Source organism: Notolepis coatsorum (genome assembly GCF_963971535.1).
Source record: "Notolepis coatsorum genome assembly, chromosome: 19".
In the NCBI taxonomy this organism is placed as follows: Eukaryota; Metazoa; Chordata; class Actinopteri; order Aulopiformes; family Paralepididae; genus Notolepis; species Notolepis coatsorum.
The window spans coordinates 52,240,903-52,312,991 of record NC_140183.1 but is presented as its reverse complement, the minus strand read 5'-3'; the positions used below and the strand labels follow the sequence as shown (position 1 = coordinate 52,312,991).

General features: G+C 45.6%; 1 protein-coding gene across 5 annotated transcripts; it reads left to right on the top strand.

Annotated features, from left to right (window-relative positions):
• The first annotated feature begins 18,202 nt into the window (after positions 1 to 18,202).
• On the top strand, positions 18,203 to 62,737 carry eva1ba (eva-1 homolog Ba (C. elegans)). 5 transcript variants are annotated; one of them, XM_084335725.1, is made up of 4 exons: positions 18,203 to 18,290; positions 57,984 to 58,144; positions 60,395 to 60,486; positions 61,177 to 62,737. In XM_084335725.1, the coding sequence occupies exons 3-4, from the start codon at positions 60,420 to 60,422 to the stop codon at positions 61,611 to 61,613; spliced, it is 504 nt and encodes a 167-aa protein (XP_084191851.1). In that variant the 5' UTR covers positions 18,203 to 18,290; positions 57,984 to 58,144; positions 60,395 to 60,419; the 3' UTR covers positions 61,614 to 62,737. The 5 variants fall into 5 exon arrangements, with proteins under 5 accessions (XP_084191851.1, XP_084191850.1, XP_084191853.1 ...); XM_084335724.1 differs by lacking the exon at positions 18,203 to 18,290 and adding an exon at positions 19,040 to 19,137; XM_084335723.1 differs by lacking the exon at positions 18,203 to 18,290 and adding an exon at positions 38,480 to 38,830.
• Positions 62,738 to 72,089: the final 9,352 nt, after the last annotated feature.

The following is a 72,089-nucleotide window of genomic DNA, read 5'->3' as shown; positions in this document are numbered from 1 at the left end:
CTGGAGCATGTGGAAGGGCATTAAGTGCATTACGGACTACAGCAGGAAAGATGCACATGACCCATCACTACCTGATGCTCTCAATATCTTCTGCGCCCGCTTTGAGGCCTCCAACATCACCACCCCCTCCAGGCTCACATCCTCGCCTGACGACCCTTCTCTCAGCGTGACAGCTGCAGAGGTAAGGACGACACTGCAGAAAATAAACCCCTGCAAAGCTGCAGGCCCTGATGGGGTCCCAGGCAGGGTCCTGAAGGACTGTGCTCACCAGCTCTCAGCGGTCATGACTGACATTTTTAACACCTCACTGTCCCAAGCCACCGTTCCAACATGCCTCAAGACATCTACCATCGTCCTGGTACCAAAGGCCTCCACAGTGTCCTGTTTAAATGACTATCGACCAATTGCTCTCACCAATTGTAATGAAATGTTTTGAGAAACTGGTTATGATGAACATAAAAGGCCATTGACATAACAACTGACCCCCACCAGTATGCCTACAGGCCAAACCGCTCCACAGCTGATGTTATCAACGCTGTGACACATCAGTCCCTCGCACACCTGGAGAACTCCTATGTGAGGGTGCTGTTTTTGGACTTCAGTTCCGCCTTCAATACCATCATCCCACAGACACTGGTGAACAAACTGTCAGCACTCGGATTACCCCCATCACTCTGCAACTGGACTTTAGACTTCCTGACAAATAGACCCCAATCTGTTAGGATCAATAACACCGTATCCTCCACCATCATCCTCAACACTGGCTCCCCCCAGGGCTGTGTCCTTAGCCCACTACTTTACACCCTGCTCACACATGACTGCAGAGCCCACTATGACAGCAACCTCATAGTGAAGTTTGCGGATGACACCACAGTGGTGGGGCTCATCACCAAAGGGGATGAGTCTGCATACAGGGAGGAGGTAGATGGACTGGGACTGTGGTGCAAGGAGAACAACCTCATCCTAAATGTAAACAAAAACGAAAGAGATGATCATAGACTTCTGCAAGACCAGCAAGCCCCCCCTCCCTCTCTACACCGATGGCACAGCTGTAGAGGTGACTCCCAGTATCAAATATCTTGGGGTGCACATTTCCAACACCCTCACGTGGCACGACAACATCCTGAGCCTCGTCAAAAAAGCTCATCACCGCCTGTACTTCCTGATGAAACTGAAAGGGGCGGGGCTTGACACCAACATCCTCAGATCCTTCTATAGATGTGTGGTGGAGAGCGTACTGACCTCTTGCATCACAGCATGGTACAGCAGCTGCACAGCGGCAGAGAAGCAGGCACTACAGAGGGTTGTAAGGTCTGCACAGAGGACCATCGGATGCAGCTTACCAGACATCTCTGATACCTACAACAACCGATGCACGGACAGAGCAATGCAATCCGCGTCATGCGTGACCCCACCCACCCTGCCCACGGACTGTTTACCCCCCTCCCTTCAGGCAGGAGACTGCGCAGCATCCGGGCAAGAACCACCAGGCTACAGAATAGCTTCTTCCCGGATGCTGTGAGACTACTGAACAGTTCATCGCAGCTTATCACTGCCATGGCTCTGCACACTGCACTGTAGCACCTATCTCTTTAAATCTTTTAATCAGTGAATCTATTGGTCTTATTGAATTGGATCAGTTTTACTGAATTAGACTAGGTTTCCTATTTTGGATTAGTTTGCTACTGAATCAATTCACTGTTTTTATTGACCGTTTTTCTTGAATGATTGGTTTCTACTGGATTTTTGTTGAATCGGTTTGTATGTCTGTCATGAGGATCAGTATTTTATTTATTTGTTTAGTGTATATCTAGCATCAAATGGCTGAGACCTGAGTGCTGTATATCGTGCTTCCATGTCAATGGAAAAATTACAATAAACTTAACTTTGACTTTGACCGACGGCAGAGGCAACCATGCAAAGTGCCAACCTGCTCATCAGAAGCAATTAGGAGTTGCTACTGTAAGTGTCTTGCTCAAGGACACTTGGACAGGCTAACCTATTGGTCCTTGTGGTGCTAACCTGGCCTGTAGTGGTGCTAACCTGACCTGTATTGGTGATAACCTGACCTGAAGTGGTGCTAACTTGACCTGTAGTGGTGCTAACCTGACCTGTAGTGGTGCTAATGTGACCTGTAGTGGTGCTAACCTGACCTATAGTGGTGCTAATGTGACCTGTAGTGGTGCTAACCTGACCTATAGTGGTGCTAATGTGACCTGTAGTGGTGCTAACCTGATCTGTAGTGGTGCTAACCTGACATGTAGTGGTGCTAATGTGACCTGTAGTGGTGCTTACCAGATCTGTATTGGTGCTAACCTGACCTGTAGTGGTGCTAACCTGACCCGCCATGGTGCTAACCTGACCCGTCATGGTGCTAACCTAGTCTGTATTGGTGCTAACCTGACCTGAAGTGGTGCTAACCTGACCTGTCATGGTGCTAACCTGACCTGAAGTGGTGCTAACCTGACCTGTAGTGGTGCTAACCTGACCTGTCGTGGTGCTAACCTGACCTGTTGTGGTGCTAACCTGACCTGTATTGATGAATCAAATCAAATCAAATTTATTTATAGGGCCCAACAACACACGTTAATGTCCCCATGGGCCGTACAGATCTTCTTTAAACAAGTCAAGAAGAAAACATAACAATAAGTCAAGAACAGAACAAGAACACCATAAGGTGCAAACATTTTTAGATGGATGCAAATAAATGAAAGAATGCAAGCACTCCCAGACATACCCCACGCGAAGGTAAGGAAAAACTCACTAAAACCTAACAATAGGGAAAAAAAGCTCCACAGGCAGTGTGGAGGAGAGAAACCTTAGAAGGGCCATTCAAGGGGGGATCTCCCTTCTTAGATGTTGGTGATAGTAGTGTTGCAGACGGACAGTTGGTAAGCATGCACTCATGTGTGTAGTGGAACACAGATGAGTGCATGCAATAGCAACTGTACATTTTGAAAAATTAAAGATAGAGCTAATAGCGATAGCAACTGAACATTTTGAAAGATTAAAGATAGAGCTGATAGCAATCTATTTGAGGCACAGGGGCGGCGCAAAGAGGGTCACGTCCTCCCCGTCTTAGTCAAGGGACATTTAACACTCCGGTCATTGCTCAGGGACAGCCGGAGACAGGGAGATAGGGGCGGCGCAGAGAGGGTCACGAACTCCCCGACATCATCGCGGGACATCCGGCACTCCGGTCACCACTACGAGACCTCCGGAGACAGGGGGGCACGCAGAGGGGGTCGCAACCTCCCGGCCTTCGTCACGGGACGTCCAACACTCCGGTCAACACTCCAGGACAGCAAGTCATAGGGAGACAGGGAGACGGGACAGGCGTTAGACGGCTCATGAGATTGTAGTAGGCGGACATAGCAATAGATACAAGTGGTAGGCATATATGTGAAAGGAGTAGATATATGAAGTAGGCGTATTATGTGAATAGAAATGGAAGTACTTAACCCAGCAATGAAACCGCATTGACTGTTAATCTGTTAACAGTCTGTTAATAATGTTAATCAGTTGACAGGACCACGGACAGACGGCGGTGAATAACTGATCCAAGGCCTCGGAGGTGCATGTAGAGCAGTGATGCTTACCTGACCTGTAGTGGTGCTAACCTGATCTGTATTGATGCTTACCTGACCTGTAGTGGTGCTAACCTGATCTGTATTGGTGCTTAGCTGACCTGTAGTGATGCTAACCTGACCTGTATTGATGCTTACCTGACCTGTAGTGGTGCTAACCTGAGCTGTTGTGGTGCTAGCCTGGCTTGTAGTGGTGCTGTTGGCTGCTAGTTTGGCCCGTATTGTTGCTAACATTGCCCGTATTGGTGCTAACGTGACCTGTAGTGGTGCTTACCTGATTTGTAGTGGTGCTAACCTGACCCGTCATGGTGCTAACCTGACCTGAAGTGGTGCTAACTTGACCTGAAGTGGTGCTAACCTGACCTGAAGTGGTGCTAACCTCACCTGTAGTGGTGCTAACCTGACCTGTAGTGGTGCTAACCTGACCTGTTGTGGTGCTAACCTGACCTGTATTGATGCTTAGCTGACCTGTAGTGGTGCTAACCTGACCTGTATTGATGCTTACCTGACCTGTAGTGGTGCTAACCTGATCTGTATTGGTGCTTAGCTGACCTGTAGTGGTGCTAACCTGACCTGTATTGATGCTTACCTGACCTGTAGTGGTGCTAACCTGAGCTGTTGTGGTGCTAGCCTGGCTTGTAGTGGTGCTGTTGGCTGCTAGTTTGGCCCGTATTGTTGCTAACCTTGCCCGTATTGGTGCTAACGTGACCTGTAGTGGTGCTAACCTGACCTGTATTGGTGATAACCTGACCTGAAGTGGTGTTAACTTGACCTGGAGTGGTGCTAACTTGACCTGAAGTGGTGGTAACCTGACCTGGAGTGGTGTTAACTTGACCTGGAGTGGTGCTAACTTGACCTGTAGTGGTGCTAATGTGACCAGTAGTGGTGCTAACCTGACCTGTAGTGGTGCTAATGTGACCTGTAGTGGTGCTAACCTGACCTGTAGTGGTGCTAACCTGATCTGTAGTGGTGCTAACCTGACCTGTAGTGGTGCTAACCTGACCAGTAGTGGTGCTAACCTGAGCTGTTGTGGTGCTAGCCTGGCTTGTAGTGGTGCTAACCTGATCTGTAGTGGTGCTACCCTGACCTGTAGTGGTGCTAACCTGATCTGTATTGGTGCTTAGCTGACCTGTAGTGGTGCTAACCTGACCTGTATTGATGCTTACCTGACCTGTAGTGGTGCTAACCTGATCTGTATTGATGCTTACCTGACCTGTAGTGGTGCTAACCTGATCTGTAGTGGTGCTAACCTGACCTGTAGTGATGCTTACCTGACCTGTAGTGGTGCTAACCTGATCTGTAGTGGTGCTAACCTGACCTGTAGTGGTGCTAACCTGAGCTGTTGTGGTGCTAGCCTGGCTTGTAGTGGTGCTGTTGGCTGCTAGTTTGGCCCGTATTGTTGCTAACCTTGCCCGTATTGGTGCTAACGTGACCTGTAGTGGTGCTAACCTGACCTGTAGTGGTGCTAACCTGACCTGTAGTGGTGCTAACCTAACCTGACCTGTAGTGGTGCTAACCTGACCTGTAGTGGTGCTAACCTGACCTGTAGTGGTGCTAACCTAACCTGACCTGTAGTGGTGCTAACCTGACCTGTAGTGGTGCTAACACGATCTGAAGTGGTGCTAACCTGACCTGAAGTGGTGCTAACCTGACCTGAAGTGGTGCTGCTGTTGGCTGCTAACCTGGACATGTTCTCCAGCAGCTGTGAGTGGCAGCCTGTTATTATCCTGATTATACACCTCAGGCTCACACTCCTACAGGCTCCATCTTAATGACAGGGAGGAGAGAGTGGAGTTAATGGATCTGGCATCCTCCATCGTCACACGAACACATGGACGAGGGACACGCGCAAGGAAAAATGCATTCACGTGTACAGTGCACATTTGCGTTAACACAAGTGCTAGAGATGCAGAGATCCAGAAATACCATGCAGATTCAATTTCAATTCTCGGTTCATAATCGATTCTTGATTCAATACATACATAGATTTGATTCTAGATTGATGGTTTGGAGTTACTTTTCCCATTTGACTGCAGTAGACAGTCTCTAAGAAGTCTCAAAGAAAACAATTGAACAGACGGAATGATACCCCTGGGCTCAGTTGTGTGGACCATGTATCGAAAACCTTTGTTGAGATTAGAGGTTCTGTGTAGGATTGTTAGTAACTGTCTAACTGTACATATGGCTGTTTACACTAGTAACTGTTTACCTGCATGTATAACTGTCTCCACCAGTGACTGTCTAGTTGCATATATATCTGTTCCCACTAGAGGGCGATCTAGGCGGAACCACCCAGGTACACCACCTTGTGGCGAGTATAAAATAAATTGTATCCTCCCACTTCATTCTCTCCCCCAATGTCTCTCAGTGAGAGAAGACCACTATGTTACTGCTGCTCTTTCCATGTGAATAAAAGAAATCACGCCAGTTCAGGCTCAAGATAGAAACCATGCCTCTTGACCACATTATTGTCGCCCTATAGCCGAATTCTGTTAACAACCTTCATTATCAACAACAATGTAGGGGCTCAGATCTTTATCTCCGACAGATGCGCATGATGTGTGCCTAATGTTTGCTGCATACACTGACTGCAGGCCACCGAACTCCTGCCTCAAATATTTTTAGGTCAACAACAACTATTTTATTTGAATAAATGTCCACCATACTAGGTAGCCAGTATAATAGTTACACCTTTACACGAAAGAGGGTGATACTACTAGCCACCGGCATCTGGTCGTTTGGGTAAGCCAAGGTAAGACGATTGTGACTTGTTATTCATTTAATCGAACAAACATGTATTATTGTGTTTGGTATTGCTGACATTATTAGTGGCTGTGTTTGTCTGGCTGCATTGATTGTCGCATCCACCACCACTAATGTGGTGAAGGTACGATAAAGGCTAGAGGTGATTAACAACAGTAATGTTATATGGCCGTGTGTTCGTTGGTCTGAAACCCCTAAGAGTAGGCCTCAAACTGGGCATGCCCTCTCACACACACACCCCCCCCCCCTAACCCTAGTGAATGATACTGTCCTGATAAACTGATGGTGAAAATAATGTGCTGAGTCAGAAACTTTGCTGCTACTCCTTAGTGAACTTACACCATTAGCCTCCAGTAGGCCTATGGTACTGTTAGCACAGTATTGTGTTCATAGGTCGCCAGCTAAGTTAACACTTTAATCGCCGGAGACGCTGAAACACGTCTTTCCCCGCCATGCTCATTCTGCCGAAGACGCTGGACAGCGTCTTTGATATCAATATTTCAAAAATCTGTGATCGAAATCATATTTCTCCCCCGGAGACATGAGATGTACTGTTGAGCCCCTCTCAACTCTACAACGGGTCAAGAGCGCCATCTGGTGGCCGATCGGCCGATCGCCCAGGGCATAAACAGGAAGTGGAAGCTGGTGCTCATTTCAATTCGGTCCGATCACTCGCTAATAGTCCCAGGACTCGAGCTGATCACAACGGATAGTGATCCGTTACCAATAACTCGATAAACAACATGATTTGGACGTATATACTATTATACAACCTGGAAATGGATCGGATATTTCGACATCCCATAATAGAAAAAATTCTGTTCCACGCTCATCTCCCAACGGCGAGAGGAAGCTACGGTGAGTTTCAGCGTTATTTTTTAATGTCTTCGATACTAACTGCTCTAATGATCATATCACCCACACTAGATGAATGATATAACGTTGCCCACGGAATTATAAACGACCCCCCCCCCATCCGGTCATCATCAGATCATACGTAGTAACTTCTAGAAGTACGTCCATTTGAAATGTTTTATCTCGCACAGATTCCAACAAACTGTATTTGATCATCAATATAATGCATTTAGGGCTATAAATCAAGTTCTGGAGAAAGCTGCAGAAAACGATAAAAACATACTTATACTTTAGACCGTATTTTAGTATGAATATGTGAATGAAAAAGTATAACGTTGCTACACCCTGAACAATAGATATAGGACGTTGAATGGGCCATAGTAATGTCAATTTAGCAATACAATTTTAAAAGTTATAGCCCTGCAAAGAAGGGGAACTTCTCCATGTTAAATAGGGCTGGCGAGGGATGGTAAATTATGAATTTAACCCCGGCGATCAAAGTGTTAAATGGTAGCCAGCTAAGCTAACAGTTCTGCCCTCACGCACATTCGGACACATCCTGGAGTCACAGCAATGGAAGAGATAAAACATGCACCACCCTTCTCTCTACACCACCATGCATGCCCACATGCCACACTACTTTTTGATGTGTTCCTCTCCACACACCTGCCCACCACTAGGCCATGCCGTCTGGTGGAGATGTGTGCTCTGATGTGCACATCTGTCTAGTTTGAAATTAAATTGGCTGTGAACTGATCTATTTTCTTCTGGAAGTTTAGAAAAGTGGTGCAGGGTGCATTGATTGACTGGAATGTTTGCTACTGGGGGTTGTTGTTCCACTTCTTTGGTCTCTGGGATAGCTTATGCCAGTTCTCATGTTTGTAACGTTGGTAGGCAAATTTTATTCCCAAAATAATCGTTTTCAAGCTCCTCCCCCGGGAGATTTCAGATAATCCAAAGCGTGCCCTTCATTGAATGTTTGCCTTCATTGAAGATGGGGCAGGTTTAATTGAATTTAGCTACATTTCTTCTCAGATAGAATTCTATATTAAGTTTCCCCTCCACTGCCAGCCTGCACCCTGCGGTCCTATCATCCCACTGGTAAGCTGCAGATACTCGCCTGCGTCAAGTGAGCAGCAGAAATAGCTTGGACTTCAGTCAACAAGACTGAAAAACGGGAATATGAATAAATGTTTAGAATTTGTGAAACAGAAATCAGAAAGGTCTTTATTGCCAAGTATACTTTTCACATACAAGGAATTTGCTTTGGATGTTACTGGTGCGACATTAGCAGACAGACATTAAAGGTGAACTATCTTACTGTTTCTTTCACTATTTGGGCAATTTGACACAATTCCTCGAGTCTATGGAACACATCTGTAAGGTTTTTCTTTTTTAAATCATTGTTTTGTATTTCTAATCAAGTACTCTAAAGCAGCATTTTTCCACTTCAAGATTTCAAGCTGTTTGTGGCTGGGCTCCGCCCATACTCGGAATGCGGTTTGAGTGACAGACCCCCACCTGTAGCTCCGCCCATACTACTCTACTATCGTCAAAGTGAACCTAATACAGAAAACCTTAACTACAATTCTCAGTAGCGTGATGGCAGCGTCGCTACTTTTGAACCAAGTAGCGTTCTCTGTAGTGCAGCTATTTTTAGAATGAAGTAGTGACGTAGCGTGACGAAACGCTACACGCTACTATCCGGAGAAACAGACATAAAGATTTGTGAGAGAAAAAAAAACTCCCAGCAGAAAACCCACTATGATTGGTTGGTTGGTTTAGACATGAGTATGACGACTCACGATTGGGTAAGGTTAGGCCAAAACATTACGGGTAGGCCAATCAGAGGCAGGATAGGGCGGGACTCCAGCTCCGCAAATCAGGACGTGCAAATCAAAACAGACCACTGAATGAATGAATGCAATTTAACAGATTACATGAACTAGTCTGCGCGAAATGGCAGAGGGATTCGATGTTTCCAGGGCTGATGACATTGATGAAGATGATGATGTCAATAACAACAATGCCTCTCCATGGCCCTATCTGGAAAAATGTATGAGTTCGACTGAAAAAACGCCTAAAACATAATGTTTAGGTGTTTATTGTGTCAGCCAAAAACAAAGCTGCTCTCTCTCAACTTCCCACACGCCCAGCACTAACTTGAGAACACATATTCAGGTGAGCTGATGAAAACCTTTACATAAACATTGTCAACTGTTCCCAAACAGCACACAAGTCAGTGCACTTTTTGTCAACAGCAGCTGCTATCATGTTTCACTGTAGGCAGAAAATGACCAATATTATGGGGGTGGAGGAAAAGAAAAAACAAACTAACATTAAATATACACGAAGAGGGAAAAGATGGTTCTCAACCTGTGGGTCAGGACCCCCAGGGGGGGTCCTCACATGATTTTGGGGCCATGGAATGTTTTGTCAGTTACATATTTAAATACATTTGGTCATTTAGCTGACGCTTTCATTCAAAGCAACTTACAAATTGTGTACAACAAGTCAGCAGGAGTGGTACATATCTAGCAGGCTAGCAGCCAAGGATAAGTAGTATTGTTTGTCTAGCAGTGTCAAGCTTGAGTGTTGTACTCTGAGTACATAGTAGTATAGACATATTAGCATAGTTGGAGGGCTTGTTTCAGTTTTATAATAAACAATCAAACTGAACTTTTTTTTGCCTGCCTATTTGTTTGGTGGAAACCTGATCATGAAGTAAAAAAAAAAAAAAAAAAAAGTAGTGCCGATGTAGTTAGCTATTTTTGCCATGTTCTTGTAGTGTAGCTTGCTACATTTCTCTGGGGATAGCTTCCATTGTAGTTGAGCTATATTTAATCGAGAGTAACTTGTAGCTTACTACATTTTCCAAGTAGCTTGCCCATCACTGGTCCTGCGTGTTTTGCTCATACTATTTACGTTAGGCTAACGTTAGGCTAACTCACTGCACTTCCTTCCTTGCGGTCTGCACTAAATAAAGGTAGATTGTGGGCAGTGGCTCCAACCACAGTGTGTGTGCCTGGTGGCAACAAACATAGAGGGGGCGGGCATTATTATGCAGATGAGAATTTCACTTGTGGTTAGTTTTTTCCGAGATATCTATCTTACAAGTCTTAGCTTAACTCTTCCTTGTGACATAATCTAAACCTGGTTTTGTTTTGTTTTCCCTGTGTTTTGTTTCTTCCGGTTTTCTTCTGCTAACCGGCGTTCTCTCTCCTCTCTCCTTCAAGGATACCCCCGCACTCGGTTAACACCGTTTTTGCTAATTGTGTGCACTCGCTATTCCTCTGGCATCTCGGGACGCATGGACGGACATTGAACTTATTGAACATATTCCCCACTATCTGTTACTGGACTGGTTAGTACACGCAAATGAACAACAGCCCGACACATTTACATTTGACATCACATTAGCTTTACACGTTAGACACATGCATCCACACACATAGGTTATTCGATATTACACATCTCATTAACATTTCCTCCGCTGGCATCCATACACTCCCACCACTTAGTGATACAACAAGCTGTGATACAACACAACGGGCAGTTGCATGCAAAATGTCATTGTGGTTGTATACGCACACGCGTACACACACACATCCAGCTTAGAAAGGTTTTCACACACATTTTCATTCTGTAAAGCCTTTAAAGGGGCTATGCATTATAAATGTCATTTTTCAGTCTCTAGCATTGTATTATAGTAATAGGAGTTCGTATCAATGTGTTTTAGGGTCTAAATACCATATTGGCGGATTGCTCCGATTCAGCCCAGCCCCTCTCTTCCTCTAGTAAATTGGGTCATTTTGATTTGAAGTCCTGAGTCACGTCATTCGGCGCACAGTGATGCGATTGGCTCTGTGGTTGGAGCTAATGCCCGCCCCCATTCTACCTAGACTAGACAGCGAGTGGAGCTGCGGGGCGTGCGCTTTGGAGGGAGAGAAAGGAAGAGAGAGCCGAGAGGGAGAGAAAGGAGAGAAAGGAAGAGAGAGGGAGGGAGGGAGAGAGAGGGGGCACTTGGGGGGGGGGGGGTACCTGCCGGCCGCGCGCCACACGGGAGATTGAAAGAAAGGAAAAAAAAAAGTTGCCCCGTCTCATCAGCGAGAGCCGAGTGGGAGAGAAAGGAGAGAAAGGAAGAGAGAAGGAGGGAGGGAGAGAGAGGGGGCACTTGGGGGGGGGGGGGGGGGGTACCTGCCGGCCGCGCGCCACACGGGAGATTGAAAGAAAGAAAAAAGCTGCCCCGTCTCATCAGCAAGTGGAGCTGCGGGGCCGTGCGCTTTGGAGAGAGAGAAAGGAAGAGAGAGCCGAGAGGGGGCATTGCCTCTCTCTCTCTCTCTCTCTCTCTCTCTCATGGTATAAATGATTATTTGTGTAAATAAGGTTATACGCCGACCATTAAGAAAATACATGTTAGTTTAGGAATAAGGGGCAGGTAACTATTTATTCTTCTTCCTGCTCCTTTTGTCCATGGAATGACTATTTATGATTTTTTAATGAAGAAACTATGATTGTATTATTCCATGTGGCAAATAAAAACTCTGAACTGAACTGAACTCTCTCTCTCTTCCCCCCCCTCCCTCCCTCCCTCTACCAGTGCAGACTGTGGTCTGACTGTCACTCAAAGTGCTTATGGGCGGAGCCAGGCCATAACAGCCTGATTTCTTGAGGCTGAAAAATGATGGTTTCGAGTACTTGATTAGAAATGTAAAACAATGAATTTTTTTGAAAAAAAACTTACAAATGTCTTCAATAGACTAACAGGAATTGTGTAAAGTTGCCCAAATAGTGCTAGGAATAGCAGTGCATAGCCCCTTTAAACCTTGTGCATTCTGGTGTGAGGCATCTTAATACCAGACTGTTAGCTGTCATATTGCTAGCAGTCATATTGTTAGCTGTCATATTGTTAGCTCTCATATTTGTTAGCTGTCATATTGTTAGCTGTCATATTGTTAGCTGTCATATTGTTAGCGTCAGTTTCTATGTCATCATGTGGAGGTCTCTTGAGAGCACTGTGCTTCCCTCAGTGAAACATGGGCTTCCCCTACCTCCCCACCTGACGTTTCACTTCTGTTATCCTCATGATATACTGGACATAAATAACTACTGAGGGCTTGTAATTTTTGTTCACATCTGTGGGATAATTCATGTTCCCAGTCTGTCTCTCTCTGTCTGTGTCTGTGTGTGTACAGAGTATACATGGCTGGCGAGGGCTGTAGTGTTGTGTGTTTTCATAAAGAGGATGGCTGTGAGGCCTGAAATCCTTTGGGAGACCCAGTAGTTCCAGGAAGTATATTGCTGAGGCGTGGATGGACACACAAAAGGGGACGGGCCTATGTGGATTTGTTTGGCATCTGATTGGTGTGTTGAAGTCCCTAGGGGGTGATCATTGGTCAGAGAAGCTGACTGGAGGGGTCAAAGGGGGCTAGAAATGATGTCTGTTTGCATGGTGGTCAAATGTTTTGCAATCTGAATCTCCCTGATCTTTCTTCTTCTTTGGTAAATGAACTGATTGAACTTCCATGTATGCATGACTACCCCCACCCCCTCCTCCCAAAAGTCAATGGAAAACGGTTGGTGCCATTAGGTCACCATTATCACAAGCTCTCCCAAGCCTCCAGGCCTTTGGTTCCAGCAAATCAACACCATGCTTGCCTGTAGGCCAAAACCACATAAGCCATCATTCCCAACAGTAGAACAAGTGACTCTTTAATTGGCTTAGCCACACAAATTTTTATATATTTGTTTGCTCCTTGAAAGCTTTGTTCTTGTAAACAAACTATTGGGGGTTTTCACAGAACTCATTGACCAGGAAGCCATGTGTTCCCGATACGCTTATCAGCAGGGAAATCCTCTTTGATAAACCATTTTGGCCCTGGGGTGAAACTAACATACACAGCACAAAGTCTTGTACATACACTCATCCTTTTTTACATCCATCAGTAATACCATGTGGTGCCATGTGGTGTATGTATTATCCTACAGCACTTTGGAAATCCTATAAAGGTACATGGAAGCAAATTCTAAATCCATCCAAGGATTTTTAAATGCTATTTTATTAAATTGAAAGCAAACTTGAAATCCAATAGGATCCTACTGGGAATTAAATAAATCATTCTATTGGGAATTAGGTTATATTGGAAAAAGAAGAAATCACATAAAGTTGTTTTGACTGGGGTAGGGGTGGTGGGGGTGCTGTATCTGAAACCCACAGCAGAGTCTCCAGGGTCTTGGGTGGGCTTGTGCGTTGGAGACTGAGGGGGTAGTCATGTAATAAAATTGAGGCCCCAATGTGGACTTTATTATGCAGCGCTGTCATCACCCTGCTTCAAGTTGTTATTATGTACACTGACATAGCGCACAATGAGAGCAGTTATGTTAAATCCCAGTTGTCTGAAAATATGAATTAGCCACACAGACAGACACAGAGACCGATTTAGAGACTGTACAGACAAAGTTAGTCGACTGTGAAAAGAAAGTCATGATGTTAAGTATGATTTACAAGATTTACAATTAAAATGATTCAGACTGTTAAAGGGAGTGTCAACATGGTGGGCTAAGGTTTTCACCAGCTTCGCTGACCAAGTTAAATGGTCAACACACCACGAGTCACAGGTCAGCAAGGTCAACACAGGCATGTGAGGTCATGTCCATTTCTCGCCCCCCCTCTCCCCCCCCCCCTCTCTCTCTCTTCCTCTCCCCCTCTCTCTCTCTCTCTCTCTCCCTCTCTCTCTCTGTGTACTTATTCCTTCATGGTCAGTTGACACAATGTTCCGTGGACAGATTTATCACAGTGTCCCTATAAAGAGGAACACATCCATCAAGCGTTTGGAACTTGTTGGCCGTGCAGCGGTTGAGCTGAGGAGGAGGAGATGCTGGAGCAGAAGGAGGCCTGCAGGTCAAGGGTGGTGGAAGGAGGAGGATGAGGAGGAGGAGGGGGAGGCTGGGCAGGGGGGGAAAGAATGTTCTATATGTGGTGGCGGCCAGAAGGACATGGATACACTGTAATTATGACAGATGCTTTCTCTCTCTCTCTCTCACACACACACAAACTGCATGAGAAAAGCGAATTACAGGGAATTCCAGTGAAATTTGAAGTGTGTGTGTTTGTGTATATGTGTTTGTGAGCACACGTGTGTGTGTGTGTGTGTATGGTCATTAATTCATTCACTCAAACCTTGGTAACACTTTATAATAACACTTTTTTAATACTTTATAAGGTATTTGTAGATAATGGACTAATCATGAACAAATCATTTATATACATTCGTAAATTATTATTAAATCATTTATAACTATATTTGTATAACATTTACAAATTAGTTCTACATTATTTATAACTCATTAACAACATTGTTTGTACTTGATTTGTTCATCATTAAATAATGTTGTTTAGTAACACATTTGTAGATGCTTTGAAAAATGGATATGAAAAAACAACTATACTGTACCTCCATTTATTTGTTCATGTTCAACAAATGATTTGTTAAGACATTCATAAGACATCTATAAATCATTTGCAGGTGTTATTGTGTGCCCTAATCTAAAGTGAAGCCTATTCATCATTAACAAATGTCTAATAATTTGTTTATTTGTGGACTTTTATGAATACACACAAAGCAATTACCAGACTTGTCTTTTCATGTTTAACAAATGATTTGTTAAGACATTCATAAAACATCTATAAATCATTTGCAGATGCTATTGTGTGCCCTAATCTGAAGTGAAGCCTATTCATCATTAACAAATGTCTAATACAGTTAATTATTTGTTTACAACAATATCAGTTAAAACAGAGATTCAATCATAAAAACAACAACAATATCAGTTAAAACAAAAATACAATCATAAAAACAACAACACTATCAGTTAAAATAGAAATACAATCATAAAAACAACAACAATATCAGTTAAAACACACAGGTCCATAATGGACGTTATTACGTATAAAGTGTCCTCAAGTGTGTGTGTGTGTGTGTGTGTGTGTGTGTGTGTGTGTGTGTGTGTGTGCGTGCGTGCGTGCGTGTGTGTGTGTGTGAGTGTATGTGTGTATGTGTTGACACCAGCCACAGGTAGGTGCTGGTCATAGAAGTAGGCTGTACCTTTGATCTGTACATGGACCGGGGCCCTGTTCCTCGTACCTGGCTAACTGAGTTAGCCGGATAATTTTCAGGATAACTTGACATAAGCTAGACTTTTTCGGTTCCCCGACGCACGTTTGTCTAAATCACTATGGCAACAGATAAAAAAGTTTGAACCTGCTTCCCAAAAGGAAGGCCAAGCAGGGTACTGCTCAGTATCAGCTTTTATAGGAAGATGTTCAATTTGGAGGAGGCATTGTTTCCTTTACCCTGATGATTCGTGTCCGATGTGTCTGACAAGTAGTTCAGCCATACTGTATGTAACAGCGTTCTGCCGTCCATGCACTTTGTAACTGGCTGTTGCTCTTTCATACTTTCTGACTGCACTGGCAGTGTTTATGTCCTTTGTATGAGGCTTCCCTGTGTGTGTGTGTGTGTGTGTGTGTGTGTGTGTGTGTGTGTGTGTGTGTGTGTGTGTGTGTGTGTGTGTGTGTGTGTGTGTGTGTGTGTGTGTGTGTGTGTGTGTGTGTGTGTGTGTGTGTGTGTGTGTGTGTGTGCAGATAGAGTAGAGGACGTTGCAGGGGGCAGACCAGCCTCTTGGCTCCAGCTGGTTCCACTGCTGCCTTATCAAACCAAAATCACCACCTGGATGTTTTTAGCGTCAGCCTAAAAATGTACACTTTGTAAGTGTTAGTTGCCGTATGTGGCTCCAAAACACAGTGTTGTCCTGTGAAAACTCAACTATGAAATGACAACTTGTGCTGCCAAGGAGGCAGAACTCGAGCCAAAATGGCTCAAAGATGTGACGTCCAGGGGAGCGTCCAGGGGAGCTACTGAAAAGGGAACAAAAGAAGACAAATCAAACATGTTCCATTCCATTCAAAGTTGTGAATATTTCAAAGTTGTTAAGACTTGTTATTGAATGGGTTGTGATGTCATCGTCCTGAGGTGTGTCAGACTGATGGAGGAGGATGTAAATCAGACAGGGTGACCTCATGCGTCACACCCCCTTCTAGACACAATCAGCCAAGCTGCTTTCATCTGTGTGTGTGCCCATTAGATCAATGCTAAGACACAATGGCTCTTTGTGGAAATGCTCGCAAAAAGATTTTATTTAATTACCATTGATTATTATTATCTGTGACCAATACTGCAAGTAACTGATTTCAGCCTGCTCCAATATCTCCTGCTGGCCGTCTTGAAATGGAAACAACCGTTATATCAAGGCTCATTCAATCAGATATAGTTAGTAGCCTGCCCAGTGTTTTGTAGGAAGCTGGAAATAAACACACTTGGAGGTAGTTTGCACTTATTCTGGGCTACATATGTGGTCATATATTTTTGTATGTTTTACTGTACCTCGTAAAAGAAAGGCCACCATTAAATCTGTGTGTAAACAGGCCTGGATGGTTCTACCAGGCAGGTTGGGAATGGTGGTCCTGCCGCTGCTGGTGTAGGACAATAGAGGAAGTAAATGATTTGCTGTCTGAGACTGTGGTTGACCATTACCCCCTCCCCTCTCCCCCTTTACCCCCCGATTCTCCCTCTCCCTCTTGTCTTTCGGATGGACACACTGGGCTTGTTGTGAAAGCACATTGGCTGGGTCCAACACTGTCATTATCTTGATAATAACAAATTCAATTCCTTGTATTGAGTCTTTAAAATCGTATTTTAGAAAAACTACCTGGGGTAAAATATTTGTACTTGTTTCACTATAAAACAAGTTTAATTTTTTTTACAGTGCAGTAAAGGATGATAATGGCACAATATAGAGTCCACTGGGGCTAGGCCTTTATATAGCCAATGCCTCGAGGCCGAAGGAAACGGGCCAGCCACAGATTTTCCACACCGTCACTCATGCACATTAGGGATACAGAAAAACACATTCATACAGTACACACAGTAGGCTATGCACATAGGCACACAAAGAGCTAGTCTTGTGTATGCAAATAGACCCGCTCTTTGTAAGACATGGCTGTTCAGATAATACTGTAATGTTGTTCAGATGTCATGCTGTTCAGATGTAATACTGTTCAGATGTGCATTTATTTAGAAATGAGTAAAACTTGGTTGAAGTGCTAGTCCTGCCCAGATTTGAAAATAACAGGAATATATGCTGCATCCCGGAGTACACAGTGATATCACACATTCAAATAGTCTCTGGTGATATTTCATCTTGAGAAATTCTCAGATTCTCTGCGTTATTACAATTCAACACTCTCAAACATTCCGCTTCATAAGAACGCTAACATGACTCTGATTGCAGTCTGTGCTTTTGCAAAGGAATTTGCTCCTCGTCATTTTGAACGCACGCAGCCTCGCAGACGTTCCTATTTTAACCGCTAATACCACCTCACCTCACGTCAGCATCAGCAATGCGACAAGCTGGGCAGGAGGAATGCAAGAAGTGCTGCTCATGTTCCTGGACACGAGCCTGAGGGCTTCTAGCAGCGAGTGTCAAGGAGTGAGAAGGAGAAGAGAGGGGAGGGTGGAAGGAGAGAGGGATGCCTGGTTGCCAGGGTAAGTATTATGTTTGTGTAATCCCACCCAGCTACCTCCGACCCATGCAAACCCTCCATTCCCAGACCTGTGCCTGGCCCGTGCCAGTTTAAACTCAGTCAACCCCTCTGTGGGTAGAGAGAGGGAGGGAGGAATAGAGAGAGGGAGGGGAACACTAGGGCCTTATCCAGAGCCTCCAAGGCCCTGCCTGGCTGTAGTGGTACCACTGCCCGCCACACGGAGGGACCGCCTCGGCCTCCCCTGAACCATTTCCTGTCCCGGGCTTCCCGCCTTAATACCAAACAGACCTCTCCTTCTGCCTCCACCTCCCCTCCCCTCGGTATGGGTGTGCCGGAACTCAGACACCATAGTACTACGCCCATTTCTTGTTACATTGCCAAGGGAAATACTGGAACCAAGGAACCAAAAGGACTTAAGCATATGAATTCTGTTTTCTCTGGGAATAAGTCAAGTCACCGTGGGGTTTGTCACTGAGCAAGAGGTGGGTGTACGGAGAAGAGCATGCTATCATCACTGCTAGGATCACAGGGATGCAGAGTGTGTGTGCATCCATTCATGCATGTCTTGTGTAGTTTATCCACGCAGAGGAAGAGGAAGGAGAGCAGGCCTCTTGATCTCAAAACAAGCCTCATATGCACACGGCAGCTCCTGCTACGGAATCCCTCCTGTGTCGTAAAAAAGGGCTGCTGTTGCTGGCAGATGCCTCCAGTCACTGTGCTTTTTAATAGGGGGCACAGAGGCCAGGAGACAGAGACATGTGTTTTCACGTACCAGAGAGAGAGAGAGAGAGAGAGAGAGAGAGAGAGAGAGAGAGAGAGAGAGAGAGAGAGAGAGAGAGAGCGAGAGAGAGAGAGAGAGAGAGAGAGAGTGTGTGTGTGGGCTTTTACCTGGAGGTGTAGATCCACCTTAGATCCATCTATGCCAAGCCATTTGCAGCTTGGCGAGACTGATGGTACATGAAATGTGAGGGTAACACAATTTCCCCCTCCTCTCCTCCTCTCCTACCCCTCCCTAGTTCACTCCATTCTTTCCATGATAAAAAAATAATAGAATCAGTGCCACTTGAGGTAAGCAATCAGGCTTCTCAGTAACATGTGCTCGGAGTCAGAATTCTTGGTATGTTTCTGATTTAAAAAGAGAACAATGCTAACTCCCTTTGGGAGCCTTTCCATGGCATCCATTTCAGCAGTCTTGTGTTTTCGTACAGGCGACTAATTCATCTGTGTGAGGTGTTTTTTGGCAGATGGATCTTTGCCGTCTTGTTTTTCTCTGTTGTTGAAAATGTCATTTGAAGCTTGACTGATAATGTTATCCAAGCTAATTATCAGGTTAGTGCTTGTATTGGAAAATAATGATTGTTTCCTTTTCTCCACTGAAAAAATATACTCCCACACTTGCAGAAATGACAACTATTTTGCATTTTCTTGTTGTGTGTGTTTCTACTTGTGCATGTGTTTGTGTGTGTGTGTGTGTTTGTGTTTATACATGTGCATGTGCACACAGGCGTGAATACAGTATGTGTTTGCATGTGGTCTTGTGTATGTGGGTGTTTGTGTGACGGATCATATTGGGTCTGCGTTGTGTTTGATGTTAAATGAGAATGTCCCGAGGGGGAGTCGAACAGGGGGCTCCCGCGTCCGCGGGCGACGACACAGGCCGCTGCACTAAGAAGTGAATTCACTCCTAACTACCGTACCTATGCGTCTGTTAACCTTGTTATGGGGAAGTGAGTTTAATTTACCAGCCCGCACTGCCACAGTCACTCGTCAACACACCTGTTTCCGTGACTGTGGATGTTGTGAAGGATCAGATTAAACCGAATATATATATTTATTTATGGATATATATTTAATAGTATTTGTATATCGTTTGATATCCCTTGTATATTCCTTGTACATATACACTGAATATCCCTTTAGTCTACTAACAGCCCATAATAGTTTCATTCTCTCATTGGACAAGAACTTGGCGCCAGCAGCCAAGCCCCTTGGTTCAAGTTCAATCGTGCCGACGAACATGTCGTTACTAGCCCGGTTCCGCGTAGGAATACGTCTGGCGAAATACGAATGGTACTATTTGTTCACAGCGCATATATATATGGCGCAAGTAAAGTAGAACTTTTTTTTAGTCCCTTAGCCCTTAGTTCTTTACCCTCCAACCTAGTGGCAAGACGTTAAGCCTCACCCACGATACACGTGTGGTGCAGTATGGTCAACTTGGCCTCAGAATGGCATTGAGACATCGTGTGGATTAATAGTTGAATTGTCATAGTTTGGCACTATACCGTCGAGTGGGACGTATTTCTATTAAGTTAATAATAGTCTATTATGTATGGTGCATCGTTCGGTTAGAGTTATAAAGTGAGCAGTACCCCCATCGTTTCCTCGCGTTATCTAGAGTCTTAACCAGGCTGGGCAGACCACGTGTGGTGCTTTCATCCGAGGAGTTCTGGGCCAGGACGAGTGGACCTGCACATTGGATTACCTTACCCGGACGACGGCGAGCCCTACACGGCTTGGATTATCTACTTGCTTTGGGTGCTTTGATTATGCCATGGATAACAGCCAACACTGGTGAGTGTTGGAGCTACCCCCGAGAGGAGTCCAGGTGAGACGGCGCTCTACCCCGAGTGAGGTCGCCTCACGTCTCTTCGTTGTGGACCGGCAGCTACCGTCTACAAGAGGGCCCAGCTGTATTCATCTGTGGACCAAGGTTCTGTGGGCACCGTGTTCAGCACTCTGAATTCTCCCAAGAAATCGTTGGCCAGATGGGATATCGCCAGCGGCTCTCCTAACCCCCCCCCCCCCCCCCCCCCCCTACTGACTTACAACCAGCGGGACCCCCTTTAGTGTATCCAGCTATAATCATTTAAGTACCATCGCTATAGTTCCCTAAAGAACCAGGTTGTATACTTGCTTCCTGCGTAACCAGAGATTGGACATTCAATGTTGATTTGCCTACGAATACTCATTTGCCTTACAAGTGCATTCAAATCATAAATGTCATTAAGTGAACGTTGTATATACCCTTTGCTATATATTAAATATTCGATTTATACATTTGTGTGGACTTGGTTTCATGGTGGGAAAGTGTTCATCATATCTATATCATGTACTGTGTGGCCAGTAGTTAAAGTACATAAAGCGGTAGTGGTTTAATGATACCATACTTATCAATACAGTCAGGGAATTGTACCCCTCAGTTACAATTGGTCCTTCGAGCCGGAGGGTAACTAGTGTAATATTAATATAGTGTTATTAATATTGAAATGGCCTATGATGAACACTCCACGAAACGGTCCTCCTAACGTAGAACGCCCGCGGCGCAGACGACAGACACCTCAGTACTTAGAGGACTACGCTGTCAGTCAACTACCTAGCCTTCGACAAACGGTAAACGCGGTAAAAGTAGAAAGTAAAATGATGTCTGACCTTAACGACCAGGTTACCCCGACCACAGAGGCCCTAGTGGGTTCTAATGTAACTGACCAAGCTCACGGTGGGGACCAGGAGGGAGCTGACATGCCTTTACCCCCCGCCAATACCGAAGAAGTAGTCCCCGACCAGCCCCGGGAGGAAGACAACCCTACAGAGAGAGAACTCTGCACGGAAGAAGAGGAGGAGAGCGCCGAGGAAATAGAGCTCCAGGACTCCCCAACGAGTACCGCCAGGAGCGGCTCACCTCTACAACCGTCTTCCCCCAGCGAAGCGGAGAGGATGCTATCACAGGCGTTCCTCGTCAGCCTGACAGCCTCTACCGAACGCGATCGACTCCAGGGTGAACGCGATCGACTTCAGGGTGAACGCGATCGACTCCAGACACAGCAACGGAGCGAAGAAGAGCGCATACGCCTGGAGATGAGACGCCTTCAGACGGAAGAGAATATGGCAAGAGACCGAGCAGACACCCAGCGTGCCGCTGCCGGTGCCCAAAGAGAAACAGAGCGCGACCTCGCTCTCATCCAGCGCGAAACCGAGCGCGACAGACTACAGGGCGAGCGCGACAGACTACAAGCCGAGCGCGACAAGTTACAAGCGCAGCTAATGGAGCAGCTGATCCTCAAGGCAACACCCTCTCCCTCCGCCAGGGGTTCAAGGAACTCGTCGAGACAACAGTCAAGGGCAGCGTCTGCTAACCGAGCAAGCAACCCTGAACTTGACCAACAGACCAAACCTATACCCCCCGCAGACCCCCTTCCCCGACCGGTCCAAGCGAGACCCAGCTACAAGGAAGGAGCGGCATACACTGCGGAGAAGCTAAATAAACGACTACAGGATCTAGAGGACCTGATAGAAGAAGAAGAGGGAGAGGAGGAGAACCAAGCCCGACGACAGCACAGTACTCCACCGGACCAGGAGGTCCAGTACAGCCCAGGCTATACCCCCGCGGCGCTGCGCTACAGACCCCCGACTCTATTCACGGGTGAGCATGACGCACGACCAGCCCCGAGGAATAGCACCTGGACCAGCGGGCCATGGTACCCTGCCGGTACCAGCCCACAGAGAGGCGCAAGAGGAGACTCGCCTAGGAGGCCTCTCCCCCAACGCTCGCCGATGTATCAGCCATCCACGGCGTCATACATTGGTACACCGACGTTTCCAGACTTCACCTATGAGAATCGAGCACAGTACACGGAGCTCCGGATGTGCTTAGAGACAATGATGGTGGATGTCGCTGATGAACGCCACAAGTATGCAATATTACTGAAGCACCTGAAAGTACCCCGAGCGCACAATATAGCGCTAGCCTATGCCACCTCTACGACCCCATACACCGCGGCTCTAGCAGCGCTGGACCAGAGATATGGACGTATATGGGATTACGTAATCCAAGAGATAAGGCATATTGACCGCCTACCCCCAGCAACAGACAATCGCTCATTAGACGACCTGTCTATAAAAGTGCAGTCCCTGGTAGGGATGCTGGGAGCGCAACGAGAAAAGGGTATGCACGAGCTATACGCCAACTCTAACGTCGAGAGGATTTTAGAGAAGCTGCCACCCGCCAGACAAGAGCGCTTCAGGCGGCAGAGAGACCACCGGAACACTGGCTGTCACAATGTGACCTGTTCACAAAGATGAATGCAGAAGAAGTGAGTCAATGGATAAAGTCCAACAGGCGCTGTTACCGATGTGCGCGCAGTCACATGGCAGCCGAGTGCCGCCTAAAGAAGAGGTGCAGTCGGTGTGACGGAGCCCACCTAGATGTCCTACACGACAGTAACAGAAGAAAGCCTGCACCTGCACCATCGAGCAGCACCAAGGCAAGTGTCATGTACATTGACCCCGCCAGCAGCAGCGGCGCCCAAGTGCTCTTAAAGGTAGTCCGTGTAACATTGAGCTACCAAGATAAAGTCATGGACACTTACGCCGTCCTTGATGACGGGTCAGAGAAGACCCTTCTGCTCGCGTCCGCTGCGGCCCAGCTGGGACTGCGGGGGAGCGAGAACCAAATGACGATTCGGACAATAAGAAGAGATTTAAAGACGATAAAAGGCGAGAATGTCTCCTTCACTATCGCAGCAAGCGGGCAGCCAGAGCGACGTATAGGATTACAAATGCTTTCACCAGCCAAGAAATAGGACTATCACAGTACACCTACCCCATCGCCAAACTGATGGATAAATATGTGCACCTGCGTCAACTACCTATCCCGCTCATAGACGGCGCCACCCCGACCCTGCTGATAGGCTCCGACCATGCAGACCTCATAGTCCCGATAGACCGGGTCCATACAGGACCCAGAGGCTGTCCCGCAGCAGTCGAGACCCGCCTAGGATGGACACTACAAGGCCCCCTCGCTAAATCTCTCAACCGAACAGCAGCCACTAGCTGCCTCCACTCCAGAGTGACAGAGGAAGACACCACTCTCCTGCAGCATGTCGAGAGGCTATGGACACTAGAGACAATGCCCTTTAAGAACGAAAAGAAAGACATTCGTTCTAAAGAAGACATTTACGCCATAAACCTCCTCGAGCAAGGGACAAAGAGAGTCACAGTCGGCGGAGTGATGAGATACGCAACTCCACTCCTGAGGCGAGAGGGAATGCCCACCTTTCACGCAAAGAAAGACGCTACGGAGCGGTATCTATTGAACACAGAGCGGCGCCTAGCCAAAGACCCCGCTCAAGAGAGTGTGTACCGCGCTGAGATTGAGAAGCTAATCACAGCGGGACACGTAAAGAAGATTGACTGGCGACGCCGAGCGCTGCTCCGCGCCTCTCTGATCAAAGACGGCTTTGATCTCCGGCAGCAGGCCAGCAGCGACCCCCCAGTATTGTTTGCACTACAGAAACACGTCGCAGAGGACCCAGCAGCAGATGAAGAGGTCCGACACAGTGTGAAGAACAGTTTCTACGTGGACAACTGTTTACAAAGCGTTTCGACTCAAGAAGAAGCCGAGGCTCTCCTACTCAAGCTACGCGCCTCTCTGATCAAAGGCGGCTTTGATCTCAGGCAGTGGGCCAGCAGCGACCCGCACGTATTGCGCAGCCTCTCCCCCGCGGACAAGGCTGCCAGCAGCGAGACCTGGATGGCGACCATCCCAGGAGAAGCCCAAGAAATGACACTAGGACTAGTCTGGCGCTTCAAAACAGACTCGCTCCACTATAGACACAAACCCCTGACCACGGAGCAGGGAAGGTCGACGGCGATACCGACCACCAGACGGAGTGTGTACAGAACACTCGCCAGACAATATGACCCGTTGGGATGTATTCTACCTTACACCACCAGGGCAAAGATGATTGTACGAGCACTATGGGACAAGGACCAGGGCTGGGACGACCCAATACCCGCACCCCTTGCCTCCACATGGAGAGAGTGGGAGACGGAACTCCGCTCACTCCCAGGCGTCAATATACGCCGCAGCTACTTCCAACCCACAGTGAGGCCAGAGACATGCAAGATGGATCTACACGTCTTCAGTGACGCCTCCGAAGTAGCCTATGGATCGGTGGCCTACTTGCGTGCCCAAGAGAAGGGAGGAGAGATACACACTGCTTTCATCCTGGCTCGCTCAAGAATAGCCCCACGAAAGCAACAATCTATCCCGCGTCTAGAGCTCTGCGCAGCCCTAGCAGGAGCGCATCTAGCCACGTTAATCCAACGTGAACTCACCATTCCGGTGCACAGAACAATCTTGTGGTCAGATTCCACGACAGTACTCACATGGATCAAGTCTGATTCATGCAGATACAAGGTCTTCGTGGGAGTCAGAGTCACAGAGATTCAAGAGTTAACAGAAGCAGCGAGCTGGCGGTATGTGGACACCAAACACAACCCAGCTGACGTCATCACCCGGGGAATGTCCCTAGATGACCTCACCCGTCGCAACATCTACAGTGACGGACCAGAGTTCCTCAAGCTCCCGGAAGAAGAGTGGCCTACGCCCACCCCACGGGAAGCGAGTAAAGAGGAGGCTGAGAACAAGAAACCTATGTTCTGTGGACTGAGCACAGTCGCCTCCACAGACCCCAACATAGATGATTGCCTCACCCTACAGAGTGCGCAACTAAAGACATTTCTGCGGCACCACCCAGAGATTCAGCCCACTGCCGACATTTCAGCAGCTGACTACGAAGAAGCAGAACTTCTTCTACTACAACGAGCCCAGAGAGACTCGTTCCCCGACGAGCTAGACTGTCTACAGGGAGGAAAGCCCGTCCCATCAGACAGCAGATTGCTCCACCTGGCACCCGAGAGCGACGCCCATAATCTCATCAGAGTGGGTGGTCGTCTGCGGAGAGCCCCCGATCTACCGGATGACGTTAAGTACCCGATAGTCTTGAACAGCCGACACAAGGTCACAGAGCTGATCATAAAGAAATACGACGAGGATGTACACCACGCAGGAGCAGAGAGAGTCTTCGCGGAGATCAGACGTCGCTATTGGATACTTCAAGGAAGAGAAGCAGTGCGACGCTTCCAGCGAACCTGTCTAGACTGCCGAAAGTGGCGCGCGCAGCCCAGCATACCCCGGATGGCTGACCTACCTCCCTGTCGCCTCCGACTCGGCGACAAGCCATTCCACTCCACAGGCATGGACTGTTTTGGCCCGTTGTATATAAAGAAAGGAAGAGGAACCGAGAAGCGGTGGGGTATTGTATTCAAATGCATGACCACCAGAGCGATACATATCGAACTCCTTCCAACCATGAGCACAGACTCATTCCTTATGGCCTTCCGAAGATTCACATCGCGGAAAGGAAAACCGTCTACATTGTTGTCTGATCACGGGACAAACTTCAAAGGCGGAGAAAGAGAGCTGAGAGAGAGCTTCCAAGCTATGGGCCCAGAACTTAAGACCCACCTCGCTCCATCCCAGATTGACTTCCAGTTTAATCCCCCGAACGCACCCCACTTCGGTGGAACCTGGGAACGAGAAGTACGTTCTATAAAGACAGCCCTGTACGCCGTGCTTGGGGCCCAGACTGTAGCGGAAGAAGTCCTAATGACAGTCCTCATGGAGATCGAGGGAGTATTGAACTCCAAGCCCCTCGGCTACGTCTCCAGTGATATAGCAGATGTCGACCCAGTCACCCCCAACACACTCTTGATGGGGCGGCTGGACCCCGCGTTACCCCAGACAATGTACAGGCCTGAAGAAGCGAACGGCCGAAGAATGTGGAGGTACAGTCAAGTACTAGCTGACAAGTTTTGGAACAGCTTTCTACTCCACTACCTACCGTCTCTACAGACCCGCCAGAAGTGGGTAAAAGAGAGAGACAATTTGACAGAAGGAACAGTCGTCATGATTATCGACCAGTCACTACCCAGAGCTATGTGGCCGGCTGGCCGCGTAAGCAAAGTGATCACCGGTGCCGATGGCAAGGTCCGAGCAGCTGAGGTGCTCGTCCAAGGGCGAACTTACACACGACCCGTGGCGAGGCTAATAGAACTGCCCAGACTCCCAGACACTATCGATGACGACCATGACCCCACGACTTTGTGAGTTGACTGACCCTTACAGCGGACCTTGAGTGGTAGACAGTGCGGTTAATCTGTCTCTGCTTAGCTAATTAGGTGGGACTAATTAGGGGGCGGCTGTTGTGAAGGATCAGATTAAACCGAATATATATATTTATTTATGGATATATATTTAATAGTATTTGTATATCGTTTGATATCCCTTGTATATTCCTTGTACATATACACTGAATATCCCTTTAGTCTACTAACAGCCCATAATAGTTTCATTCTCTCATTGGACAAGAACTTGGCGCCAGCAGCCAAGCCCCTTGGTTCAAGTTCAATCGTGCCGACGAACATGTCGTTACTAGCCCGGTTCCGCGTAGGAATACGTCTGGCGAAATACGAATGGTACTATTTGTTCACAGCGCATATATATATGGCGCAAGTAAAGTAGAACTTTCTTTTAGTCCCTTAGCCCTTAGTTCTTTACCCTCCAACCTAGTGGCAAGACGTTAAGCCTCACCCACGATACACGTGTGGTGCAGTATGGTCAACTTGGCCTCAGAATGGCATTGAGACATCGTGTGGATTAATAGTTGAATTGTCATAGTTTGGCACTATACCGTCGAGTGGGACGTATTTCTATTAAGTTAATAATAGTCTATTATGTATGGTGCATCGTTCGGTTAGAGTTATAAAGTGAGCAGTACCCCCATCGTTTCCTCGCGTTATCTAGAGTCTTAACCAGGCTGGGCAGACCACGTGTGGTGCTTTCATCCGAGGAGTTCTGGGCCAGGACGAGTGGACCTGCACATTGGATTACCTTACCCGGACGACGGCGAGCCCTACACGGCTTGGATTATCTACTTGCTTTGGGTGCTTTGATTATGCCATGGATAACAGCCAACACTGGTGAGTGTTGGAGCTACCCCCGAGAGGAGTCCAGGTGAGACGGCGCTCTACCCCGAGTGAGGTCGCCTCACGTCTCTTCGTTGTGGACCGGCAGCTACCGTCTACAAGAGGGCCCAGCTGTATTCATCTGTGGACCAAGGTTCTGTGGGCACCGTGTTCAGCACTCTGAATTCTCCCAAGAAATCGTTGGCCAGATGGGATATCGCCAGCGGCTCTCCTAACCCCCCCCCCCCCCCCCCTACTGACTTACAACCAGCGGGACCCCCTTTAGTGTATCCAGCTATAATCATTTAAGTACCATCGCTATAGTTCCCTAAAGAACCAGGTTGTATACTTGCTTCCTGCGTAACCAGAGATTGGACATTCAATGTTGATTTGCCTACGAATACTCATTTGCCTTACAAGTGCATTCAAATCATAAATGTCATTAAGTGAACGTTGTATATACCCTTTGCTATATATTAAATATTCGATTTATACATTTGTGTGGACTTGGTTTCATGGTGGGAAAGTGTTCATCATATCTATATCATGTACTGTGTGGCCAGTAGTTAAAGTACATAAAGCGGTAGTGGTTTAATGATACCATACTTATCAATACAGTCAGGGAATTGTACCCCTCAGTTACAGTGGACATACCCACGGGCTTCCCCATTACATTTGCAGCACGTGTCTACTTAATTGAGAGTGTGTGTATTTGTGTACGTGCATGTAGGTGTGCATGAGTGTGAATGTGTCTGTCTATGTGTGTGTGTGTGTGTGTGTGCACATGTAAGAACCATATGAAGTTGCCTATTGTTTGAAGCAACATGAGTGTTTTGTTTCTTTGTGTGAATGTGTGTCCTCTCAGTAGCCTTTCATCACTAGGGTTTCCCTGCACCATTCACACACATCCACCACTCAATGTAGAGCGACCAGCTAAGGGCCTCTGTGGTACATCTTTTGAGATTAGTGGGCATCGCCTTCTCTTCTTTCATACGTTCCATTACAATTATTGATCTAGGCGGCTGGGTGGCGCAGTGGGCAAGGCGCTTGGCCGGCCGTCGTACTAACACAATTGGCAGTGTTAGAGGGTGGGAAAGCCGGTGGGTGGGTCCTGGTCGTTGTAAACAGTGACTCCTACAGTTCGGTCGGGGCGCCTGCTCAGCGAGGAAAGGATCTAAGGGGGGTAGTGTGATCATTCCACACGTTACACCCTCCCCTCTCAGTGAGAGTCCGCGCTGCCAGGTGAAAAGAAGCGGTTGATTGGCTACACATGTGTCGGAGGAAGCATGTGATAGCCTCCACTCTCCCAGACCGACTGTAGGGGGTAGGTGTGCAGCGGCCAGGAAGCGTGAATACTTTACGCAAGCAAGTTGTCCTTTTGCGCGATCTGATTGGCCACTGACGTTTCTGGTCATGTGACATGTGCGCCCAATCGTGTGACGGCAAGTTCTTTGGACGGTTAAGTTTAGGCGCTCTTTCGAAGTTGGTTAAGGTTAGAGTTTGTCTTAGAGCAGACCTGGGCATTGTACGGATGATTCTGACCGGCCCGCGAAAGATTACATGATAATAATTTTTTTTCTTTTTTTTAATATTATATATATTTAATTTTTTTCAACTTTTTTCTTTTCATGTCAACGTTCACACGCACAATATACGCTTACCTAGGATTTGACTTGATTCAACAACAAAGCAGTCGGGGCAAGCCGAAAACGGTCGAAAGTGTGGTTATTTGAAGTTTGGATTTCTTTTTTCACAACTGAGGTACTGTAGGTAGATTACATTTTTTGAGACTAAAGTACAGAAAAAAGGCGGTATCGATTCACAGGTACCGGTACCGTATCGGTTCAAATGTGAACGGTACCCATCCCTACTGAACACACAACTGCAGGGCAACTGGGCAAGGGCATTTTTGCTCATGAAATGCATAGCATGTGAAAGCCTTCATGACAAAGTTGCAATTAATTTCAAGGCAACTAGGCAGCAACAATCTCAAACACATGAAAACCCTGAAAGAAGTCAAACCATCAGCTGATCACCGGCACAGGTACTCATCCATGTTGGGAGCACTGCATGATGAATTTTCAAGGCGTTTTCAAGATTTCAAAAAGGTTGAGGATGAAATGCAGCTGGTTTCCTCTCCCTTTACCTGCAGTGTTGATAGTGCACCCACTGATGTTCAGCTTGAACTCATTGACCTGCAGTCTGATTCACTACTGAAAGAGGAGACATGCTCAGAAGATGTTGGTTCTCTTTGGATCCACCTATATGTGAACAGACATTCTCAGTCATGACGTTTACCAAGTCCAGGTACAGATCCTCTCTCACTGAAAAAAAAAAAAAAAATAGCTGAAGAACACTAAAATGTGGAAATATAACAAGTGAAATGGGACACTTTTTCTTCTTTTTTTTGCACAGTTCTGAAAACATTAAATGTTTAATATAGGCATGTAAAGTAAAAAAGGCTACTCGGACACTTTTCTTTAGACAGTTCAGTGACATGTCTTGTTTATTTTGGCTATAAGATGATGTGATGTCTTTAGAAAGCTAAGAAAATCCTTGTTTCAATAGTATATGAAACTCAAAATAATAACTTTATTTGTATAGCACTTTTTCATACATGCCCTTTGTTATTAATGTTTCACATTTTGTTTATCATTTTGGAAATAAATTCTATTTGAATAAATGATATTTTTGAAAGCTAACCTCACCTTTTAATTGCCAAATAATAACATACACTCTTACCAGGGGTCAAAACAATGCCATTTACTGCTTTTTATATAGAAATTAAATGTATATTATGCATAATTGAGTTTGGAATTTTGGCCCGGCCCTCCAACATATTTTCAGTTGCGCATTCGGCCCCTCGGGAAAAATAATTGCCCACCCCTGTCTTAGAGCATGGCGATAGAACGCCAGCACTGATTCCAAACTCTAACCTTAACCAACTGCGAAAGAGTCGCCTAAGCTTAACCAGTGATAAACTAGGCGTTAGGTCATTTGCAGGCTGTTCGACGCGGAAATGGGCTAAGACACTGCTCGTCATGCAATTGGGCGCACATGTCACATGACCAGAAACGTGCGTGGCCAATCAGAGCGCAAAACGGGAACGCGGAAGGACAACTTTCTTGTGCAAAGTATAGACACGACCAGGAAGGGGATTGGGAATTGGCATAACGACTAACATTGGGATGGGAGAAAAACTGAGGAAAAAGGAAGGGGGGAAAAGATTTAAAAAATAAATTAAAATTATTGATCTAGGTTGGAGACTATCCTTTTTCGTACAAGCTCTGTGTTCCTCGTGAAACAGTTTGGAGGTGTATATAATATCACCTGTTTGGAGGTATATAATATCACATGTTTGGAGGTAAATAATATCACCTGTTTGAAGATGTATATAATATCACCTGTTTGGAGGTATATAATATCACCTGTTTGGAGGTGTATATAATATCACCTGTTTGGAGATGTATATAATATCACCTGTTTGGATATGTATATAATATCACCTGTTTGGAGATGTACACATCTCTCCTGATGAACCGGATGAACCCCTGAGATCCCCTGAGATCCTGGCTATGAGGACTCTCCTGGAACCTCTATTCCAACCACCTTCAAGCTCTTCTCCATCGACTGAACTGATAAGGAAATATGCCTCCTTCCTCTCTCTCTTTTGCTCGTATCCAACTTCTCTTTTGATCATGGGTTAGGGAAAGGCAAACCGTTTTGAAAGATGTAGAGGGAGGATGTTTGAATTGGAGCGATGAGCTTGACAGCTGCCATGTGAAGTCCAATTGAACTGAATCCATCGCCCAAACTATGTCATAGTCCTTCATGGGTACTCTGGTTTTGCCTCTGGTGATAGTTAACACAATCGTGGCCACTGGGATGAGTCTAATTATTCTCAAGAGGACCAGGAAATGTAAACAGACGTGGGGCTGTTTGTAGAGCTAAATCTATACTTTATAGTATTGCTATCTGTCCATTCTCATTGTGAATTGAGACCATAAACCGTCCCTTTTTTTCATCAATACGTTCTCATCTTATAGCGCCGTGAATATAAGCGTTATACCGGATTTGGTCTAGTATATTTCCTGGAAGCCGAGATAATGGGCTAATAGCTAATAACGTTAAATCCAATGGCATTTCGGTTATGGATACGCTCCAGTTAAAACTCAAACTGCATATGATCGGCACGATCCTCACGCATGTATGCATGAAGGGGGGGGGGGGGGGGGCGGGGGACGTCGTTTCTGATTATTGATTACCAATAACCGCGTTAGCCTCATTAGCCTCATAGGCAGAACGCCTGGATGGCTATCAAAACAAGGCCCGATCGGGATGTACTTTACGTGAAAAAGATCTTCCTGTGGTCCGGTGGGATCCCCCCGAGCATTTCCCCGTTATTGATCGCCATCTGGTAGATCGATATGTCCATTGGCTGATGATAAATCCCCTTATTGCATGGTGAAATCTGCGATGCAAAACGTAATCCAAGGTACAGGCTACACATATAGAATCCAGCTACTGGAAACTCTTAAAAAAAGTAAAAAAAAAGATTGCTGCCTTCAGCCACAGTGCACACTGCATTATCGCGATAGCGCCCCTAAGAGGATCTGGCCGGTATTGCACCTTCTCGAATTCAAAGAGTAGGGTCAATCTGCAGTGCCGCTCGGCGACCTTGAATAGGTTATTAAAATGGAATAAAAGCAATAACAACTTGCCACGGAGATATCCGTGCTTCTGTCCACAACGGGTGGAATCGAAACACGGATTGATTGATTGATTGAAAACTTTATTAACAGATTGCAGAATGGGTACAGTACAGTACAGCTCAATACATACAATTGTTAAGGGGATGCAGACCAGAGAAAGACTTTCGTCTTGTTTACATCAGGGTCCCCCATTTTCAATTCATCGTAACATATATGACATACATGACATACAGATAGACAGTACTGCTACATCTATACATTTATGACATACCAGATTTGCAAATACAGTACTGTTTGTGATACAAAAAGAGTCCAGAAAAAAGAGTATATACATTTGACGTAGAAACTGTACATTGGATTGGGTAGGTGGGGGGGTGGGGGACTGTACATTGGAGGTGGTTGGGTGGGGGGTTGGGTAGGAGTGGGGGGGGGGAGGTTGGGTAGGAGGGGTGGGTGGGGGACACTGTACAACTGTACAAACAAAACTGTACATTGGAGTATTGACAAGACCATACTTGGTAATTTACTGTACATTGGAGGGGGTTGTGTTCGGACATTTACAGGAGATATCCGTTGTTCGTCCCCAATGTGTTAATGAGTGAAATATGTGGGCCAAGATGTTCTCTGGAGCCCCAGCCGGGTGTAGCACAATAACCCTGCCTGAGGTATAAAACATCACCTCACCTAACCCCGGAGGACTGCTCCTAGCGAACAAGAGCTATCTTGTCAAAATATCTCTCTCATCCTTTTATACTTGTTTTATCCTCTCCAACACCTGCCTCCCCCTCCCCCTATAACGCAGACCCTCCACAGCGATCTGTGTCCTGCTCTGTAACAGCTTATCATGATCTACGTACGTTTCCTTGACTTGAAGTGCCCCTGCTCCGGTCTGAGGCCTGTGCTTATAAGTGGTTTCCTTAAGAAGGTGCATTAGGTTTGTCTGACATGGGGGCCAAGATAAGTTGGCCTGGAGTACACGATTAGATTAGACCCGCTCTCCGCTCGGGACGCCATGGAGACACTCTCTCCACTGCCAAGACTGGTTGTGAGTCCTAAACTATAGGAGTACCAATCTGATCCATTCGTTTTACTGAACAGTATAGACTTATGGGATTCTCTAAAAACTTGGTATCTCATGTACTGCATGCAATGGGCGGCTAAAGGGGTAGTTCAGAATTTCTTACTATTTCTTACTTACCAATGATGATGTTAATCTGTAGTCTTTTCTCAACACAATGCTGTTCCTCATACTAGCTCTGGATAGTTGACCACGAACCAATGCAATGTCAATGGGGTCAAGGTCCTGTCTGTACAAGCCGACGAGGTTTGCTGAAATCCACTACACAGAGCATGCAAAGTGCATTTCAGTGAGCCTCAGTCAGCTTGTACAGACAGGAAACACAAGGTCCAATGAGATTAGGGTTAGGGTTAGGATGAGGGTGGGTTTATACATCAGATTTTCAATTTAGAACTTAGATCCAGTTTGGATTCATTGGACAAAAATGGTTGAGAGAGATGATTCATGTTCTCCCTTAGTGACCTAACTGTTAGGGTAGCAGTGGCGAAGCCCAATAGCAGAACACAGGAGGAGAGAGAATGGAGCGTTTTAGGTTGGTTTAATGTAGGCACCAAGCAGACAGGTATTATTGTACAGGAATGTGCAAGTAGATGCGAGCAGGTGCACTCCTCGTGCAGCACAGGAGCGTCCAGGTGGGTGGTGTCTCGGGAGCGGTGGTCCTGGGCACAGGGAGAACAAGATTAGGACAAGGTATGCAACAAGGACAGAGTAGCAAGGCTAGTGTGCGTCGTCGTACCTAGGTTGTTAGGTTAACACTGCGACGAGGGAGAGCAAGATCCGTGGGCTGATGTAGGGGTTTGTTGATGAGGGAATCCCTCACAGCCCCGCTGATTGATCTCCCTCTGGCAGCGTGGGAATGCTGAGGTCGGATGTTGCCCATATAAGGGTGTGGAAGGAGAAGGGGTGAGGAAGGCTCTTGCCGTGATGGTGTGGAAGGAGGAGGGGTGAGGAAGGCTCTCGCTGTGATTATGACAACATCTTTCTATCTTCTCCCTTAGTGACCTAACATCTTTCTATCTTCTCCCTTAGTGACCTAACATCTTTCTATCTTCTCCCTTAGTGACCTAACATCTTTCTATCTTCTCCCTTAGTGACCTAACATCTTTTTATCTTCTCCCTTAGTGACCTAACATCCCTCTATCTTCTCCCTTAGTGACCTAACATCCCTCTATCTTCTCCCTTAGTGACCTAACATCTTTTTATCTTCTCCCTTAGTGACCTAACATCTTTTTATCTTCTCCCTTAGTGACCTAACATCTTTCTATATTCTCCCTTAGTGACCTAACATCTTTCTATCTTCTCCCTTAGTGACCTAACATCTTTCTATCTTATCCCTTAGTGACCTAACATATTTCTATCTTCTCCCTTAGTGACCTAACATCTTTCTATCTTCTACGTTAGTGACCTAACATCTTTCTATCTGGAAAAGATAGAAGCTTACGCAGCTTACCCCCATGTTGTCCAGTCCCCACCCCTCCACCAGGCCAGTCTCATGCCTGGAATAAATCAGCCCCAGGGACAGGTGGACATCTGCCACGAGGACATCCAGGCAGGAATGCAATCAGGGAGGCAGCTCTCCCGATGAACCCCTGAAAAGTTGTCGAAATCCCGGATCTGAGTCTGAGGACTCTCTCCGAACCTCTGTTCCAACCGACTTCAACCGTTTATTTGGATGGGACAATGCAAAATGTATGAACACCGCGGAGTGTAAAAATGGCCGGATTTAGTACACGGCTCATTTCCATCCGTTGACTGAACTAACACTGACAAGGGAAAGATGCCTCCTTCCTCTGTCTCCTGCTCGTAGCCAACTTCTCTTTTCATCAGGGGCTGGGAAAAAGGCAAACAGTTTGGAAAGAGGTAGAGGGAGGATGTTTGAATTGAAGCAATGAGCTTGACAGCCGCCATGTGAAGTCCAATTGAACTGAGTCCATCACCAAACGATTTCGTAGCCCTTTATGGGTACTCAGGTTTGGCCTCTAGTGAGCTGGTTAATGAGTGAAATATGTGGGCTGGGGACCAAGATGTTCTCTGGAGCCCCACCAGGGTGTAGCACAATAACAGCCCTGCTTCGACAATGACCTTTCTGGGGGAATAAAGTGAACTCAGTGACGCATAATGGAACTTTTGTGATATTGATTTCATGCTTCTTAGAGATCCCCACTATTATTCCCATGAAGACTTTAGGCTACGTTGATGGGAATTGTCATCAGACCCTACCAGACGTATGGCTTTAATCAAGTTTGGTCGAGGCTTAGCTTGGTGACCCAGACAATTTACAGCTGAGTCTGTCAGGATGGGGTGTGTGTGTGTGTGTGTGTGTGTGTGTGTGTGTGTGTGTGTGTGTGTGTGTGTTTGTGCATGTGTGGGGGCAGTACAAGAATCACAGCCTGTAAAACTTGTTGTTTGCAAATTTTAAACAACCATGACAAACAGTCTGGTAGAGCTGCTATGAACTTGGACATTGGCACACAGCATTTGCTAATGCTGAAGAGGATGACTTGAGTCTGCAGTGTTTGCGTGTCATGTTGCAAGCTAAGTTATCTCACGTGAGGCTAAAATAAAACTGCACGAAACACTGTAATCATAACTGATACCCATGTGGCTCACAACTGTAAGCAATTACCATGGTTCTCCAGTAAGAGAGTTGACATATTATTGCGATTGCTGAGATTGATGTTTACTATATTTTGTGTGGGGTTTCTTCCCCCAAAATACCCGTTGACTTTCTCATTAAAGCTGCTCTATGTAGCACTAGTTAGGGGGAAGAAATTACTCATGGCATAAACATTTTCAAATGCTTAAAGGTTTTGTGACCTTATCACAAATCTGAAAAACAAAATAACCTTGGAAGCAAAACTATCAGCAAGCCTAGTATCAGTTATGATTACAGACCGCTTCTCCCGTGGTTCGTCTGTCCGTTCGTGTCTGTCTGTTTGTACCCAGTGTTTGTCCGCGTCTGTCAGTTGCACTTATTGTTTGATTGTCCGTTGTTGTTTGCACTGTGTGGGATTGGAGGAAAAACATAAATTTTTTATGTATGCAAGTACAAAAATTACAATAAAGAACTTTGAACCTTGAACCCTTGAAGATGCTTCGGTGTATTGTCAACACGGCAAGAGGTTGGGACCACCGCAGTGAAACGCTTGTTCTCTACTAGCTTCAGACTGTGTTTTTGTGAGAGCTAGATGTATTCCAGACCTTTTGACTTTTGAGGGTTCAAAGTCTGTCATGAAAAACACTGCATAGCTTTAAAGGGGAACTACACCACATCAAGTGCCGTTCAGCAGGGGGCACTGTGGGCCATCAGTGCCAACGCTCTGTTCAATGAGATAAATGGCGGTGTTTTGCAGTGCTAAACCTATATTAAATATTATAGCTATGGATCTAATAACACTGTCGATTGTCAGTGAGTTTCTTCCGGTTAACATGCAAAAAACAGAAAAAAATTTCATCAATACATTTCCGTTTTATACCGTGGTGAATACGAGCATAGTTCCAGAGCGATTCTGTGTAATCCCAGGAAACGCAGCCATAACAGCGTTTATCTGCATTTCATTTTAAATCGTTAAATTTCTCGCCTGATTATTGAATCGATCTGAATTCAAAGCTAGATTATCGGTATTATGTTTCATCATGCATCCATGAAAGGGTGTGGGGGGGGGGGGGGGTACTATGCTTCGAGCGCCACCAATGGCAAATGCTACACAGTACATTACAGACACAACCTGCGATTGCGGCGAAAAAATCATCGGATCAACGCAAGATTGGTAACATATAGTCCTTACCTTGTCTCTGATGTACTGCAAAAAGAATAATCCAATTATCTGATCGCCATTCCAAATATTCATCGCAATCGTTTGTCCGACGTTATCCAGCATTGCAGATGATCTGGCGGGCGGGGACCCTCGTCGAGGTAACTGTCTTGCCGGAGTGTTTTGAACCCACCCCCACGCCGCAGCTCGGCCAAGAAAACAAACCACATAGTTTCAAATGGAGTGCAATAGCGGCCGCAAGGCGTTAGGCGGCGGTATTGGCCGTTTGCGATCTCAGACACATTCAGGACAGCCTGCACAAGGTGCCTCGATATATTATGAATGGCAATAGCGAATAAAAGAAATAACGAAACAGAAATGTTTCTGACACTCAACCGCTGGGCCACAGACACGTAGATCTACGTTAACGGCATCCAAAGTCTAATGCTGCTCTATAGACAATGAATTGGGAATGATTTTATAGATGACACTGAGAGCACCCAGGGGAATGTTCTGAGTTCATAATTATATTTTCTGTTCCAGAACTCAGAACACTACAATAGAATAAAGCTCATTTGGAAACAAAAGACATGTTGGGTTTTGAAGCAGATCCAGACATTAGACAATGGAGCAGCTCCAGACATTATACTTGATGACATCAAGTTCTTACTTCTCTGGTTTCTGGCTTTGGCAGAGATGATCTCACAAATATTGACTGAACTGTCTTATGGAAATAACATATTAAAATGTTTTATTTGAGTGATGTTCCCCTTTGGATTTGTTTCAAATGTCCAATGTTACGAATGGTGAGGAAACAAGGGCTCTGTTGTGCTTCTGATTATGAATTCAGAAAGTATACAACAATCCTTCTTGTGATGTGTTATTCCTTGTTTTCCTGCTTGTTTGCTGTCACGTTGGAAACAGTGTGGAAAATCTTGGTTTGTTAATTTGTCTAGAGTTTTTTTTTGACCGTTTCCTTAACAACGGAGGGGAAGGCACACCCCTCTCCCCCCTCCCTCCACCACTCCTCTCCCCCTCCCCTCTTCCACAAGCCTGCCCATTTTAGGCTGTTCCTCCCCTCTCTCTCTCTCTCTTTTTTCATCCGAAAGGGGGATAGTATGACAGCTTTTCCTGCTTCTTGTGGAGTGGAGCCGGGAGAGAGAGAGAGAGAGAGAGAGAGAGAGAGAGAGAGAGAGAGAGAGAGAGAGAGAGAGACAGAGAGAGACAGAGAGAGAGAGAGAGAGAGAGAGAGAGAGAGAGAGAGAGAGAGAGAGAGAGAGAGAGAGAGAGAGAGAGAGAGAGAGGGGGCAGAACTCTGTTACTCAGTCTCCCAAGGCTGGGAGGAAGTTACCACCTCTTCCACTCCAGACTCCGTGTACACATGTGCACACACACATACACACACACGCACACACACACACACACACACACACACACACACACACACACACACACACATACACACGCACACACACGCTCCTCAGGACTTGAACACAGCAGCAACAAGGGGAATCAAGAGCAACAGTCAGGATTGCTTTGTTGGGCTATTTTTCCAAATTTGGAGGGAAACAAAGACTTGTGATTTGAGACTTGTTCTGCGAGCCTAAAGCTCTGTGAGTGGAATGAAGAGTCTTGGAGGGACGTCCTCTTCTTGACATCACTGACCGGTGAGTGTGACAGCTTGTGCCAGTGTACGGAGGGACAGTAAACACGGGAACATCAGTGAGACCGTTTTTCTGTCACTGTAGTTGATGCTAGAGAGGCACATATTACTGTTCCAGGAGGATCTGTGGGGCTGTAGTATCCTATTGTAGTATCTTCTTGACAATGAATTTCAACTGCTGCCTGGCTGCTTGAGGATTTTGCAGCTTGTGTATTACTTGAACAACTTCAGCAAGGCAGCTCTGTTTTCGGTCGCTGACATTTGGGATGACTTGCCAGCTCCTCCAAGCTATGCACAGGCAGCAATACATCCAGATGCCTGGCATCCATCAGGACTGCACCAGATAGTACCCCCCCCCCCCCCTTGAACCTTCCATTGACATGAAACATAAGGAACTTCCAGTTTGTTTTCAAATAAGAATTAACCTTGTGATTCCCCCCTGCTTTAAAATACAGCATGATTAAATCTAAAGACATGAAGCCAATCACTGTAGCTTTGAGGGGGGGGGGGGGGGGGGGGGTTGGGGGCAGAGGTCGCCCACACTCCGATGACAACTGTTTACTCGTCTCTACATTATTTATTTTTCCCCCCCACGAGTTTTCACTCGTCCAACTTCGGGATCGACTCAGTTCATCTGGGGAATCCAAACGCAACAGCTGTGTGACATACTGTAGGTCTCTGTACAGCATGTATCCGCTGAACCAGCACCAGAGGAGGAGCTGAGGCGGCACGTAGCAGCAGGAGGCAGGGGAGACAGTCATCCTGTGCAGCTGCACGGCGGCTAAGCCCTGTGCTGCTGATGCATCGGTCATCGCGACGCCTTCAATAATAAAAGCAAACATCCTGCCTCTTTCTGTATTTCGGTGAGGGCAGAGTCAACAGCCGTAATGCGATCAGGGGGAGCCTGGGCGACCAGGGGAAGCCTGGGTGAGGAGCGTCACGCTTCAGTGATTTGCAGGCACCATGTTTGGTTGATATACTACAGTATATATAGGGGTTCATTATTCCAAAAAGAGCATACAGATAAACATGCATGCGCATGACACACACACACACGCACGCACGCGCACACACACACACACACGCACACACACACACAGACACACACTCATCTCTTACATAATATGCATGTGTACATATATACGTGCACACTCTCAAACCTTCACACTAAAACACAATTAACCTGACACCTCAGCTTAGGGCTGGGCGATATGGAAAAAAAATCATATCGCGATAACGATATGATAATGTTATCATATTTCTCTATATCGATAATTATCGAATTGTTATAAGTATAATTTTTTTTTTTTTTTTTTTTTTAACAACAGATGTATGTTTATTTTGCAGCAATTCTTTGTCATTGCCGCCATCTTTAGTGTTACATCCCCTCACACTCCAGTTCTCAGGCTGCAGCTGGTTTAAAAGCGAAAGTAAACCGGCTTCTCTGCTGGCTGTGGCTCCAGGGGAGTTGAACAGTTCTGGCTCTGCTAGTTTATTTTCGATCTTTTGGCGCTTTTTTGGTGGACAAACCACCGCACATGTGCACCGTGACTCGTGACTGGAGTCTAGTTCTGCTAGCACACATAGCCTACTGTGTACAGACGGTTTCAAAACTGTATTTTAAATTAGAAAGCAAACAAAATAAATGGACAAGAGAAAAATAAATCTCAATTTGGTCAGTATTGTCATTTGGACAAGCAAAGCCATTACTTTAAGTTAAGTTGCAAGCAAGAAAGACAAGTCTGTCCACTGTCTCTGCCCTGTTGCAGGTCAAAAAAATATATATATATATATAATAAAAAAAAAATTATTATTTATTTATTAAAATATATCGCGATATTTATCGTTATCGTTATATCGCCCAGCCCTACCTCAGCTCCCACGTATGTCTCTCCCCTGGACTATTGTGGTTAGGGATATGCACAACCTTTCATGGTTGGTTAGTTGGTGGGTGGTCTGAACTACTAACTGGCTAATAGTAGGCTGATTGATTGATTGATTGATTGAAAACTTTATTAACAGATTGCAGAATGGGTACAATACAGTACAGCTCAATACACACAATTGTTAAGGGGATGGAGACCAGAGAAAGACTTTCGTCTTGTTTACATCAGGGTCCCCCATTTTCAATTCATCAGGACATATATGACATACATGACATACAGATAGTCAGTACTGCTACATCTATACATTTATGACATACCAGATATGCAAATACAGTACTGTTTGTGATACAAAAGGAGTCAAGAAAAGGGAGTATATACATTTGACGTAGAAACTGTACATTGGAGGAGGTTGGGTGGGGTTGTGTGGGGGGGGGGGGGGGTGGGTACATTGGGATATTGACAACCATACTGGGTAATTTACATTGGAGGTGGTTGGGGGGGGGGGGGGAAACACTGTATAAACAAGCAAAACTGTACATTGGGGGGGGGGGGGGGGGGGGGACACTGTACAAACAAGCAAAATTGTACATTGGACTATTGACAAAACCATACTAGGTAAATGACTGTACATTGGAGGGGGTTGGGTTAGGACATTTACAGGGGCCAGTTTTGAATTGCAGTCTCCCGTAGGTGTCCCTTAAGATTGGTTTTGAAAGTGGGTAGTGATCCACATTCCTTTACAGCTTTGGGTAGGGCGTTCCACATTGATGTGGCATAATTGCAAAACGTGTTTAGTTCCTTATTTGAGCCGAATCTGGGTTTAACATGATTTGTGGAGCTCCCTCTGGTGTTGTGATCGTGGTATTCACTGACCTTTGGGAAGTATTTTGACATGTACATGGGTACCTTGGTCGTGTAGTGTATCTTGTAGACCAGGCCCATTGCAAGTTGCTGTACTCTGTCGTCTACTCTAAGCCATCCTAGGTTGTCAAAGTGGGCAGGGGTGAGGTGGGTTCTAGGAGTAAGGTCAAGCAGTAGTCTGACCAGTTTGTTTTGAGATGTTTGTAATTTTGTTTTTAGCGCCTTTGAGGTGCTTTGGTACCATGAGGTGCAAGCATAGTCGTGGTACCCTTGAATGAGTGCTCCTGCCAGAGTCTTCAGGGTATTCCTGTTTACCAGAGAGGAGATCCGGTACAAGAATCGAGTTCTTTGGTTGACTTTTTTTATTACATTGGATGCCATTTTGTCACAGGAGAGATTAGCCTCTAGGATGGAACCCAGGTAGGTAATTTCATCTTTCCTTGTGACAATATTGTCACCCACTGTAACTGAGAAGCCGTCGGTCTTGCTGAGTTTGTTATTTGAACCGAAGAGAATGGACTCCGTTTTGCCCATGTGTAATGATAGTTTGTTATCAGCGAGCCATATGCAGATTCTGCCTAGTTCCGAGCTGAGGGTTTTTTCAACCTGTAACTTGTTCTTGTCAGAGACCAGCAGGGCTGAGTCGTCCGCAAACAGGAACAAGTTGCAGTCACAAGCTAGAATAGATGACGGGTAAAACAATTCTCACAAGGCATCTGGTACGCTTCCATGAAACTCACGCTCCTCACACAAGGCTGATTTGACTAGCTAGGTCCGTTGTCCTCACTTGTTGCATTGGACAGATGCTTTGTTTTGATGAGTCAGCCTTGTGGACATGGTGCCATGGTGGCACGGTTACTTTGGTTACAGTGCATGCAACAGTGCAGAAAAGATGGCGCCGCTACGCCCGGCTGCCTGTCTGTGCGCTCCGTCGAGACTGTGCATACTTTTGTTAATATTTATAGTTTTAAGAGTTTTGTCTGTACCAACAGTAGGTGCATTTAATGTGTATGACCGTCAGTCACTTATAGACATTGGATTACGGGAAACTTACCGACTGGATTACTCTCTGGATCAGCTCTCTGAACCGCAACAATGGCCCGTTGAGATCTTGAGGACATCAGGACCGGATCTCGCCCCCAGGGACAAAGGACCCAGACGGCGAGGAAAGAGAGCTGGAGTCCGTAACAGGCTGAGAACCAGGCGGCACAGGACACCACTACTCAGTATATTGCTAGCCAATGTACAATCAATAGACAATAAACTAGACGACATCCGAGCAAGGATTCAATTCCAGAGAGACGTTAGGGACTGTAACGTTCTCTGCTTCATCGAGACGTGGCTGGCGCCAGAAGTCCCAGACCACGCCATCCAACCGGCCGATCATTTCTTCATTCACCGCAAGGATAGAACAGCAGAATCCGGTAAACAACGTGGAGGAGGTATTGCCTTCATGTTGAACAAAAATTGGAGTGACCCAACTAACGTGAAGGAATTATCCAACCACTGCTCCCCAGAACTGGAATATATAACCATCAAGTGTCGTCCTTTCTTCCTCCCGAGGGAGTTAACGGCGATCGTCCTGGTCGGAGTGTATATTCCACCGCAAGCTGAAGCCAGCAACAAGGTTGCGCTCTCCAGACTACACGACGAGGTAAATAGAATCCAAGAGGCGAATGTTAACGCCGCCATTTTAGTTCTGGGAGATTTCAATAGCGCCAATCTGAGAAAGGTATTGCCCGACTTCTATCAGCATGTGACTTGCAACACCAGAGGCGGTAACATCCTAGATCACTGTTACACGCAATTTAAAGGTGGCTACAAGGCTCATTCTGATAGTGGCTTCGGTAAGTCAGATCACGCATCAATTTTTCTTACACCGAAGTACAGACAGAGAATTAAAAGTACTCCCGTAGTCTCGCGAGAGGTGCAGAAATGGGATGTGACGTCAGAGGATACGATCCGGTCAGTGTTTCACAACACAGACTGGAATGTGTTCCGCGACACAGATAACATTAATGCCTACACGGAGACAGTGCTGGACTATGTTTGTACTAGGGTGAAAGAAACAATCCCCACTACCAAAATGAAAGTTTACCCAAATCAAAAACCCTGGGTAGACAAATCCGTCCGTGAAGCTCTGAGAGAGCGCACCAAAGCATACAACGACGGCCTAGAGGCAGGCAACATGAATGACCACAAGGTGGCGCGATACAACGTAAGGAGGACTGTGTCAGAGGCCAAACGACGCTACAGGGATAAAATTGAACTCCAGTTTGAACAAGCTGACTCTAGAGCTATGTGGCAGGGGCTCAAAACGATGACAGACTACAAAGGCGCCTCCCTCAAACTGAACAGTGACATCTCCTTAGCAAATGACCTCAATACCTTCTATGCGAGGTTTGATGCTGGTAATAACAACACCAGCTCACAAGCCTCGGCAATGGGGGGGGGGGGGTCGGCTGCTGATGGAGGCGCAGTGTTCAGGGTAACAGAGCATGAGGTGAGGCGGACCTTTAAAAAAGTGAATATCAGGAAGGCAGCAGGTCCAGACGGCATCCCCGGCCGCGTCCTAAAAGTCTGTGCCGACCAACTGGCCCCAGTATTCACTGACATATTTAACCTGTCCTTAGAACAGGCTGTCATCCCCACCTGCCTGAAGAAGTCCACTATTATCCCTGTACCCAAAAAATCCAAGCCTGCTTGCCTCAACGACTACCGCCCTGTAGCTCTCACCTCCATAGCCATGAAGTGCTTCGAGAAGCTAGTAAAGGGCTACATCTGCTCCTCCCTCCCCATCAACATGGACCCCCTGCAATTTGCATACCGCCCCAACAGGTCCACGGAGGACGCCATATCCCATGTGCTGCACACAGCAGCATCACACCTGGACAAGAGGCAGGGGAACTATGTGAGAATGCTATTCATCGACTACAGCTCGGCATTCAATACCATAGTCCCCTCCATACTCATAGCCAAGCTCAGGGACCTGGGCTTGGGCTATGACCTCTGCCAGTGGGTCTTGGACTTCCTGACTGGCAGACCCCAGGTGGTGAGAGCAGGCAACTGCACCTCCTCATCCATCACCCTCAACATAGGGGCCCCCCAGGGCTGTGTTCTGAGTCCCCTCCTCTACTCCCTGTACACACACGACTGTGTGGCTCAGCGGAGTAGCAATACAATCGTCAAATTTGCTGACGACACAGTGGTGGTGGGCCTGATCTCTGCCAACGACGAGAGGGCCTACCTGGAAGAGGTCAAGGTCCTGGCGGGATGGTGCCAGGAAAACAGCCTCTCCCTGAACGTCAGCAAAACAAAGGAGATGATTGTGGACTTCAGGAGGTCGGGGGTCAAGGACTACAGCCCCCTCAGCATCGACGGGGCACCGGTTGAGAGAGTCAACAGCTTTAAGTACCTCGGAGCCTACATATCCGAGGACTTGACATGGACCACACACATTAACAGTGTTGTGAAGAAGGCACGACAACGCCTCTACTTCCTCAGGCGCCTAAGGAAGTTCCAAGTCAGCCAGAAGATCCTTAAGAACTTCTACTCATGTACAATAGAGAGCATCTTGACCGGCAACATCACCTCCTGGTTTGGGAATAGCACTGCACAAGACCAAAGCAGACTACAAAGAGTGACACGTTCAGCCGAACGCACAATTGGAGGGGGGCTCCCCACCCTCCAGAACATTTACTACAAGCGTTGCAAGGGCAAGGCTAAGAGAATCATTAAAGACTCCAGTCACCCGAACAACTGCCTCTTTGAACTGCTGCCGTCAGGCAAGCGATACAGGAGTCTCAAGGCGAGCACAGAAAGACTCAGAAGAAGCTTCTATCCCCAGGCCATCAGGCTGCTAAACGAACAATGAATGAACACTACACAACAACAACCACCAAACGCACATAGCACACACATCCACACGCACACACTCACTTTAAACAAACACACTGTAGCACCCACTCCACACACTTATAGCACACACCCACTTTAAACAAACACACTGTAGCACCCACTCCCCACACTTTATATTTATGGATGAAGGATTGCACTACAACTCGTACACCTTACTGTAAATTGTACCTAAAATTGTACCTCATCCCATTTCTGCTTTGCACTAGATAGTACTGTACATTAGTACACTGCATAGTATTGTGTATTGTATATTATATGGTAACTCAGAACATTGTACATATGTCTATACCGAACACTGTGACCTCATTTTCTTCTTCTAAATTCATGCTATATTATGTTATTATGTTATTTGATACTATCTTGTCTAGCACAGTCTCTGGAGCGTAACAGTAAGAAGCATTTTGTATGAAAGTATTCTGTACTTCTGTATGACAACTATTAAAGAACTTGAACTTGAACTTGCAGGCCAGAGGTCAGGCAGGAAGAGCACTCCTAGTGGCTGAAATTGAATATAGCTTTTCAGTCAAAAAGATTCTCGACTTTATTGGAGGCAGTAACCTGCATATAAATAGATGAACAACCACGTTACAAAAGTCGACTTTGATCCTGACAAACGACTATTCGGTTATTCGTTTTTTATGACCCATCCCTAATTTACCTATCTCAAACCCCTCCCTCTTTTCTTAATCCTTCAATCACAACTGTTGTTTCCCTCGAACAAGTTTGTCTGAAGGAACCAACAGTTGTGATTGGAGGATCAAGAAAAGAGGGCAGAGTTTGAGATCAATTGTGGTCAGTACCTCTTATCAGAGAGAGATAGAGATTATGCTTTGCTCTCAGGGGTCTCCATTAATTAAACCTTATCTGAGAGTGGGCAGGCAGTTTAGCTGTGCCTCCCCTGAGTCAATCAGATAACTCTCCAGATAACAGGGTAAGTGTGAACACTTAGCTAACTGACCCCCTCAAGACTGTTTTAGGAACAGCTGACTTGTATTTGACCTCCCCTGGCTATTCATCCCAAATCCCTCTGCCACGTTTATCAGTGGACCTGCCTTATCTGTCCTGGGGATGGCTGTTAACATATGCTTCAGACCCCCTGGGGTCAGGGGTCAATCCCTGACTTGAAACGGTTCTCTAAACTCCCATGGCCCCTGTCTTTCTACAGGGGACATACAGAAAGCCTCAACCACAGATCCAGTAAAGGCCAAGTGAAGGGAGACACACAAGTAGTAGTAGAGAGAGAGAGCCCCTGAAAAGAGTGATTATTTGTATGTCCTATATTCAACACCACCACTGATGTGGGTCTGTTCATAATGCCCTTGTTCACAAATGACTAAGGGTTTTCCAATGCGAATGGCACCTTGATGCGAATGGCACCTTGATGAATATGAATATCTTCAACATATCTCAATATTTTCAGAGACAAAAAAGTTATGAGCCGTCTATTCTTAATCTCCCACAACATGAACATAACGAGAGGGGTTATGTTTATTATATAGCCATTGAAAAGGAGACTGTATTTAGCAAGAACTCCTGTCAACTACAGCAGTGTTATGGGGCTCAAGGCTTGTTGCTTTTTAGTCTGAGTTTCTCTCTGGCCCTGACACTCCCCGCTTTGGGCTTTTGGTGATGTTTGACATGCTAAGTCCAGGGGAGTATCGCTTAAGCTTCTTTCTTCTTTCTCTGAATTACACACACATGCACCTGCATGCATGTGGGCATGTGGGTTCTCACACACACACACACACACACACAAACACACGCACACACACATGCGCACGCACGCAGGCAGGCACGCACACACGCACGCACACACACACAAACCGTCCAAGAACCTGAAACAGCAATGGATAAACATGCTGACAGTTCCATTTCTTTTACAGCTCTAGGAATCGACCATGCCCCCCTCAATCCTCGAATCAATTATTAGAGAATCGCTGGATATATAGACTCAAAGCCATGTCTTATCCAGGGATAAATGATACCATAGATATGGTTTCCTTTTTGTAAATATGGGAGTATCTTTTGTTGGTGTTTTGCTATTCTAGTTTAAAAATGTATATATGTATATGAAGAGTTATGTCAGTTTTGGACTCTAGATGTTGGAGGACCTCTGGAGTCTAGAGGCATATACAATTGTGACAGCTGGACCTCAGGCTGACTAGGTGCTCACACCTGAGCTTGATAGAGCAATTAGCACAGCCTCCATCTTTGAATATAGCTCAGTTCACCCATTTGTTTGTTTGTATGCCCTGAAGAAGGCCGATAGAGAGGCCGAAACATGTTGGTGTTTTTTAATTGTTATAAAATGAACTAAGCGATTTATTAAAGCTTTTTTATACACGAAGAGTGCCTGGAACTTCCTTGTTTTTTCAACTGGGTCCCCTATATCCAAAGAGCACCTTCAAAAACACTGGATTCACACTACAAAGACGCTGCAGCCCTCCTTCCTGTTCAAGCAATGGACTTGACTTTGAATTTATTTAAAGGATAACACCAGTGTAATTTTATATTGTCAATAGAGCCTATGAAAAAGATCAAAACCAAAACAATGCATTTATTCTTCTTACTTACAAGTACAATAAGTAAGCGGCCAGATTATGGCTCATATCCAGAAGTCATATAACTCCCTAAAACCAAGTTACAGAGTGGTCATTTTTGTTTTAGTCAGTATAATTCATCACTACATTGAACGTGAGCTTTTTTTTTTATCCACTTTTTCTCCCATTTTCTATTTTTCTCCCATCCCAATTTTCGTATCATCCAATTTAACCCTCCCCTGTCTTTGAACGCTGTTTCATGCCTCCCACAAGCCGGCTGCAATGTGGACTAAGTCATACATAGCACGAGTCCCCTCCGATACTCGAGGTAACAGCAGTCGCATCTTTCCACCTGCGCGGCTCGATCTTTCAGCATCAGGGGTCTGGGCTTTGGAGGGGCCCCGCCCCCGTCGCTTCCTGATTCTACTGAGCAGGCGCACCAACCGACCTGTAGGAGTCGCTGTCCACAACGCCCGATCCCCACCCATCAGTTTCCCTCCCCCTAATACTGCCAATGTGTATTAGTGCGGACGACCAGCTAAACTGAAAGCAATGTGGAGCGCTGGGCTCGAACAGGGAGGCGAACCTGTTCGAGCCCAGTCTCCAGTATTCGTGGTGAGCACCTTGCCCACTGCACCACGTAGCCGCCCTTCCCCTCCCCTGTCTTGAACGTTGCTCGCATATGCCCCCCACTGGCCGGTTGTAGGGAGGATAGAAGCCTTGCATCACGTGTCCCCTCCGATACACGAGGAGGCAGCCTGTCACATCTTTTCACCTGCCAGCGCGGACTCGCATTGGCGAGGTGTAACGTGTGGGAGACTACCCCCACCATTTCCTGTCTCTGCTGTGCAGGCGCCCCAACCGACCTGTAGGAGTCGCTGTCCACAACGTCCAGATTACCAACCATCGACTTCCACCCCCTAACTCTGCCAATTGAGTTAGTATGACGGCTGGCCCAAGCCGGAGGCAACGCCGACAGCCGGAGTCGAACCCGGTGTCTCTTGCGTTGGTGACGAGCGCAATGTCCGCTGCGCCACCCAGCCGCCCCATTGAACGTGAGCTTTGTAGTTTTTGACGGCCACCGCCCTGAGTCTGCCTGAACTGGAACCACTCCTGAGGCGATTGCTGTCACGAAAACGACTCTGCCCACGTTCCTTGCAGTGATGAATTATACTGACCAAAACAAAAAGCATGGGCTCTGTGACTTGTTTTAGCGGTTTTGTGAAAACAATGGAGTTCTTTGACTTCTGGATATGAGCTATAATCTGGTGTTGGCTGGACGGATCGTACTTGTAAGTAGAAGAAATGCATTGTTGGTTTTGGTCTTTTCATAGGCTGTGTTGACACAAATGACAACATTAAATGACATGGTGTAAATGCTACATTGGTATATGGACATGGCAGGACTAGGCTTGGGCGGTATGACGGTATTACGGTATACCAGGGTATTTAGAAATCCCGACGGTATTGAAAATCAATACCGGCGTCAAAATCACAGATGCGCTTCAGTTTCTATTACAGTGAAACAGAGTTTTGAGTGTAGTGCACACACGCGCCAGCAGAGGGCGATACCAGTCCTCACTAGTGGAGCGAGTGTATCACAACGGTGTTCACGTTTTACGGTAATGTTGCGGCAGTGCTGTGAAAATACCGTAAAGCGTTGTGACGAGAGTTGGTGTGTGTTGTTGTGGTGCACTGGTGGAGCAAGCAAATAATCCGTCTCTTATTATATGTGAACTAAAGAGTACAAGGTTTACACACAACAGCCCCCACCCGCTTTGTTATTGTATTTGTACCTGTACTATCCGCTGTCAGCTATTTATCTCTCTCTGTGAGCTTGATTAACTAGCGTTAGCTCCGCGGCTAATATTAGATTACCCTGAACTAAATCAATGACTAGGTTATAAAGCATTCGAGTAGTTTTCACTGCACATAGAAGTAGCCAAACAGCGGGAGCATTTCGGGAGCATATGACCAAAACCCAGGCAATTTCGAGCCCTTAAGGAATCAAATAATCTGCCATGGCTAGGCTACATGCTAACGTCGATAGTAGCACTAGATGCTGCAGGCTTCTGGCTACCATTCTGAGAGCTAACGACGTGATTTGTTTACTTGGTAACACAGGTTGTAATATATGTGTGTGCGAACCGTAAAACTCAATTACGCGCACGGTGTGCGAGTACAGATTACAGCCTCTCGTCTTTTTTTTCAAATTGCGATAATCGAATCTAACATTTACAAATCGATGCAGTTGAATTTCCCCCTTAGGATCGATGCATTGTTACACCCCTACACCAAAGTCACTGGCCCACTGTGTATCTGTGTGTACAGCTAACTTGGCTAGCGTTATGAACAGCAGAGGTGGGCAATAGGGTCCAGCTGCAGCGCCGGACGGCTGGAGTGCAAGCGGTGTGACGTAATTGGCAGACTCGACTGTCAATCAATGGTCTACCTGACACGCAAACTCATAAACAATGTTTCTGTACTGGAGGTGTACAGTATTTCAATAGGCAACCTTGAAAGGATTATTTCTCTAGAAGAGCAACACAGCCAAAACATAGGCATTGTATGCATAAAAGGGGCAAAAGCTAAAGTTAAGTGACTGTTACTTTTGTAGCAGTAGTTTGATTTGATAGTTTATTTGATAGGGACAGCACATGTTAATGAACATCAAGTACAAAATACAAAATGTAAGCATGCAGGGTTGTAGCAAGAGCTAATTTACACACATGCACGCACAGTACAAATATAAATTTATTTTTGAAAAAAAAAAAAATCTTTTACTTGAAATATTTTCACTGTGCGCCTAAATATTTTTGGGTGCTCCTAAATTTCTTTGTGTGCGCCTAACTTTTTTCATTTAGGAGCACCTGTGCCCCTAGTGAAAAAGGTTAGCGTAGAGCCCTGATATGGAGAGATGGAATCAAATAGAGACTGCAGCATGGCTGAATACAAACAGACCGGTGGGAAACATCACTGATAACCCTGATCATGTAACTAAATATATATGGGTTTGTCTTGTCGACAACTTCAGTGTTTACTGTAGGATATAAAAATCTTTATGAGCTTCAACTAACAAGGGGTCAGCCATTAGAAAGTCATCACCTCCGTGCATTCAGTATATCAACGTCCCAACATGGTTCCTCCACGTCCCACATCTGAGGAAGGCACTCTGTGTTTGTGGACAGCACGGGGTTAACACTGCCCATGCCCACCCACCCATGGGAACGATAAACACATGTTTTGTATCATAGGGTAATCAGTAGGGCCCGCGGTAATGAATCCAGTGTGTGGTGCTGCTGGTCGGCCAGTGGAGGCAGCCCGGCCCAGATCGATCAGATGAGATCAGGCCTCTATTTTTGGAGCTTGGGGTTTTGGGATCACCTGGGGGTTACTGTGCTTCATGAAATCACGGGACTCCTTGGCAGAAAGTTCACAGACACACACATGTGTATGTGTGTGTGATGTGTGTGTGTGCGTGTGCGCACGTGTGTGTGTGTGTGCGTGCGCACTGCGCACACGCTCATTTGGCTTTGGTTCCCTACTCATGTCTCTAATGCCCCTGTGTCCTATCTGAATGACCTGAATGGAGAGAGAGAGAGATCAACTATGCACGATAAAAGTTGATATGAAAGACAGACGGAGCATGCGATAGCTCATCTTGATTTACATAGTAAAGCAGTCTGTCTCTGTCTCCCACCAGGGGCACATCTGGCCACCATTAGCCACTTGCCCTAACCCCAGAGCTCCATCCCGTATCCCAGTTCCCCTCCCATTACCTACCCACGGCCCACTGAGGTGCTCCTTGCAGGACAGACCTCGTTCTCCGGTTCACCTTTTATGATACAGGGATACCTGTTTCATTTGGTCATGGGTTGCAGTTACACGCCCCTTAAAAGCATGAAGGCTCTGTTGAATCAAGTTGGCGTCACGTTGACAGTTGACCTGATTGTGTAAATCATAGCTAACTTCTCTCTCTTTGAAATGTGTAACATCTGAAACGTAATAATAGTTGGTGGAGAATGACTGATTGGAGTTGGAGTGTTCTGTATTTGCTCTTGGAGCGGTTATTGTCCTTGAACGCTGCTACACTGTTGTCCATGAGCCTCTTTCAAATAAAGTACATGCCTAAAGCACACACATCACCCTGTTGGAGAACAATGCTTGCTTTCAACTGGATAGCAAACACTGAAGAATATGCATGAGGGAGAGTTTGGATCTGAACAGATCGCCTAACGGAACAAAACATTTCAAAGTCTGAATAGCATGTGAGGCCGGGAGTTCAAGCGAAGCAGAGGTAGAACTGCGTTAAATTCCAATCCATATGTTTGAGAGAGAAAACAGTTTGTGAGCTTGAGCGCCTGCTCAGTGGAGCCGCATGCACTCTCGGCTGGCAGGCTTCTTTTGGGGTCAGCCTTACCTGGTCCTCCGTGTCACCAGGATGATGGCAACCACATGTCTGACTGGGTTCCAACTGCAACAACTCTCCCCGCTCAGGCAGAGTCTCTGGCAGGCCTTGACAAAGAGAAAACACAGCTAACCCTCAGCACTGCTTGATACCCCGAGATCCCATGTCAAGAGTAACAAGGAGGAAATAAATGCGCCTCCTTACAACCTTCATGGATGCTGAGTAGAGGGCCAGCTCTGCCTTTACAGGAGAGAAAATGCCTTCACCATATGCAACCCCTGTGAACGCTTTCCCAGACAACCATGAACGGAGAACTCGGGTTTTGGAAATGTGTCTGTGTTTATCATGTGGAGAGGTACTGCCTGCACCTATGTGGTTTTGGCAAGAGCTTCCAGTTCCATCAAGATTTAATTTTTTGCCTTGGTTCTTGGACATTGTGCTGGCAGGGTTAGTGGTCAGGTGATCTCAGTTGGCTGGGGGGAATGCCTTGGAGTCCATACACTGGCCTGATCATAGCTGTACTGTATATGGTAAACTCTTTGTACAAACATTTTGAAACAAAAAAAACAATAAAACTTTATGGAAAAATACATCCAAAAAGATACTTCTGCAATACCGATTCAAATTCAGAGTTGTACGAGCACCCTGGGAGGAGCTTCTGCTACTGAGGGGATGTCCAAAGAAAGAGTTTCTGTGGGGGAAAATACTATAGCTCAGCTAAGATCTCACTCTAATTCAGTATATTTATTCATGTGGAACCTGTGGAGATTCTATGAGCTGAAAATGGTAAATAAATCACACAGATTTGTTTATTTGATGTCATGCATCGTTAAGTCCAGTCAGAAAATGTTTTAATGAACATTGAAGCAAAGTTTATGAACGCTATACATTCTTTAATTCTTCAATCTGAGGGACCTGCCTCTGGGATCTCACTTGCCAGAAACAATAAGATGTGAATAGTTTTTCTTTTTAATTCTCTGCAGCTCCATCATGCCAGCCAGGCACACCACTAAAATACCATTCCTTGCGCCAGGAATTCTTGTGGCTCCACAGAAATTCTAGGTATCAAAAATATTCCTTTCCTTGTGTGGTTCAAAGTGTGTCATTACAGGGAGGAAATAAGGCTGACTTGCTCCGTTGTGTAATCAGTCCTTTTTTATCCTCGTTCTGAAACTTAAATACGGCTTAACTCCCTGAATAAATTCCACTTATCATGGGCTACAGTATGACTGTGAGCTCTAGTGTGGAAGAGGGGTCTTGTTGTGGTTAGATGGTTTAGTCTATTATTGGTGCATCTCTGGCTTCTGTTCAGTGGTGACCAGTGGTAACTTGAGGTCGGTCCCTGTCAACATGCGGTTGATAAATCATCCACTTACTATACGTATACACTAAACATGGGACAGCTCAATTGTCCTTTTTTTAGTAACTGTTAACAGTGTGGCTGTCAGACAATGGAGATCTGACCTTCACTGGAAAGGGCGTTGGTCTGAACTTGGGTCTAAGATGGTCCTTTTTGCGGAAAGGGACAAACCGTGTGGGAAGGAAGGGACCATTGTGGTCTTCTTCGACTGTTGACGAAAGAAATATTACACAACAACGTGATAGTGGGGTTTTCCTCCGTCTGGCTCTTTTATCCAAACCAAAGCAGACAGTACTCAAACTCAGGGGGCTCATACAGGACCAAGCATTTCACTGTAATGTACTTTATACGTGACAAATAAAAACAAACTTGAACTAGAAAGGTGCGCACAGTAGAGCGCAAATCTCCACTAAACCTGTGTAGTATTGCCAGGTAAATATTGCAGAATCCCCATCCCTGACTATCCGTCCCTGACTCCCCTTGCCTATGAGTATCATTCCGTCCAAATTGGTCCTGCAGTTTACAGGATTAGCTTCAGACAGAAGGACAAACAGACAGACAAACAGCATGATCTCCCCCCAGGCTTCGGTATTGGTGGAGATAAATATAGTAGCAGACCTCCTCCTGGGCATCATCGTACCGTGTTTATCTCTGAGTCAATCAGAACACAAGTTGTGCTTACAGAAATATAACTCACTTGACTGACAATGAGCCTTGAATTATCTTTTCAATAGTTTTCAATAGTTTTGTCATTGTTATAATCTTTAGACAATGTGTACATCTGGCACACCGTCAAGAGATACCGATTCTGCATTCCACATAAGTTAATGTATTATTTCATAATAATCATTAGCACCATGTCAGGAAGTAAGGACACATTGGTTGACCTCATAATATAAGGTAAAAGACAGCAACATCACAAGAGCATTAAACTGGGAGTGTAGTGGCATGATTTACACACTTTGTATGAAATTTATTGAAACAGACGATTGAAAGTTCTCGACTTGAAGGTGTTGTGCCCCTGGTTCTTGCTCTCCTAGCGTACTGACCTCTCCCTTCTACACGATAGGCATCATCTGGTCATGTGACATAGGACAGTCGTACCTGGAAAGTTCTATTACATTTTTTCTGTTAGCAGTAGGTTCCTCACACAACCTACACTTTTACACCTTTTGGCTACAGGTTTGTGTCGTGTTCTGTGGTCTTATGTTCCCTAAAGCGGTTGAGCGCCATACCCGAGTATAGTCGGGTTTTCATCGTTTTTTCTTTTATTCGATTTTTTTATTCATTACAGGTTCACGGACCTCGGTATTACCATAGGAAATCATTCTGAGATTCCGAGAGTGCAATACCGGCCGCATCCTGCTAGGTGGCAGTATCGCCCACCCTTTGAAACCTTATTTCACACTGTGTGTTACATCTCATTTTTGGTCCAGGCAAGTCTAGCAGTTCACCCGATCACATTGGAACGCGCCCATGGCCCCTCGATGCATGTGTTGTGCCGGATTATGTCAGGGACCCGATGGACACCAATACTGGAAATCGCGATCAGACAATTGGAATATTCTTTTTGGGATACCTCCTAGTAAAGGTAAGGACTATATGACATCAATTCTACTTTGATCCAACAATGATTTCAGATCGATCATATGTAACGTACTCCAAAACGTATGCCGTTGCTGACGATCAAAGCATCAAAAAACAACCCCCCCCCCCCCCTTCATGATGAAACGTAATACCTATTATATACCTTTGAATTGGAAATAGTAGCGTGTCCAGGCGAGCAACGCAAACGCTTTTAGCAAAATTCACATATTGCTCCATAGCGCTGTTTTCAGGAATTAGCCAGGATCACTCTGAAACTATACAATATTCACCATGGTATAACATGCGAACGTATACATGAAAAAAAATATTCTTTTTCACATGTTGAACGATGGATAGTTAATGTCAAATGAGCCATAGTATTGTCTCCATAGCTATAATATAGAATATATAGATATAGCCCTCCAAACCACAACGCACAGTGGAAATCCCTATCTCTTACAGCGGTGGCGCAGTTTAAGTTTAAGTTTATTTGGATCCCCATTAGCCACAGCAGTGCTGGGGCTATTCTTCCTGGGGTCCATAACACATAAAATACAGTTACAGATTTATACACTCACAACATTTACATGTCATACAGACAATTAAAACAACAATAAAAACCCTTATACACTCACAACATTTACATGTCATACAGACAATTAAAACAACAATAAAAACCCTAATCAAATTCATAATACAATATAAAAATATGTACTCCTTATGAATGAATTCATAATACAATAAGTAAGTAAGTACAAGGATAGCTAAAGTGGCTGGCGCCCCAAAGTGTTAAGTGTGGAAGGTCCCCACATAGAAAGGATGCTGAAAGGTGATGGTGGATAAGGTAGTTTATATGGCCTGTCTGGTTCCAATTAGACTGGGTGGTGATTCAGTAATGAGGAGTGTTTGTTTTGTTTTGATCAGATTTTTGAATCTGGTATTTATGGGTCATGTTTGTTGTTTGGCCATGTTACTGCCCCTGATGAGCGCCAAACTGCATAGGACATTAACTGTGCCACTGTGTCCATTCCAAAAATATTGAGCATCCAATTATTCATAAAGCTTTGGGCAGAATACGACAGGGTGAAAAGTGGATGAAAAACCTCCTCCCTGTAACAGCTTGCTAGGATACGGAGTGGCAACATCTGAGAAAGAAAAGCAAATTGGGTCACTTGGGGAAAATTACTGAAAGTTGAGTCATGGAATTGTACAAACTTGGGGCGGGGAAGGTCTGTTACTAATTTCCTCCTTAGGGTGAAACAAAAACACAACAAAACAACAGGGCAGGTTAATTAGTGTTTAGATAGGCTTTAAACAAGTCTCAAGTTGTCATTAACCACCAGTAACAGATGCCCGAGTCCCGGCGAGCTCAGGTTTGGTGCATTCCAATGTGAGAAGCGGCCAGTTTAAGGTGTCCAATCATTAGCTCTAACCTTGGCTTGGAGGAACCACGGTATAGTCATCTGAGCCTTTCCACTTTATTACCCTCGAGACAAAAAACTAAATATCTCATTGAAAGTCTACGCTCCTTAGCCCTGCTTGGACGGCGATGAATAGAGCCCCAATAGCGGAACAGAGGGTTAGGCGCCGCGGGAGAAGATGACCTTGTCTCTGACTGAAAGGGAAGGAAGCAAGTAACAGGAAGACAGCGCGAGAGCGTCGATGCATCCCTACAGTAAAGGAGGGGAGGGGGGCACCAAAAACAAAAGGCAGACCGTCTCGCTCCCATGGGGATGGAGGGAAGGGGTGGCCTGAAAAACAGTTGCTATAGCGATGGCTCTGTCACTCGCCCCTGAGCGAGCGCTCTTTCAGTCCAGCACTGTAGTGTATATAAGGTCTGCCAACAGTCAGCAAGATCAGAATCTGCACTGGAAAGCAGAGAGGCTCTGCTAAACCAACTCAAGCTGGCAGAGGGGGAGAGAGGGGGTGAGAGGGGAGAGTTAGTAAATTTCACAGCACAGCACTTTTCTCAGCCTTCTCTCTCCCCACCTGGCATTGTATGTAAGCACTGACTTTCACTGACGGTTGTATCGGGTGAAACGAAGGGACTTAAAAGGGATCTACTCGCTGAGAATAAAGTGTTTGGGGGAGATCATGGAGGTTTTCATGTGTCAGAGATGGAAAGGGGAGTCTACATTCCACAGTTCCCGGAAAACCTCAGAGTTATGACTTCACGTCTAATAATAGAAAGCCATAGGCTACTATAGTCATATTGAATTATGTGTTGGAAAAGTCATAGGTCTTTCTTCACTTTATTCTTCATTATTTTGTACAGAGTCCTAAAACAAACACACACTGTACAGGATAGCAATGTGTTTATAAGAAAGACTCTTCATCCCCTTGCTTTTTCATGGCACGTTATACACCATGTTTGGATATGTCTGTGTTTATATGGACACTGTATATTTTAGCCCTGAATGTATTCAAGACAGCAGAGTTTAAACTGCCGAAAGCCTTGAATCCCCCAGTCTCTCGTTGGACCACGTAGCCCCCCGGCAACTGCAAAGGGCCTATCATTGTTTGCATTGCAAACGCCTCGGTGAGTTTGGATCTAATGTAGCCTGACGTCTGTATGTGTGTGTTTGCTCTTGTCTCAGGGTGGCCAAAAGAGCTGTTTGGCCTGAGGACCGAAGATCACGGGCATTGATCCAAAGAGAGAGAGAGAGAGAGACAGCTGCGAGCATTCAGCACCCACCTTCAACTTCCCATAGCACGATGAACTGGGACTGACGAGTTACTGACAGAGCTTAATTTTGTGGTAAGATTTATGATATGTTTACCACCTAGGCTACCTCCTACCGATTTTCTATTTTACAGCAACAGAGCGTTACGCTTAAGTCTTACTTAGTGACTTAACTACATGTGGTTTACATTACATGACATACGTGTGGTTCTACACGTTTGTCAAAGAACGCTACATCATCAAATAAGTATGATAAATGCTCGCTGAAGCATTGAGGCATTTGCGTCAGGAAAGAAATTGGAGACTTTGAGGTCATCGTTGGGCACAATTGGAGGTAAATGAAAACATAAACATGTGGTTTGTGCCGTTTGAGGGAATCCAATGCGATCTGTGCGCAGGTTCTCGTGGCATGTGGTTTGACTTAACCACAGGAGCAACGTGCACAGGTTAGAATGGGATCGTGCGCGAGTCTGTCATCATTTCATGTTTAAACTTTTTATTTCTTTTCCCCAAGAGGGCCATCATACTGTAACACAGAGCACATGTAGCAAGAAAGGGGGACTGGTGCTAATGATAATGCTAACACATTGGAAGAGTTCACGTCACCTCCTGTCAGGGTCGTTGCCCCCTTGGTCGCCGAGCACTATCGGTGCTCACATGTGCCGTCGAGCCATGTGCCATGCCATGATGTCATCCAGCCAGGGGATGTGGGAGTGTGTGTGTGTGTGTGTGTGGGGGGGGGGGCAGAGGAGAAAAACCAGAGTCAGCAGGAAGGGCTCTGTGATGAGGAGGGTTGCAAGGAGCGCAAGGAGAAGGAGAGGGCAACACAGGAAATTATGGAAAGACACAGTAGGACCACATGACCCCTGAGGTACAGTGTTCCATGCAGGCAAAGTCCAACTCTCCCCTCGCTCAGATTGGAAACAGCTTGTCTTTGTTAGAGACAACGTGTACTGAGGGAGGAGGAGGTAGTGTGGAGGTAAGGTAGAGCGTATAGGTAATTGACTGAAAACAAAAAACAGACACATATAGGAAGGGAAAATAACTGTCCGCCCTTGTATGGCGAGCGGGGTGCGGCACAGCAGGCTTTTTCTATGGGAAACATGAGACTTCCTCGAAGAGTCTCAAGGAGTCACGACCGGGGCGCAGGAAGGGCCAGGGAACACAATAGAGTCGACACAGACTGACAGGATGGCGAGTGGGAAAAGGGAGTCAAGACCAGCATCACCACAGATGTCCCGGTGCAGGTCATCCAGTGACTAGATGGGCGACAGTGGTTCGGGAGGTAGAGCAGTTGTCTGGTGTTCCGGAGGTTCCCAGTTCCATTCCCACTCCTGCCGGGGCAGTGTGTCGAAGTGTCCTTGAGCAAGACACTTAACCCCTAACTGCTCCCGATGAGCAGGTTGGCACCTTGCATGGTTGCCTCTGCTGTCGGTGTGTGAATGTGTGAGTGAATGATAAACAAATTGTAAAGCGCTTTGGATAAAAGCGCTATATGAATGCACCATTTACCATTTAGATATCAGGGACACAAAGTCCAAAATGACAGACGGATAAACAACAAGACCGGCCCCTTCGCTTCTGGGCGTCGATCTGGAGGCCTCATCGAGGAGGAAGTGGTCCTCGTCGGTCACTGGGAAAGTTGACCCGTGACCCCCGGCTAAAGAGGGCTGTCGTGGTTCAGAGAGAGAGTGAGGGAGAGCCTGGTGCACCATGTGCCAAATGCATCATGATGATTCCAGTTGGGAGCTGGTATTTAAGGGGGACACAGAGGAGCTTTTGTTTGACAGTAGGAGGTTTCAACCCGCCCATGCAAGCGGCATATGGAGAAGTGCTGTGGTCAGTGGGTTTGGCGCGCAAGAGAAACACAGAGTGCTATTAGAGGCAGGGCCAATCGTAAAACACTTTGACTACTGCTGCAGAGAGCGAGGGGAACCTGTTGCATGCAAGAGGGTATCGGTCGGGTGCATGTGTCGCTGTTTGGACCAACTGTCCACTATCGACTCGGCACATGGGAGCATAGCGCTGCTGTCGGGCGAAAAACATGCGCGTTTCCAAAAGGGTAAACTTTTCAGGGATTAAGAAAAGCAACCTCATCTTCAGATTGACAACCATGCAGTTTTTGACATGTGTTGGATTTTCAGTGGGTTTTATGAAGGAGCATGGAATCTTTCAACTCAAATAAAAACGTGGAAATGACCAGAATTGAAGATATGAAGTTTTCATCCGACAACAGCGCTCTGTGACGTTGGCTATGCCATACGTTAGGTGATACTCATGTGTTGTCACAGTGGGTTTTTGACAGCTCTGTTGTTCTTCTTTTAGGTGCAAGAGAAAGTCAGCCGTCAGTATGGATGTGAAGAGGAAAGAGATGGATCTGTTGAGCAACAGCATTGCTGCATATGCACACATCAAAGGTCAGTCATAATTCAGGCACTCTAAATTGTGTTTTGAAATTAAGAATATTCACACACTGTATTTCAGCTCATTTTGACATTATTTTAAGTAACATTTTGACCGATAAAGGTCCTTATTATCTTTGCTTACAATGAACTCAAAAAAGCTTAAATCAAGTCTGCATATGCTTCCTTTCAATAGAGGCCTTGCACAGAATATGTGTGTAGTTCTCTTCCAACATGGCTGCCTATGACATAGCAACATTGTAACAGCAATTTGCAAAACAATGGTTGCTATGTGTTGGTGTATGAGAAATATATCAACACAAATATATAATTTGGTCTCTTATTATTGGACCTTGTAAACAAGTCCCAGTAAAATAGTAATAGTGTGCTTTTCCAGCGTTTGACCTCCTACATACTGGAAGAAAGAGAACTGAACATTCCAAGCGAGGCCACTATTGTTCCCCAAGATACTCCATCCAGCACCTGGCCTAACAAAGGCTCCTCTACCCATATAACTTCATTTGTGATCTGAAGATCAACAAAACATTATATCTCCATCATAAAAGTATTTACTTTGATTACTGAACATGGCAGAACATAACAGTATATACTTGACTAATTAATGAATAAGGCACACTAAAACAATAGTATTGCAATAATCAAGACTTTATCTTCATCTAATGTTCTCTTTTGTTCTTCCCCTAGAAAACCCAGAGAGCTTTGGCCTGTACTTTGTGATCGGGGTGTGTTTCGGCTTGGTGCTGACCCTCTGCCTCCTGGTCATCCGGATCTCCTGTAAACCCCGCGCCAACATCACCCCCTCCATGCCCGAGAAGAAGCGCTTAAAGGACATCAGCGAGGAGGAGGAGGACGAGGAGGAGAGCGAGGACGAGGAAGATGAGGAGGTGGAGGAGGTGGAGGTGCCCGCTCCCCTGCCCACCACAGAGATCCCCATAGGCAACCACCACATCAGCCAATCGGATGGGACGCTGAGTGTGAACGTGTTCACATCGGCAGAGGAGCTGGAACGGGCTCAGCGATTGGAGGAGAGAGAGCGCATCATACGCGAGATCTGGAGGAACGGGCAGCCTGATATTCTGGGAACAGGCACTGGGACTATTGGACGTGTGCATTACTACTAACATACTCTAAGCTACTATGGGACCACTGTATGGACAATTTATGCTGAATTATGGTGCTGACCTGTCAGGAATCTCTCTACCTATAAAACCCTTGAATCCTACAGAGACACTCACTCGGATTCAGACTTGCGGGGTGGGTCCAGAGACCCTGAAGCCTGAACACCAGCCGCGGACGCGCGTGTCATGTAGCGGTGTCACGCATTAAAACAAGTCAGCGTTAATGTGCTAAATTTTTATATACTTGGCATACGTCTGATACTTTGTTGTGACAGACGCAGCTGAAACGTGTGGATTTTGCACTTCCAATGTAGCCATTTGTTGCCTTCCACTGACTGAAAGGAACGACACGAGGTGCCTTCAAGACTAATGTTGTGATGAAGATGCAGTATGAATGTGAGGGGTGATGAAGAGTGAAGTGAGGGTCTGGTTAGAATGTAGGCCTACGGCGCTTGATGAAAGAAGCACAAAGATCTAAAGTTGATGTGACATGTAATGTACTGTACTAAGAACACGAAAGATAGGGACCAAGTATTTTTTTTAAGTTGGGTGTCGTTCTTTTCGTTTGCTCCTCATCACTAGTGAATTCCCAAAGGGATAACTCTGAACAATTCTCGGAATTTCACCAGGAGAAAAATACCCCCAAGGCCCTAATGTGATTTTGGAATCATCTGGAAGGAAATGACATCGCTAAGGCAAACAAATATAGATAGCTTATTCAGGTAATTTTTCTTTTGCGTAATGACAAAACATTTAAAATAGGATTTTCTACTTAAAAGGATACAGTGCAGTCAGCGATGATTATTTTCAGAAATAATTCCACCAAGGGAAATTACAGAGTTAAAGTATTAGACTGAGAATGATTTATGGTTGTTCCACTGGTCTCTCAGGCGGACAGACAACAGAGCTCTTCCTCTGTGTATCCTTGGGCCACCAATTGAAAATCTGGCTGGCTATAATTCTTTTTAATGAGAAGTATATTTAATAGGATATCGACATCAGAAGGCCTCGGTTTACCAGTAGAATTAATGGAAAGGTCACCCATTGTTAATTGTGATTCAATAGCTCCCATGTGTGTCTTGAAATGTTAAAGAGATATGCATTTTATAATAAAATGTCTGAAACTCCCATGCAGTCCTTGTCGTAACAGTGAATGTTTTTTCAAAGCCCCACTGGATGGACCATAAAAGGAGACTGTGATGCAAATGTCTAGATAACACAGAGACTGCTATAACTCAGAATGAAACTCATTTCCCTTACACTAGCCGGGAAATGTAAAAAATGTCTAAGATACGGTATCTGGCTGCCAAAAAGACATGTAGAACCTAGATGAATAACACAATGTGGGTGCCTATTTATATTGGATATGCTCATAACTCAGTGTATTGTAATTGTTGGGCAGTTTTGTTCTACAAGTTCTAGAAGAACAAAGCCCTGTCTCTTTAATATAGCCATACGAAACAAGAAAAATATACTTATCAGTGTATGGCTCGTGTCCATTTGCTCTTTTCTTAGGCCAGTCTGGCCTGCCAGAAACTTGCACGTGAACGCGGCTGACACCCGTACAATGGGGCTGAGGTCTCACTAACGGGGAGGAAGGTCTTTGCTTGGAGAGGAGGAGAGCCAATAACTTCCATAAGATGTCTGAACCTTCCTCAAAGTACACACTGTGCTGGAGAAGCAGATGAGGGTTCTAGTTTACTTTGGGCCCTCGTCTGTTTTCAGACAAAGCCCACAGTAAGCTTTTGTCTGATGAGGTCATGGCTATCCGTGTCGATACCCTGTTTTATCCTGGTACCAGGGGTGCAGTCGTGCACACACGCGGTTACACGGCGTGTTATTAGTAGTCACTCAGGGCAGAAGTGCGCGCAATGATAAGTACCCGGCCGTTGTAGAAAGCTACCCGGCCGGCGGCCGGCACTTGTCACCTAGACTTTGCATAATAATAGGAACCTACGAGAAGGTGGGGGGCTGCTTGATCTCCATTGTTATGCATAATAATCATCTGTTCTGTGCGCAACTGAGGGAACATGTATGCGCGTGCGTGGGAGCGCGCATGCACGTGGCGTGTAACCAGTTCCCATATTACGACTGCACCACTGCCTGGTACCAGTATCTGTATCGGTATCGGTGCATCCATAATCAGCAGTGTTGATAGTGCTCAGGAGATACCATGTAACTACAGTATATTTGTACAAGCCTGTTCTTAATAATATCTACCCTACATGGAAATCAGTGGACACAATGTTTCACCATAGGCCTATTATCCAATATTTCTTAATGGAGCATCCTTTTCATTTAAAATGTTTGCAGGATGTAATAAAGATCCACATGCAGTTATTAAGAGTAACATTTTTATCATGGTAACATTTATGGCAATGATATGCAGTTATGAAATAATACATCAAGAAGACGATGAGAACGCTCACATTAGATTAAAGTAAACCAGACTTCAGTACCACAACGGAGCCTGGGAACGGTCTCCACTAAGACCAGCATCATAGATCGGGGTAAGAGTGTAATTTGTGGTTCCATGGTTGATTCAGGAAAACACCACTTCATAAATAATTAGTGTGGGTGACCTGACAAAGCCAATCACACTGCACTATTGTAATCTATATTATTTATCCTTCTTCTTCTGCTTTACTTCCGTTGCTATTACTTAAAATTAATGGAATTGGACATTATCTATCTCAATTCATGGGCATTTGTTTGACAGTCACTACTGGACTCTCCACTCTAGCTGAAATCTGTGATTTCATACAGTAGTTCTTACACATGTTTTTAGATTGCCACAGAGGCCACAATTGTTGACTGAATTACATATAATCGCACACAGACCTTCATCAACTCCCTCTAATACTCATTGTAACATACTGTGTGTTATCTCACTACACCACACTAACACACTGATGTGATTTGCTTTGTGCATCCGTCGCGTCCCAACGGAGTTGCCGTAGGTCGGGACTGTCAATCAGAAATAAACAACATGTCTTCCAGCTAAGTCATGTCCGTGTCTGTCAAGTACATTACATGGTGTCAGAAGTATAAAAAAAAAAAAAATGGCATGCTCGCATTTTGAACACCCCAAGATCGACTGGGAGGCTCCTGATTTGTATCAAGAGTTTGAGAGATTCAGAAGTCACGTCGAGTTCGTCTTTGAGGGTCCGCTCTCGGAGCTAAAAGCTAAGAAGCAAGCCAGCTGGCTAGGTACGTGGGTCGGCGAGCAAGGCAGAGAAGTCTACAAGACGTTAGCCTGGGCTGAGGGCGAGATAGCAGATCCGTCTAAAGTGCTGGATAAGTTTGCCAGCTACATCAGGCCAAGAAAAAACAAGCGGATAGCCAGGCATCGTTTCAAGCAACGGAAACAAGGACCAAGTGAAGGTTTCCACAACTTCGTAAAGGATTTGAGACTCATTCTCATGGACTGTGAGTACCCTGACTCCGACGACATGCTGGTCGATGCAATCATCGCGGGAGTTAGAGAAAAACGGGTCCAAGAAACACTGTTGGATAAAGGTGAGGCGCTAACGCTACCTAAAGCTATAGAAATTCCCCAGCAGTTTGAAATGTCACAGAAACAGATAAAAATCGTCAGAGAAGAGGATTCACAAGTCTCAGCAGTATCTGTTAAGCCAAAATACACAGCGCCAAATAAGAAAATGTACAATGAAGGACAGACAAAACCTGTGTATCAGAAGAAGGCTCCAGAAAACCAACAGGGAAGCTGCACAAGCTATGGGAGAGACCCCCAGCATAAGTGGAACATGGGGAAGTGCCCAGCTAAAGGCGCAGAGTGTCACAAACCAAACCACTGGATGGCAGTGTGTCGCAAGCGTGCAGTTAGCTCTGTGAGAGTTGAGCGAGATCAGGATGACGCAATTCTGAATATAAATCTAGCACAGACAGATAACCCGGAGAATGATAAATGGACGGTAGACCTAAAAACACTGTCTCAGCAAGTGCCGTTTAGGATCGACACAGGCGCTAAGTGTAATACACTAACCGTAGACAGCTATCAGTCACTAATGCACACAGGTGAGCTAAAACGCTCTAGTAGAGTACTCCGCTCGTATACTAATCATAAGGTTAAGCCTGTAGCTGCAGTTGATCTACAGATGGCATACAAAAAGTGTGAAGTGAGTGCCGAATTTGAAATAGTAGACATAGCGCAGGAGAATGTGCTCAGTGGAGCTTCAGCAGAGGCTTTAGGCCTTATTGCTCGTATTGACTCACTTCAAAGCAGTGTAGCCACCACAACACAAAGCATACCAGCTGGTCTGGATGAGTTTCCAGAGCTACAACGTACCACAGGCACCTTGCCAGGAAAATACACCATCAAACTGGATGAAGATGCAAAGGGTGTGGTCCACGCTGTCCGTCGAGAAAAGATAGTAGAAAAGCTACATGAGATGGAGAAAGATGGCTTCATCACCAAAGTTGAACAGCCCACAGAATGGGTTAGCTGAGCTCTGTAGCTGTAGTCCGTAATGGCAAGATAAGAATCTGCATAGATCCAAGTGATTTAAATCAGGTCATAAAAAGGGAACACCACCCAATGCGCACCGTAGAGGAGGTAGTGTCAAGAATACCTAATGCTAAAGTATTCTCAGTGTTAGATGCTAAATCAGGATTTTTGCAGATAGAACTGGATGAAGCCTCATCCTTTCTAACAACCTTTAACACTCTGATAGGAAGGTTTAGATGGCTGAGACTCCCATTTGGAATAAAATGCGCCCCAGAAATCTTCCAGCGCATCATGGATGAGATGCTTGAGGGCATAGCTGGAGGCCAATAAGTGTCATGGATGATATCCTAATAGCAGCCCCCACAGTCCAGGAGCACGATGCAATCCTTCCACAAATGTCACATCCGACAAGCATCAGTGCCGTATGTGGGACGTCTGATAACAGCTGCTGGTCTACAGCCAGACCTCGCAAAAGTGGAAGTGGTTCGGTACATGACGCCACCGACAAACAAAGAAGGTGTCAAATGCTTTGTGGGCTTTGTAACATATTTGTCAAAGTTCAAACCAAACCTCAGTGAAGTGGATGCCCCGCTGCGTCAGCTTCTCAAAAACGACGTGGAGTTTGCATGGCAGCCAGCTCAGCAGCAAGCCTTTGACAGGATCAGGGAGTTGTGCACGCATCCTCCAGTGCTGACGTCTTTTGATCCTGCAAAGCCTGTTGAGATACACAGTGATGCAAGCAGCAGTGGATCCAATAGCATTCTCCTCGAGGTCACTGACTGAAGCAGAGACGCGTTATGCGCAAATCGAGAAGGAGATGCTCTCCATTGTGCAATGTGCACGCATGCATCAAGTTTCACAACTACATATTTGGAACACATGTCACAGTGTACAATGACCACAAGCCACTCGAAGATATATTTAAAAAATCACTGCTGGCCACTCCCCAATGCGCATCCAGAGAATGCGTCTGTCGCTGCAGTGGTACGACTTGACAATCAAGTACAGAAGAGGAAAAGACATGGAGCTGCCTGACACACTATCCATGTGCGGCTCTTCCATCCATAAAAAAAATACTTTAACTTTTTTTTTGTATGTCACTCATTCCATAAGGACGTAGAATAAACATTTACAAATTTTTTTAAATGTCCATTTGCATGTTCTTGGTATCTAAATCTAGGGAGGGACATAATTATATCGATCAGTGTCAGAAATAGTGTGTCTGTTACTAGGCTTGAGTAAATTGTAATGAACCAAAGGAGAATATCAATTCTATTTAAAAAAAATCAAAGAAAATCTTTGACTGTGAATAACACCATGCTAAAATTGACCAGACCTGAAAAATCTAAGCAAATGAATAAAGGGAAGATGATTAAACAGAAGGTTTTGTAGATACAGTACTGAATTCTCCCATCTTTTTTATAATGTAAATGTCTCCACCATTTCTCATCGTATTGCAACACAGTTTTTTGCAAGATGGCCGGTAGAGAAACAAACTGTGTTCTGTTTTATGGCAATAACGTTCAGGTTTGTGGGAGATAATCCCAAAAAAGAAGAGAAATAAAAAAGTAAATCCAGAAGTTTTAGATGATTGACAGGGGCTGGTGTGAGCTGGGTAGGGTAGTTTTTCGAAATTCGAAAGCCCTGAGTCTCTTCCTTCAAAAGACTACACTCACTTTTGGCTGTGCCACTTCCTCCTGTCAATATGCGCCGGTTTCACTAATAACAGTTAAAATAATTGGTAAACAAACGTAATGCTGAAAATATACACTTTTACTGTATATCTCGGGCTTAAGAGGTTAACCCTGTGAGGCCCAAATTAAAAAAGACATTAGCAACTTCAGAGGCCAGAGGGTGGGACATATAAACACATTTCAAGTTTCAAGTTTCAAGTTTCAAGTTTCTTTAATAGTTGTCATACAGAAGTACAGAATACTTTCATACAAAATGCTTCTTACTGTTACGCTCCAGAGACTGTGCTAGACAAGATAGTATCAAATAACATAGTATAGCATGTAATTTTAGAAGAAGAAAATGAGGTCACAGTGTTCGGTATAGACATATGTACAATGTTCTGAGTTACCATATAATATACAATACTATGCAGTGTACTAATGTACAGTACTATATAGTGCAAAGCAGAAATGGGATGAGGTACAATTTAGGTACAATTTACAGTAAGGTGTACGAGTTGTAGTGCAATCCTTCATCAATAAATATAAAGTGTAGGGAGTGGGTGCTACAGTGTGTTTGTTTAAAGTGGGTGTGTGCTATAAAGTGTGTGGAGTGGGTGCTACAGTGTGTTTGTTTAAAGTGAGTGTGTGCGTGTGGATGTGTGTGCTATGTGCGTTTGGTGGTTGTTGTTTTGTAGTGTTCATTCATTGTTCGTTTAGCAGCCTGATGGCCTGGGGATAGAAGCTTCTTCTGAGTCTGTGCTCGCCTTGAGACTCCGGTATCGCTTGCCTGACCGCAGCAGTTCAAAGAGGCAGTTGTTCGGGTGACTGGAGTCTTTAATGATTCTCTTCGCCTTGCCCTTGCAACGCTTGTTGTAAATGTTCTGGAGGGTGGGGAGCCCCCCTCCAATTGTGCGTTCGGCTGAACGTGTCACTCTTTGTAGTCTGCTTCGGTCTTGTGCAGTGCTATTCCCAAACCAGGAGGTGATGTTGCCGGTCAAGATGCTCTCTATTGTACATGAGTAGAAGTTCTTAAGGATCTTCTGACTGACTTGGAACTTCCTTAGGCGCCTGAGGAAGTAGAGGCGTTGTCGTGCCTTCTTCACAACACTGTCAATGTGTGTGGTCCATGTCAAATCCTCGGATATGTAGGCTCCGAGGTACTTAAAGCTGTTGACTCTCTCAACCGGTGCCCCGTCGATGCTGAGGGGGCTGTAGTCCTTGACCCCCGATCTCCTGAAGTCCACAATCATCTCCTTTGTTTTGCTGACGTTCAGGGAGAGGCTGTTTTCCTGGCACCATCCCGCCAGGACCTTGACCTCTTCCAGGTAGGCCCTCTCGTCGTTGGCAGAGATCAGGCCCACCACCACTGTGTCGTCAGCAAATTTGATGATTGTATTGCTACTCCGCTGAGCCACACATTTACTATCAAATAGCATTGTGAGGCTGAACAATGCTCTCCAATAAAGGGGTGATAGCATGCGGGTTAAGTGATCATTATATGATTTTCTGTACCCGCAAAAAGCTAAAACAGAAGGCCGGCTGTCACAAAACAGTCACATCTAGAGACCTCAAAACTTACTCTAGAGAGGCCTTTAACCTAGAACTGGGGAGCTTGGACTGGTCAGATGAACTCAGTGGTACACAGGTTGAAGAAACATGGCTTGGATTCAAAACCAAATTCACAGCAATACTCAACAACATGGCACCGATAAGAACCACCAGGGTTAAAAATCGCGCTGAGGCATGGATGCACACTGAAATACTGGCCGCTATGAAAACCAGAGACAAAAAATGCTCTGAACTTCATAAAAGTCAGACAAAGCTTTCCAAAAGCTCAAACAGTGAACTCCAAGCCCACGTGGTTGAACTAAAAATCCAAAGAAACAGACTAAGAAATGACGTAAACACCATGATCAGAACCGCAAAAAGAAATTTCATCAACGACAAAACTGAGGAAAACAAAAACAAACCCTGCGAACTTTGGAAATTACTCAATAATCAACTAGGCTGCAGTAAAAAACTTAAAACCAGATTCTCAAACATAAACATAAAGACGGACAACACGCTCATCACAGACAAGCTGGATGTAGCCAATTACTTAAACATCTTCTTCACAAACATAGCCACAACACTGGTAAACAAACTACCCTCCCACTCAGGGCATTATGGGGTAGAACACATAGTAGCATACTACAAAAACCTAGGGGTCCACAAAGACGACTTCAAACTTGAAATGGTAACAACCGATGAGGTACTGAAAAAATTGAGCGCCCTCCAACCTAACAAGGCCACTGGCCATGACAACATCCCCTCCAAATTCCTCAGAGACGCAGCAGCCGCCATCACCCCAGTCATCACACACATAATAAACCTCTCTATAAAACAGGGGCACGTCCCCAAGGACTTCAAAATTGCGAGAGTGACCCCTCTACACAAAAAGGGCAGCAAATTAGACCCAGGCAACTACCGCCCTGTTTCTATTCTTACCTCCATCTCGAAAGTCATGGAGAAAATAGTCTATGAACAGGTCGAAAAGTACTTGGCGGAAAAAAATCTAATCTACGAATTCCAATCTGGCTTCAGAACGTCCCACTCCACTGACACATGCCTCCTCTATTTGAACGACCACATCAAACAAGAGGTGGACGCGGGCAAATACTGCAGCATGGTCATGCTGGACCTACAAAAGGCCTTCGACACTGTCAATCACTCCATTCTAATGGACAAGCTAAAAGCAATTGGTTTTGATAGCTTATCAGTGAGCTGGATGCAATCCTACCTGGAGGGGAGAGAACAGATGGTAGAGGTAAACGGTACTCTATCCCCCCCCCTCACAGTGAGCTGTGGTGTTCCACAAGGAAGCATACTAGGACCGCTACTCTTCCTAATTTATGCAAATGACATGTCGTCAGCCTGTGACTGCAACTTGTTCCTGTTTGCGGACGACTCAGCCCTGCTGGTCTCTGACAAGAACAAATTGCAGGTTGAAAAAAGCCTCAGCACGGAACTAGGCAAAATCTGCATATGGCTCGCTGATAACAAACTATCATTACACATGGGCAAAACAGAGTCCATTCTCTTCGGTTCAAATAACAAACTCAGCAAGACCGACGGATTCTCAGTTACAGTGGGTGACAATATTGTCACAAGGAAAGACGAAATTACCTACCTGGGTTCCATCCTAGAGGCAAATCTTTCCTGTGACAAAATGGCATCCAATGTAATAAAAAAAGTCAACCAACGAACTAGATTCTTGTACCGGATCTCCTCTCTGGTAAACAAGAATACCCTGAAGACTCTGGCAGGAGCACTCATTCAAGGGTACTATGACTATGCGTGCACCTCATGGTACCAAAGCACCTCAAAGGCGCTTAAAACAAAATTACAAACATCACAAAACAAACTGGTCAGACTACTACTTGACCTGAACCCCAGAACCCACCTCACCCCTGCCCACTTTGCCAACCTAGGATGGCTTAGAGTAGACGACAGAGTACAGCAACTTGCAATGGGCCTGGTCTACAAGATACACTATACGACGGGGTGCCCATGTACATGTCAAAATACTTCCCAAAGGTCAGTGAATACCACAACCACTACACCAGAGGAAGCTCAACAAATCATGTTAAACCCAGATTCGGCTAAAACAAGGGACTAAACACGTTTCGCAATTATGCCACAACAATGTGGAACGCCCTACCCAAAGCTGTAAAGGAATGTGAATCCCTGCCCACATTCAAAACCGCTCTTAAAGAGCACCTACGGGAGGCTGCAATTCGAAACTGGCCACCGTAAATGCCCAAAACCCCCACCACCTCCTAATAGACAGTCTCCTCACCACCGCATGTATCCCTCCCCGCCGTATGTATATTTCCCTCCCACCCACCCACCCCCTCCTAATGTACAGTCCCCTCCCCATCATATGTATATACTCTGTCAGGATCTAGGGGTAACAGTACTGTATATTTGAATACCGTTATGTCACAAATGTATCAGTACTAAATACCTATATGTCCCTATGCCATAAATGTCATGTATGTTGTGTATGTCATAAATGTCTATATGAATTGAAAATGGGGGACCCTGATGGAAACAAGACAAACGTCTTTCTCAGGTCTGCATCCCCTTAACAATTGTATGTATTGAGCCGTACTGTATTGTACCCATTCTGCAATCTGTTAAATAAAGTTTTCATTCATTCATTCATTCATTCAACAACAGGACCAATTGACTATACATTTGCTTACATTTTTTTAAATAAACATTCTTTTTTTAAATGGCGAAAAGTGATTTTGTAATTTTGCAACCGTGGGTCTCACAGGGTTCTTTTAACCC

Excerpts from the sequence above, each read along its gene's own strand:
- eva1ba (XM_084335725.1), top strand. The coding sequence starts at position 60,420 with ATGGATGTGAAGAGGAAAGAGATGGATCTGTTGAGCAACAGCATTGCT. Across the intron at positions 60,487-61,176 it reads TGCATATGCACACATCAAAG|AAAACCCAGAGAGCTTTGGC; the intron begins GTCAGTCATAAT and ends TTCTTCCCCTAG.